Below are 72,089 nucleotides of genomic sequence, written 5' to 3' on the forward strand. Positions count from 1 at the left end.
TGGGGCTTTTTCAGCAGGGCCTTAACGACTGCATTCTTCCAGTTGGGGGGCACCGTGCCTTCCGACAAGGAAGTGTTGATAAGGTCCTTGATGATAGGGGCTATATTGTGAGCTACCTTTTTTAGGAATCTAGCCGGGGCTGGGTCGAGGGGGGAGCCGCTCTTCATTTTCTCCAGCGTGAAAGTGACTTCAGAGAGAGAGACTGCTCTGAAAGTGTCCAGCTGTGGAATGTTGGTACCGTCCGCTATGTCCGAGATGGAAGGGGGGCTAACAGTGGGTAGGGAGTCCAGTATCCGCAAGATTTTAGAATCAAAATAGTTGGCCAGATCCTTACTTCTGTCTGGGGGGGGGGAGTGAGAAGAGGGTGCTGTAGGGATGTTCAATAGTTCTTTAACTATCCGGTATGATTCTTTGGAGGAGTTTGTCGCGGTTTTGATTCTAATGTCATAGTATGTCGCTTTGGCTGACTTCAAGGCAGTTTTATAGCGTCTTACTGCCTTGTGATACAGGTCTTTGTTACTGTGGAGCCAGTCTTTCCTCCACACTCTCTCGGCCTTTTTACACTCTTTACGGAGCGCTCCGAGGTCGGGATTATACCAAGGTGCGTGGCCCTTGGTCTTATTTTTGACCTCTCGGTTTTTAAAGGGGATGAGGCTGTCAAGGGAGGAGGAAATCCAGTCTCTGACTTGAGTGTCCGCAATGGCGGGGTCGGCTGTGAGACTGGGGGTGGTGGCGTCCAGAGCCAGGGCCCAGTCTTCCACCGAAAGTCTGGCCCAGGATCTGTCCTTGGTGTAAGTTGGAGGTTTATGAGGTTTTTTAAAAGAACCTGGAAGGTAGACCAAGACCAAGAAGTGATCTGTCCACGGGAGGGGGAGGGAATTAGTAAACTGAAGGGAAGGGGTGTTCGAGAACACAGAATCGAGCAGATGTCCTTTCAAATGCGTGGCTCCTGAATTAGCCAGGGAGAGGCCGAGGGCGCCCAGATCACAAATTAGGTCGGATGCTCCTGTGTCGAATGGGTCATCGAAATGGATGTTGAGGTCACCTGTAATCAGGAAGTTAGATGTAAGGTGGGCCAGGGAAGAAACGGTTTCCAGAAAGGCGGCAGAGAAGGGGCCGAAATGCCCTGGGGGCCGATAGACCAGAAGGCCCGATAGGGAGTTGGTCGGGGAAAGCTGGAGCGAGAAGTGGCAGCTCTCCGACTCCTGGCTCTGAATCTCCGTAGATCGACAGGTGAAGTGGTCTCGGTGAATGATGGCGAGTCCGCCTCCTCGACCAAGAGGGCGGGGTTGGGACATGATAAGGAAGCCCGGGGGGAGGGCTGAGACTATGTCGGAGTTAGAGTGACCGGTGATCCATGTTTCGGTTAGAAAAAGTATATCTAACTCGAAATCGACGATAAGATGGTTTATGAGTAGGGCGTGCTTGGGCAGCGATCTGCAATTGAGTGTCGCTATGTTGAGCCCCGGGAGCGGGGGAGTAACACTGGGAAGGGATAAAATTCCAGTTTTGCAGGTGTTGCATCCAGTGAAGGGGTCGTTGGGGTCGGATATGACATGGCAGTTGCTGTTTCTAGTAGGTCTGAGGCTAAGGAGATCACGACGAGAATAGTGTCTCCTTGAGACGGTGGGGTCCGGCATAGTGTCTGGCCCTGTGCCCGGTCGTGCGCGGACGGGCGCAGACGGGCTTGCCTTAGGCGCACCTTCGGCGCGCAATCGTCGCGCCCGCTGCGCTCGTCCGCTGCGCGTCCTACCAAGGCACATGATTTATGGTAATGGGACAGGATGTTAGAGGGGGCGTGGCCAACAGAGGGGGCGTGTCTGTGGCGCGCCTCACGCTCGAGGAAGGCGTCTGAAGGAAAGGGGTTCGTTGCAGCGTGTAGCGCTGTTTTAAGAAGAAGGCAAGGAGTGCAGGTAGGAGGGGGGAGTTAAAAGCACACAGTATCACGATTCAATTTTAAAAAAACAGAGAAATGCTTTCTCCCGGCTTCTTCGCCTCAGGAGTCCAAACAGAAGTGAAGCGCCTGGCGTCTGCGCCCACTATATGTAGTAACTGACGAGGGGGCGTGGCCAACAGAGGTGGCGTGTCTGTGGCACCCCTCGCGCTCGAGGAAGGCGTCTGAAGGAAAGGGGTTCGTTGCAGCGTGTAGCGCTGTTTTAAGAAGAAGGCAAGGAGTGCAGGTAGGAGGGGGGAGTTAAAAGCACACAGTATCACGATTCAATTTTTAAAAAACAGAGAAATTCTTTCTCCCGGCTTCTTCGCCTCAGGAGTCCAAACAGAAGTGAAGCGCCTGGCGTCTGCGCCCACTATATGTAGTAACTGACGAGGGGGCGTGGCCAACAGAGGGGGCGTGTCTGTGGCGCGCCTCGCGCTCGAGGAAGGCGTCTGAAGGAAAGGGGTTCGTTGCAGCGTGTAGCGCTGTTTTAAGAAGAAGGCAAGGAGTGCAGGTAGGAGGGGGGAGTTAAAAGCACACAGTATCACGATTCAATTTTAAAAAACAGAGAAATGCTTTCTCCCGGCTTCTTCGCCTCAGGAGTCCAAACAGAAGAGGCTCACCAATGCTTGTTCTCCCCCCCTAATGAACTGATATGTGCCTACATTTTTAACTTTTTAAAATGTTTTTTAAATCTGTATTGAAGATTTGCCTGGTTTTGTTCCTTTGAAATTATGTATGTTGGATATATGATTGTATTTTGTACTTTTTATATTGTTCTTACATGGACCTCCGTCAGAGTTCCAAATTATAAATATATAATTGATTGACTGATTGATTGATTTAAATAGATTACACTATTTTTACAATACTAAAGGTCTATGGCTCGATTAATCCAGACCCAAACATTTGGAAGCTGATTTCTCATAAGATTGCACAGTACTCCACTGAGAACTTTGTATTAGGTGGTGATCATAACCCGGTTTTTGACCCATTTCTAGATCCGCATTCCGCTACACGGGTTTATCCCACACAAGGCTCACAATGTATTCAAGCACACTATAACACAAGATGCCCTATCAGACTCCTAGAGATTATCTAATCCTTCTCTCAAGGAATATTCCTTTTATTTTTCCCCACACAATTCTCAAAACAGACTTGATGATATCTTTTTAAGTAATAATCTGACTCAACACTTGACTAACTTGGAGATTGGTTCCATATTGATTTTGGGTCATGCCCTTGTTCACACAGATCTCGGCATCCTTTGGGTTCGCACACCGACATCTTGCTGGTGATTCAGTAATACATTACTCCCACGTAATTGCTTTTTCACTTCATATGAAACTTATGTGAATACATTTTCTGAGCAGAATGATTTAGAGGAGGTTTCCTTCAGTTTTTGGGGGGGATGCATTCAAATGCGCTTCTAGAGGTTTTATTGTTAATTACATCTCCTCCAAGAAGAAGGCTAAAGAAAAATAATTTAACTCCAGTATAACCAACATTACACAACTGGCACATATCTATTCTACCTCCAAGAACCACAAAGCACATCTTGACGATTTGGTAGCAGCCAAGATTCAATTCAACAAATTCACTACAGAAAAGGCTTGTGAAACACCCCTTAAGATTAAATGTCAGATGTTATGAAGGTAAGAACAAAACTGGCACTTTGTTAGAAACTTATTTAAAATGTAGAAAATCAAAAATCCTCTATCAAATCTGTCACTAACAAATTTGGTTTGCAAATGGTTCATGATATGGACATTGCATCATGCTTTGTGGGCTACTATCAAACCCTCTCCTGAGTTTCACCTTCAGAAGATCTAATTAAATCCTACTTCACTGACCTTAAGACCGAACCTCCCATCTATAGATATGTTCTCTCTTGAAAACCCAGTACAAATTGAAGACTTGTTCTCAGCAGCCAAATGTCTTCCAACTGGGAAAGCACCTGGTCCAGACGGTTGCACAGTAGAATTTTACCTTCAGTTTTTTAAATTACTATCCTCCAACTTATTTTAATTAATTAATCATTTTCTTTCCTTGACTACTTCATCAGGCTCGAAACCCCGGACAGTGGTATTAGGTATAGGTGAACGGCGCCACTAAGAAGAATCACACAATAAATATCTGGATATACCAAGTTTACGTGACGGTGCTGAAAGGTGAGGAGAACCACCAACCTCCCCAGGATAGGCCTGAGCCAACAAGAACAAAAAAAACTCCCCAGAACACGTCGAGTATAAGTAAAGTTTTCCAGAAAGACAGTGTACATAGTTAGCAATACATATCAAATAAACAAGTTTCTTTTCTCTTTCTTCCTGGATGTTTATTAGTGTAGATCTTCAAACAGCTCCCAACAGCCAACACGTGTTTCGTCGCATATAGGGAGGTTATCCCGCGACTTCCTCAAGGCTATAACTCCTCAGTAGAAAACCTTCGATTTGCGGTGATACTTCCAACCCACAAAGGGTTTCTGTCCTGGCGGCGTCACAATCAAAGCTCCTATCGATATCCCAAGTTTCCTCGGTATGGCCCATCTTCTAAAGGCTAAATTTCAGTTTTTCAGTCTCAAACGCCACCACTCGTGTCCAGCCGAGTACGGTGACACCAGTTCATCAGGCTCCTTTACTGAGGCCATGATTTGCCTCTGTGTCTCATTCCAAAAAAAGATTGAGACCTATTCCAATGCAGCAACTATCATATTATCTCATTAATTAACACAAACTGCAAAATGTTCGCCAAGGCATTAGACTTTAGATGAAACAACTTAGGGGCTTATTTACAAGCCCCCTGCGCTGCTTGCATCATTTTTTTTATAAGGGGATAAAAGTGACGCACCAGTGGGGCAAGGGGCTTGTAAATAAACCCCTAAATGCCATACTTAGTTGACATATAACAATCCGGTGTCAGGAAAAAAACAGAATATAGTAGATAACTTCCATATAAACCTGAACATTCTTAGCAAAGTCCCTAAACTTAAATACTCCCTTGCAGCGATAACTCGTTATGCAGAAGAGGCTTTTGATAGAGTTAACTCTCAATTTCTTATACATGCCTTACGATAGCACGGATTTCGTCCCAGATGTCTACAAATAATTTAATACAGTCCCCTTATTTCCCTGTTCAAGGAGGTATGAGTGCCTCTTATCTCCCCTGCTATTTATTCTAGCAGTGGATACCGTCCTGAAACATTCAGATACCATTTCTGGATTTTACATTAAGCACACTCATTAAATTTACTACTCATTCTGACAACATTCTTCTCTATATTTCCAAACCAGAATCCTCTCTTCCACATTTTTTTGATGTATTACAAACATACTCGGAGGTGTCGGGATATAAGCTCAATATTGAAAGGTCTGAAATTATGCCCCACAATAGGTTTTGTATTAAAACTCCTTTTGTTGTTTTACCAAAATTAATAAGGTAACCCCTCTCAAATATTTGTAGGCATGGGATAAGAGGGAAAAACCAAGAAAGCAAGAGAAAACTTTCTCACTTGCCCTATAGTTCTTCTAAGATGTTCGAGTAGTACTATATGTTCTGAGCTGGAGGAACTTTATGCAGTAAACATACTTAATAAAAAAATATTTGACTTTTTTAGTACATTTTTGTTATAGATTCAACTTAGTATCGTCAATAAATATATTGTTTTCATACCACCATTCAGCCCTCATTCATACATGCAACAGACATAGCTATCATACCATCCTTACATACCACATCTAGGCACAACCAGCACAACCACACATACAAAAGACAATAAAACAACTGGGCAGTTGTTTCTGTTTCAGCCATTGAGATGCTGTGGGCTGAGACCAAACTTTAAGTAGTCTCAGCCCACAACATCTCAACGGCTGAAAGAGAAACATCTTCCCCGTAGTTTTATTGCCTTTTGTCTGTGTGGTTGTGCTGAGATTTGGTATCTAAGGATGGTATGACAGGTATGTAGGTTGTATGTATGAATGAGTGCAGGATGGGGGTTCTAAATATGTATATTTATTTGTTAGTACTGTACAGTTTGTGCTAAACAAGTGTCTTATGTTGATGTAAAGGTATGAACAACATTGTAAAAACAATGAATATATGAAAAAATGCATTTATTGATGATACTGAGTTGAACCTATAACGAAAATGTACTAAAAATGTCAGGTTTTTTAAAATAAGTATGTCTACTGCATAACGCTCCTCCAGGTCAGAACATATAGTACTACTCAGACACATTAGCAGAAATACAGGTCGAGTGGGAACTTTTTATCTTGCTTTGTCGAGGCCGGTTCATCCTGGAACCCTACTAAAAATAAGTGTCTGGGTATTTGGAATGGCAATAATCTCAGAGATACATTGAAATTAAATATTGATATACTAGTTTCCAGGATCAGTAGCCATACGCATGGTTGGTCACCACTTTTCTTGTGTGGTCGCCCACACACCATCAAGATGATGCTACTTCCCACTATAAACTTCTGTCTCATGATGTTGCCTATCAAAATTCCCAAGAAAAGCTTTGTTACTCTAGATAAGCTATTATTTTGGTTTCTTTGGAATGGGAAACCCTCTTGCATTTCTTTAGATAGACTGAAACTTCCCAAGACCTCTGGTGGAGTGAACTTTCCTGATATTTTTTACCCCCTCAAAGCGTTTGGTATTAGGCAGATACTAAGTTTGCTTCTTAGATTTCTCTGACTCTAGTTCTAAATTGTGGTCTTGTTTGGAGTCAGCTCTGATATCTCCTTTCTCCTCCAGATATGTTCTTTACATGTCTCATCCAATAGGATACCGTACGTTATATCTCACTCTTTTTCTCTACTTAAACCGTATTTAGTCTCTATCTTATCCCCATTCGAACAAGTTATCCATAGTCCTCTCTAGTATAACATATAGATCAAAAGGAGTAGGAAGACGTTAGTATGAGGGACTTGGTTACATAAGAGTCTTTTGAATATGTTTCAATTAATACATGATAAGAATCTAATTCTTTTTGAGTCAGTTTCTTCCTCCTATAACATACCTTCTACATGGCTTAAAATTGTAAACAATTAGAAACTGCTCTTCAAGATGCACTTGGTTCCCTCACAACTTCTCCTACTCGGGGTAATGATTCATAGATCATCCCAATCTCTGTTACCACTCTATCTAAAGCAGCAACATATATAAAACACTTAGGGGCCGATTATGATATCGGTCGGAAATCCTCCGACCACAGGGCGGAGGTTTTCTGATCGACATCTCCGCTTTCAATTCTGACCGCCTAATAACAATACTAATCCGACTGCAGGCTGCCGAATTTTTGGGGCGCTATAAAACTTAACAGAATAAACTCCTTCAATTGAGAAGTTGCTGGGGACTGGAAATTTAATTACACCGTCCAAAAGGCACCAGAGTTCACGTACCTGTATCTTTTGACGATTATTCACCTTAAAGTAAGTAGAGCTACAGAACGACGATCGATTTGACATATACGTATCAATTGTATTCTATAATTCTTGAATCTTTGGAAACACCATTCAGGGGTCAACTGTTAAATTTATGATAGTCCTGAAGATGGTCTCATGGACAACTGCATAGAGACCGAAACGTCTCACACTCTCTTCTGGAAAATAATGTACAATGAGAAGAAGTGTTTACAATAGTGACATTGAAGGATTATACAATTGTATTTATGTTCCTCTTGTTACATTGTTTGTATAACTGTGTCGTACCCTTGATAAATTTCAAAAGATAAAACCTTTTTCTATATATACCCGTGTTTTGAATATTTATTGTTTTGTGATTGGTTCATTGGTTCTTATGTCCTCACAAGGAACAAAAATATTTTTTAGATAAAAGACATTTGAATAATATCTCTCTGGCGAGTTTATCAATAATTCTTGCAGTTAAAAATATATATCAAAAGCAATAGAACAGAGTATTCCAAATAAATCCCTTGAAGGCGCCTTTTACATGTTCATTTGATTTGCCCAAGCCCTCAAGGGTAGATTGGGTTTCCCATTATATTCAATTTTTTAATAACAATGTAGGCGGTTGGAATTGAAAAATGGCGGTCATTCCGGCTGGATTCCATTGGGCTCAAGGAGCCCGTCTGCCAGTCGGAGGCCCCAACCTAATCCGTGGGGATAGCGTTTCCACCATTGGCATTACGATTTTGGTTTCCAAAAAGCTTTTCATGTTGGGCTTTCCGACATGGAAAGCCTGTTAGAAAGTGACTTTGGGGGTGCCTAAGAGGTCCCCATTCCTCTACGGCCTCCGGTTGGGGGCCGAGGGGGCACCTATGGACCGGGGGTTGGACTGCCCCGAGACCGTGGCGATGTCTGTTATTAAGTCTAAACTTAAACAGGAAATCTTATGGGAGCCTGACTTACACCATATTTGGCCTATTTCCTTATGCGATAAATTATGGGTGAAGATTCATTCTACAGCTCATCCTGCCAACGCTACTCAAACTTTATATTTGTTTTACAATAGATTGTTTCACTCTCCGGCACAACTATTTAAGCTTAAACTTCTTAAACAAGATACTTGTTGGTGTTGCAACACTCACCCTGTTTCTTACATTCATATGTTTTTCTTATGCCCAACACTTTCTGGCTTTTGGGTACAACTGTGGACTATAATTGGGTATATTATGAGCAATTCTACACCATATACATTAGAAAAATAATTCCTTGGTGGTTTAAACCATATACGGTCTCATGATAAAATGATGGTAAAATTAGTTAACCTCCAAATCACACTTGGTTTGGCTGGTGATCACCTCCAACTGGAAACCCACGAACATTATCATCATTCAACAGTGGTGGAATTAAGTGTATCGTGATCATAGACTGGATAGGTATAATTTGCATACTCATATAACTGGATATGTTATGGTCACCTTTTACCACATATTTGTCTACTACTGCAATTTTTTATGCTTCTTTCACTTCCAAGACATAGTCTTTAGTTTCATAGTATATATTTTTTATTATACACTTTATTTGCTCTGTTTTTGCTCGACCTAATCTATCATTATAAAGTTGTGCTATTGTTACAGGATGATCATTATACTGTTGGATGATATTTTCCTTCCCTCCTTTATTCCTTTGTTCTCCATTTTTTTCTCTCTTTTAATTTTCTTTATAAGCTTTCTTATAATTATCCTTCCATCACGTTTAATTTTTGATATGCCTAACAATTGTGACTATGATCTAATATTACTGCTACCTTTATGTTACAATAACGTACTTACGGAATGATATACTTGCTCTTTTGTATATTAAACTTTTTTTTAAAAACACTGACAAAGACTACAGGTCTTGCTTTTCATAACAAGGCTTTCAGCAATTGGCATTGCCAGTGCTTGTTGGCAGTGTGTGAATATAAATCCAAAATGGCCATTGATGCATCTGTATGCCTACAGATGCTTGGGTGGCCATTTTGGATTTGGTTTTTTTTTATCATAAAAACTATTCCAAGATGGTCGCCATGCGTGAACACATCTTTCTGCAAAACATAAAAATAGCATCACAGTAGGCAGATTATGTCGCAGGAGATGATGGTTGATTGACTGAAATTTGTAATGCTTTTCTGCAGCCTTCATGAAATACTTGCAATTATTCAGGTTGTGTTTTGCCAGATTTAAATTAGTTGTTCTGGGTTTATCTTTCTTTTAGTTTTATTTTGTTAATTTTGTGAATTGAGAAATTGTGTAGCTGCTGTTCTACCTGAAATCCTGGCTTTAGAATTCCCAAGTGACTGCTCGAGCAATGAGCGTTTGCGTGTATTTGTGGTTCCTAGAAAAAGCTTACTGGGAAGGTTTTCATGACTGAAGGTGCAACCACTAACAATTTAAGTAATTCTTAGCAGTGGATTTGCTATGCAATGTACATTTGTTGTCTTGTTATGTTTTAATACAACTTCAAACTAACGTATTCAGAAGAATTCATGTAAAACACTTGCCTTCACGGCACTGTTATTCTTGTCAGTTTGAATAGTATCTCCAACTGTTGAAAATGTTTCAATATGGCATGTATACATAGCAGCTAAATTGTATTCAATTCTTTTTTTAAAACATATATTTGTGTTTTCATTTAGGTAGCATTTTTTTTTTATAAACGATTGTTACTACAAAGATACAAACACATTTTTGAGGGTCATTACAATTTCATAATGCACAATATATCCAGTCCAATTCCCCAAGTATGCAACTGATATTGTTCAATAATACAATAATCAAAATAGCAATAAAGGGGTAATGAAGGTGCAGTGGTCAGATACTTAGGAGTATGGTCATTTCTACTTGTCATCCCTGTCCAAGTACCGCATTTGGCAGGGGGAAGATATAGGTGAGGCTGGAGTTTTGCTCAAGATGCCCTGGAGTGCCGAATGGAAGGCATAACTGTGGATCGTGCATGACCCTGAAAGGCATAGGAGATCGCTCAGTTACCTTGGTCTGGTGGTACTCAGTAGCGGCTGGTGCAGGTAGGCGCGGTGAGGCGAGGCGAGGGGGATCTCAGCAGATGACGGAATAGGTCAAATGAAATAAATAGATAACTCCTATTCCGTCGTCTCTTGACACACCCCCTCCAGCGCCCCGCCCCACCACGCTTACCTGCACCAGCCACTGCTTGTGGTACTTCAAGACGGTGGTGTCCAAGCACATTTGAAGTATGGAGAGTGGCTCCTATTACCATGGTTGGGGATCTTTCTGTTGCTGACAGGACAATTAAGTAACATCGAGGAGACAATGCTGCACCCCATGGACCTGTCATTAACGAGAGGTTCAACATGTCAGACACCGAGGTACTCATTCACATGGCAAAGCTGACACAAGATGAACAACCTCCCACTGTGGTGTATATATGTAAATAGTCTGCTACTTACCAGACTTTGATGTTACCTTACCTAGCTTTAGTAAAAGTTACTTTGTAATGTGTTTATCTTTGCTGACCAGATTCAGACATTTGTGCTGCTCAACAAGATCTAAACTGCTATTTTCACCAACTATGTAACCAGCCCAAATTCTTTACCAAAGCCCCCAAATCAGTGCTCTGAATATTATTTCTTATCAGTTTTTTTCTTGTTTTTTTTAAATGAAATAAATAAAAGGGTGCTAAAGTAGAGTCCAGGGAAAGTGACAGCAGCCCCATACACAGAGCCTGGTTCACAGGGCACTTGCACTCCATACCCACCACATAAGGGTACCATATGTAGCTGGTGAGCGTAGGCTGATACCAGGTATTGTACAAAATACAAAGAGGTCTGCTGCGTGACCTCAAAGTTGTTGTGCCTCTTCTAAGAAGGAAAGGCAGTGAGATGGCATCAGGGAAAAGAACTCTACTGCACTACCTGGGGGATTCCCATTTTCTCTTTTGGGAAAAGTATTCTGGGTCCCTCCATTGTTTTGCATCGGTCTGAATCTCGAGGGCAATGGTCTGTAAAAAGTCTTTAAATATGTGATAATGTTAAAGTTTGACTTGGTGACCAAGCGAGGCAATCCTCAAGAAAAGAGTGAGGGCATGATATTTTTTAAGGGGGGGTTGCCCTGCCATGCAGTGCTTGTCAAACGAAGCGGAGAAAACAATAGGAGGTATCTGACTTGCGCGCTTTGATTAAATATGAATGGGTGGAGCTAGGATAATGCAGATTGATGCATGTGGCAGAGCACAAAGAATTGCCCATGTGCGGGCTACCGGAATTATGCTACACGGGAGCCAAGAGTATGCTGCAGGGGTTACTAAATTATGTGGCGTTAGGCACATTTTCTGATAGTATTGCCAGAAAATGTTATCATTTGTACATGTTTAAGTAAGTAAGTAAGTAAAACTTTATTGCATGATTAATTAAATTCTTTGCAAAGAAAAAAAAAACATTTACATTTGTACATGTTAACAAATTCTGGGGGAAAGATTTCACCTCATTAGTAACAGTTTAACACCCAAACACAACAACTACAAGGTGACCAGTGAACCTTTTCGAAGGGCCTTCCCCTACATGGCAACATGTGTTGCATTGTTTTTTGTAACTTTTGAACTGTTTGAGCTAGAAACAATATTTTGACTTTATTAAAATATGCAAATTGTGCAGCGGATGATGCAAATATGTCAAATCCGTGATTGTGCGGAAAACGCTGTAACTCCAGAATTGCATGATTTCAATAGCCCTGACCATCATGTAATGTAGACACTGTGCTAAAACTGCACTCACTTGCGACCTGGACAATAATACACCTGCCCCAGCAATTTGTGAAAAGGACACCTTAGTACAACGTGGCATTTGACCTAGAAGCAGTACTGAAGCTTCCTTCTGACTACATTGGAGTCCGCAGTGCAAAACACTTTGGAGCTGCCTAAAAAGCTATTAAATATTGTATGAAAAGGCCATGGTCCTTCATCAGTTGTGCACATGCAGATTCACTTTCATCACGCTTCTTTGCCACTTGCATCTTTACAAGACACAGCGGCCCAGGTTTACTAATGTTTTGCACGCTGCAAAGCAGCACAAGCAACACATGCTATGTCATACCCATTGCAAAAGATGGTGTGTGCTGGAAAGGCACCCCTTTCTCAGCGCAAATATCGCTTTGCACTACTTTGTGTAACTTTACATCATGCGGGCACTACTAGGACGGATCAGCACAACATCCATAGGTTTTGACCCAAAGCCCAATTTTCTAAGATTTTGAGATGGGCCTTTGCATCAAAACTACAGCCTAATTGAAGCAGGCACAAACAAGGGAAGTGTGTTCCTTCCTCCAAATAGCGGACACAGTGCCTTTGTGCTGCAGTGTCCAGTACATATCCAATATGTGGGAAACTTCAAATGTTGGTTACTCCTAGGAATTTTTACTGGAAGGGTAAGCTTCCAGTACAAATGTTGTGCCAGACAAGACACTCCCCTTTGCACAATGGTGCAAAGCTGTCCTTCAAAAATGGCGGACTTGTTTGAGTTAAGTAGCGTGGGACTTGATTTCAAAGCTGGATGTGCTTACTAGAACCAAATGATGTCCCGCCTGCCCCATTTACGTCACAGCCTTCTGCTGTGTAAGACTGTTTTGGACATTTTTGTCTGGGCTGGTTTTGATTTCCAGTCCGACTTTCCGCAGCTCATATGCCCACTGTGGTGGAGCCCTGTGTGAAGAACTCCCCATGCAGGGGACAACCTTCTCTGGGGCCTGATCGATATAATTACGGGTGTGGCTTAAAAACACCTAAGCTAAAAATCTTTGCTGAGCATAGTGTGCCGCCTGACCGGTATTTTGCTGTTTCTGTCAAGTATCCAGAGTCATAATACAACAAGAAACATTACACCTGCAACAAGACAGAACTATTGGCTTTGCCAATGGTTGTTAGTTGCATAAGATAAATAAGCAACAACTATGGCGTCATCGTATAGAATATTGAAAATGCGACACGATGTGCCTGTGAACGAACTAGAACGAGTCTCTGTGAAGTTACATCAAAGGCAGTGAAGGGTGGCACTGCTGCAGAGTTAAGATATTTTTACACCCTGAGGGTGAGTGCAAAAACGGAGAGCCCGATTGGACCCTTCTCAGCACCTGCTTTTTAGAGCTTTAGGCAGGACCCGGCCCACTTAAAGCCCCGTCCCTATGTCTCTGATCCCTTAGGTAGGTTTCTCCGAAACTTCCACCTCTGTCAACTCGAACTTGCAGGGATTCTAAGGACTTAGGACATACGCCCACTCAGACCCCCATTTGTGGGGACCCACACGCATGACAAGGCTCGAGGGGCGCATGTTAAGCCCTTGCGTCGGTACACAAAGTAACCATGACTTGCTGAAAGCCTGGCGATGAATGCTGCGAGTCAGCACGTGCTCGGCCTTTGCATCGTGTTCCCGTGGACAGTATAGATAGGAAGGTGTCTTTCTGCGCTGCGCACACGTCCCACTTCAGGAAATAAACGCAGCCTGGGCGCGCCATGTCTGGCTCGCGCTCGCGGACCGGCCTACCGCGAGGCTTATTTTACGACAATAAGGAGGGTAGAGCGCGTGGGTGCGCAGGGCCGGCCTGTTCCCGCCGCACCTGGCTTAGCAGCATCTTACCAAGGCGGCTCCCAACCACAGGACAGAGAGAATAAAGCGGAGGGGATTACTTGCAGGTGATTGATCCGTAATCCATACAGAGACGGACTGTCTGGAAGCAAGTGTCAGGGAGCCCAGGAGGACTCCCTGCCCTGCCCAGGTCAGTGTTTCCTTTGCGAACCAGCCGTAGAAGGATGATACTCTTTCAGTCGGGAAAATACGCCATATTCGGAGACAGGACCGTTTACAACAGGCTGCTTCTTCATTTCTGGACAAATGTATGCCATTACACCTTTGTAATAGGTATCACTCTGACAACGCACCCACCCCTATTACAAACCAGCGTTCCCACTACTTGGTTCTCACACCAACCTTTTTCCAACTCCTTGAGTCGTTACGATTTTACCCTTTTCGATCCTGCAACAAGTAAGAGCGTCAGAGAGAAAGTGCATTAATGTTTAACCCCAAGTATTAATTCACCGTTGAAGCTGTTCTCTTATTCTATGGCATGTGACTGTTTTTCTTCAAGCCATTTGCTCAGTATTACAGATGACCTGAAGTATTTAGTTAGCACTGAATCTGGCTTGCTCTATAGCAGCAACACAAACTCACAAAGGAGTTACCCTAATACCAGGAAAAGGGGCAGGGTATACATAGAAAAACAGAAAAGGTCCCCTTTCGCCAAAGAATTGAATCAATCTAGATAATTTGTTTTACAAACCGGCACAACTGTAAATCAACTTCCGGTAATTAAGAAATGGTATTTAAAAACTGAACAATGATATAATACATGGGAAAATGTAAACCAAACAAACATCAAATGTTGAAAAGTTGAGTGATATTCTTAGTCATTAGCCAATGAAAACATGCGAATAACAGTTATCTGCATCTAAATATTTTATTCTTCTTTAATACCATAATTTTCAAGACTTTCAGTCCTAGAGTATAATCAAAAATACATCATATTTAGAGTGCTAGTGCAAACAGAATGGATCTCTAGAATGACAGTTCTCATAACCACATGTAAAAACACATAAGCACTATAATCATCATATAAAACATTTTGTTGTTAAAAAACCTTTTCTTCAAGAACAGCTTCGATCAATTTTGAAGCTCTTCTTATTGTTTAGTTTTGAAATACCATTTCTTAATTACCGGAAGTTGATTTACGGTTTTGCTGGTTTGTAAAACAAATTATCTAGATTGATTCAGTTCAGTTCAGTTCAAAAATGCTTTATTCGGCAAGTATATATAGCCACATAGCAAACATAAAATGACATACAACAATCATACAATAAAACTGAAAGATGGCAGAATATAGACCAGTTACAAAATTAGGTACAAAACAAGAGTAATTATTATACTATCCCCGAAAAATTAATTATGTTGCCATCCCCGTAGAAAAGTCAGTGCATGATAGGATGAGCAATATAAAACAGATAAAAGAGTTCTGATAGGCTTAACATTTATATATCCTAATAACTAGATTGATTCAATTCTTTGGCGAAAAGGGACCTTTTCTGTTTTTCTTGCTCTATAGCAACACATGAAAACATGTTTATATGTCTGATCATTTCATATATGCACACCGCCCACTGATGCATTGTTCAGACTTGAAATCCTGGTTTTCCTTTCATGTTTGCTTTTCTTCAGGAGACGTTGTGAGCGTTAACCAGCAACCGCATTATGCAATTACCAGGACTGCCCATGAGAATTCTGTAGCTCAAAATATGTGAATGGGCTCCTGGGAGATGTTTTATATAATTGTCACTGCTCTCATAAATTACATGTAAAATCAAACATTTTTAATAATAAAAGTGAATTTCATACACAATGCATTATTTGATACGAGTGGCTCCGACCCCATGGCCAAGCAAGACCCAGTCAATGTGTCACAAGGGAATTGGGGGATGATACGTCAGAGTATCCTCATATCTATTGCATGTCACTTTTTGAAAGGAGGGATTGGAGCTGGCTGTGTGTCACCCATCAAATTGACCTGTTGATCCTGCCAATTCACCTCGCCTCACCTGCTAGTTGATGCAATCGCACTACTGCTGCCGAAGTCGGTCAGCCTGCGGCTGCTGGCGTGTGCCAAGTTTCCACTGCCACTGCTGTTAGCTGACATGAACACAACATATGGCCTGGTATCGCTGAGGCCTCTCCACCATGCCATATGTTGTCCAACCTACCACAACATACCCACCCATTCCACCTTGTATAGGCACAAAAATTCCACCCCAGGCCGTATTTTATTAAAACAAAAAAATTAGCAGTTGAACATCCAAATTTCACACAATTATACACAGTAGCCCTTAAATTTACAGCTTCGATTGCATGTGTTGATGACTAGCCTTAACAGAGAATTTCCTAACCATATCTTGACATTATTCCTGCGCATCCACCATTTAGGCCTTCACGTGAGATCATAACTGGTCCTAGTTGTGTCCCCTGCTCCAAAAAGTCTCCTTCTCCCATTAACTGCACCTGGGGTGGACGCCACACCCGTATCGCCTCCCAGTGTACGCCTATGCAGTGGGCCTGCTTGCCCCGCAGCATACTTACTAAGAGCCTGGCCAAAAGGACCAGATGCTAGCGATCACTCCCAACCCCGCGCCCATGGTTCCTCTATTCTTCTCATTGCAAACACCCCTTGGAGGTGACACCGCTGTTAGGTTTATCTAAGGAAAAGGTATGCCTTATATGGACCTGAACAGACCCAGCAATCATGACTTCATCCATCACAGGCCAGCATACAATCACGCTACTGCGGGGGTGAATCAACTAGGCCAGCATGTTCTCTAAGAACATTTTGTCTCCAATCTATGACAAATGCACTCCGTCCTGTAGGAAAAAACTTTCACCTTTTATGCAGCCATGAGGAAAAGACAACAGCCTGGTAGACCTGAAAAACTTACCAACTATATTGTTTATCCGCTTCACGGAATCATTGAGAGCCTTGACCGAGTTACCCCCCCTTCACTGCAGCCTAGGGATGATATTAGACCATGCAAACACAGACTGAGGAACCTTCTTTGCCAGCCATCCAATCTTAATGATCAACAGTTCAAACAGAGCCTTCTGGCCAATGTGCACCAAATCGTTGCCACCGAGGTGCACTATGATGACCTCCGGGGGCATGTACCCCGTGGGTAACATAGTGTTCAGTGATTCTCTCAGTTGGTCCGGACACAGCCCTCCTTGGCCATAGAAGGACAGGTGGTAACCTGCCCACTGCTCCCTGCCTGCAAAACAACCTGCAAGATAAACCTCTTTTGTGCGCTGCACATAAGGATGGTCCAAGACCAGCACTTCCGTCACCTCCGCATGGACAGGGGTTGCCAAGAAATCCAGTAACTGGGTCGAATCCCTACGGCCACTTCCTGCATCCACAAGAGGAAAAAAGGGAGGGGTTTGGTGTAGTTGCTACAGTATATGCAACCTAACGTACCACTTGCAGCAATCAGAGGATCACCTGGCAATATTATGCACCGTAGAGCCCATGAACCCCATTGCTGCCACTGTGGTGGCAGTACCTATCCTAAAGGAGTGAGACCCAAACTCGGCAGGGTCATAACCTGCCACCCACAGGGCCCCATTAAGTATTCTGCAAAACTGAAACTTGGTCAGAGAGGTCCCATCAGCATGGACCAGGAGGGACCCCCTCATACCCTGGGAGCGCAGAGCCAGGAATGACTCAAGGTTACTTAACGGGCAACCCAGGTTACCTGAGGCCCTATGCAGTAGGATGTGGTCACCTCTGCCACACTGGTCTGACTTTGAGCGGGGTATATTAACCACCAGGTACTCCTCCAGCCATTGGATGTCTGCCAGCTGCAAATCCCCCACAAAATTCCTCTTCCTTGGCTACTAAGTCACTCACACTGAGGGCCCCATGTAAAGCAAGGGTAAACGCTGCCATAAAAAGGCGGACCTTATCCTGTGACCTGAAGATGGCCCCCAGAGATACACAATTGCTGCTAATTTACTCTTGTCGATGGGGCGCCTAGAGTCTGGTCCAGCTTCATCTATGAGCTGACAACCCTTCAAGGCCCAATGCACTAAAAAGGATTTGGTCCCGTTTGCATAACACAGCATTCTTGTAAAAAAAGGATACCGCCGCAGTGTGGCTCCTGGTGCAAGCCACCGACCGCCCTTCACGCCTCATCGATCCCAGGAATGGTAGGACTAAATTGGACGCAAACCATTCCAAAGACACCCCCTTAGCCCAGGAACTTCCATTATGTATTAAATGCCCCATCACAGGCCTGGTCCTGGGCTCTAAGCTGGCTGCCACGAGGTCCGGTAAGCTTGGGCGCCAAGCTGCCACAGATGGTCCAGGAAAGGCATAGGGGACTCCACTGCTCCTGGGTGATGGAACCTGAAAGCCTGCATCTTGAAACAAGATAATAAATCAGCAGCATTGTTTAACACCACAGGGACATGTTTGGCTGCACTGCAATACAATCTCTATCAATAGCCTTAAAATCATTTTGCACTTTTCTGCCTGCTCATTGATGCAGCCCACTATTGTCATGTTGTCGGACCAGAACACAACTGACTGGTTGTAGAACTGCTCTGGCCAAATGGACAGTGCCACCAAAATAGGAAACAGTTCAAGAAAACCAATGTTATCAACCAACCCAGACTGCACCCACTCTGGGCCAATGCTGTGTGCAGCATGCTGCACTTAGGATAGCGCCAAAACCTTCGCTTCCTGCCGCATCTCTGAAGAGATCTATCTCCTCATTGGTATTGGACTGGCTGGGCCACACCACCATCACATTGAAATTCCGCAGGCATCTCTCCCAGATCCTCATACCCTGCCTGACCTTACTAGACAACCTGATATGATGGTGCTTTGCCTTAAGTCAGGGCATGGCTGGGCAATGGATCTGGAAAAGTGGCTGCCCATGGGGATGATACATAAGGCGAAATTCAGATGCCCAACCATGCAACTGATGCAATGCGACCCTTCTAGCCCTCAGACAAGCCCTCAAGGATTGGAAAAAGGCGTTGACTTCTCCAAGGGGTGCCTCTATACCACTTCAACAGAATATAACTCTATTCCAAGAAAGTCAATTGTGGTTGCAGGCCTGAGTGTCTTGCCCTGTGCCAGTGGAACACCAGAATTTACTGTCAACGCACGGAAGGACTGCAAGGGCTCAGCTCAATCCTCTGTTCCAGGTGTCCCTAAAAAGAGAAAGTCATTGATGTAGTGTTACATCCACTGATGGCCCGACTTCGGCCTGAAGACCCATTCACGGAATGTGCTGAACTTTTCAAAATAGAAGCAAGAAACACAGCAGCACATCGGTATTCACTTATCAAAATAAAATGCACTCTCAAATTTGAAACCCAGCAGATGGGAATTGTGCGAATGTACAGGAAGCAAGAGGAAGGCAGACTCAATCTTAGCTTTTGCGAACAAGGTCCCATAACCCAGTTCCTGTGGAATCTGAATCGCTTGGTCAAGGGAAGCATTTTTGACAAAGCATTAAGCACCATCAATAGCCTCATTCACTGACTGACACCCTGGGAGCAATAAGTTGTGTATCAGTTTAGATTCCTCAGGCTCCTTTTTAGGGACCACTCCTAGGGGCGAGCAGATGAACCTTCAAGTGGGATTGTGTTAAAAGGGCATGCCTCCCTCTCCAGACTCAACTCCTTAAGGATCTTCGCCCTTCCCGCCCCAGGATTGGTCCTGAGTGACTGCTAGTTCCTTGAGTACAGCACACCCACATACCCCACAGCTGGAATCCTGAAGCCCTCCCTGAAACCTTCAGGCAATGTCTCAGTTTCCAGATAATTATTCAACACATTGAGACATGGGAATATTGCCATCAAAATAACTGGCGAGGGAGCTTTGTCAAAAACGGGGAAATCATTCCTGCTTCTTGGCACCTCTTTCCTTGGACTTCCTAAAGCACTTGGATTCTGGGTGAGACGCCAAGCCACAGAATGAGTAGCAATGCTTGAATTTACAGGTCCCCGCAGGCCGGGTACAGGCCCATTTATTAAAGTCCCAATAGGCCCCTTTTTTCATCCCCCCCCCCACCCCGTAGGCTGCTAGTTGACCTCGAGCCTGCATGATAGGGGTGACTAGCTGTAGCATCAGCGTGGGGAGGTTTCATACAGTGCAGCCATGCAATGGCATCTATTTGATCCCAGACAAATGTGGACTTAGTGGCCTTAATCCTCCTTATCATATTCCTTCTAGGTGGACCACCATATTCATCATGAGCGCAAACAGTTCTATTCTGATAGAACGCAAGCTGGGTGCCTAAAATAGTAAAACGCTGAGCCAGATTAGCCTGGTAAATTGAGAAACCTCTCACCCAGTTCTCCAGTGTTTCCTCCACCCTCTTTCTATCCAGCCAATGGCCACAGTCCCTGGAGTGAGAACATTCCTCCTCTACCTTGAGCTTATCTATGAGCAACTCAAAAATGTCTATGTACGTCCCTTTCCAGATTTTTTCCTTTCTCTCCATTGTGACATGCCTGCCCAGCTGTTCCTGCTCAGATCATCCAAAACCCAACCCAACTGCCGGTAATGAAGCTCCCATACCTGCATTCCCGGGTTCTTGAGTAGGGGAAGCCACCACCGTCACCGCAGTGCCCCCGGGTGTACTGTCTGTCAAAGCAGTGCCTGGCGTTGAAGGTCCAATTACCTACCACCAGGGTCTGATCCACTGGTGCAGCTTCCACTGGGATACAACCTTGAAACCCCAACATACTAGGGTTACCTGCCGCTTGTAACCTTGAATTCCTCTTCCGCATACCTTGCCCTAGTGCCCTCTCTCGGGACCGGGGAAAATGCCACTCATGCCATTCTAGGCCTCTCCTCTGGCTCAGCAGGGACACTGCCCTGGCCTCCTGGAGATTGCAATCTCATTAAAGCCAACGCCTTGTCTATAACGTCCACTCTATGTATTAACTTCTCCAGGACCTCAGTCCGCGAGCGCTTAGCGCCTTTTTGCACACCACCAGATGTACCTGCAACACAAGCCAGACGATCCCAAGCAAACACGAGATAAAATCAATTGATTGCACAATATTAAACCTGATGCCCACACAGTGCCACTACTCCTGGCAAAACTGCCCCTCCACAACAACACAAGGAACTGAGAGGACCACAAACGCTATTTCCCCACAAGGCTTGGGCACCAGTGGGGGTGACTTGAACCCTCGTATCGAGGAGCCTGTAGTGTAAATAGAGCGATCACCTGGATTACTGAAGAAAAACGTCAGTAACAGCCACTGAAACACTTAAGACTTGAAAAAAGATAACCTTGCCTCCACTGCTGAGACTTGAAGCCTTACCTTAGAAACCAGTGACATCAAATGCAGAAGCCTTGCCTACAAGCTACAGCTCCTGGTTCCCTAAACTCCAGAGTGAGAGTCTGAGACCTTAGCCACTAAGACCCAAGGGACTTCTCACCACAGCTTCTGAAATGCTACATATTTGCCCCCTAAAAATGCCTCCCTCAGCTGCAGCAACAACGACCCCCTGCTGGAGCCGCCACCGAGTACTGTGGTACCTGGGTCAGGCGAGCCACGCTCTAGCCTGTGCGGCCACCATTCAGGAGATGGCTGGGCCACCGAACGCTCTGTGCAGAGTGCACTGGTCGAAGGGCCCTGACCTGCAAGAACGGAGACAGAAAGGGCGGGGGAACAAAAGAAAATCCTGCTACGGGTGTAGTGCGTGGCGCCTTCATGAGGTGGGGAGCGGGAAATAGAGATCAACCTGTGCCTCGAAGCCCATTTTATGGACGGGGCTTGGCGTGCCTCGCAGGCACGCAACCCGGGAGCACCTTAAGTGCTTCAGGTGCCGCAACCTCACCAGGATTCAATCGGCACCCGCCTTACTGCGGGGCAGCAGCGCTACCCCCAGTCAAGAGCCAGACAAAAGTCGCCATATATGCGGCTCTCATGAGTTGGGGGTGCCTTTGCCATAGTGCACCTCACACTTTCTTGTTCACCAATCACCACTGACATAGCTTCTAGACAATACTTGCACTGGCTCAACTAGACAGGAGTAGGACTGACTTTCGAACTGGCAGCTTGTGTCTCAATGAGAAGTAGACAGTGGAAATAACTTGCCGGCAGGCACACTCCCACTGGAAATGCTGGTTTATTGAAATAAAACACATAATTACATTGAATATTAAATGATGCAAACAAAGAAGGAAACACTTCTGTTTCTCGTAAATGTAATACGCAGGAGGCTGTAATCCCTGCAAAAAAGCTTGTCTCCTAGTTCCTTGTAGCAAGCAAATTTGTGACCATCTACTAGTCCCCTGTAAAAATAAATTATGTAGCTGCTCAACTGTAATAAGTTATTACAGGTGATTTGGACATCACAATGCCTGCTGCCAGCAGCCAGAGTAAAAGGCAGGTCATGGAGATTAATGCTACAGTTTAAACAAGCATTGGCAATGCCAATAGGTCTATCCTACGCAAGAGCTATTGGCTTTGTCAATATGTTTTTTTAACCATGTTGTACTGCAGAGCAGAAAACTAAAAAATCGCTATGATGCAGCCAGTGCTGACCATGGTATAGCACTTTTTGTTTCAGCTTTCAGCTGTGCTGCACAGCAGCAGCGCTGCAGTACGACACAGCTAAAAAAGACATTGACCAAGCCAGTAGCTCTCCTGCAGGCGAGAGCTATCGGCTTTGCCAATGCTGTCTGTGGCCATGCAGCGCTCACTCAGGTGCTGCAAGTGTTCACCTCTGCCCTACTAAAACATCTATGATCCATGATTTAAAAGGTGCTTTTAATTGCCTTTCGTCACTTTAGGTTGATATCAAGCTATAGGGGTTAGCCCATTTGACCCCACTATACCTAGGCATAGACAAATACAGAACAGAAATCAGTGGTATACAGTGGGGATAAATTAACCAGAACTGTCTCAATACAGTGAGTACTTAAATTAATCACCAGTATGCTAATTTATTCAGCACAGATGTCAATGTATTCATTAGTTTATATACAACCTCAATAGTCCTTGCTCTTAGAGGAAATATCTGTCTCCTTAGTTAAAATGACAAGCCACGCCAGGAGATAGTCTTTAAAGTAGTCCATACAATGTGGGTTAACAGTCAAAGGGACTCTTGTCTCCCAGGAAAGAATCCAGTTCCAACCATTGAATCTGGGTAGAGCGGGTCGACAAGGCGTCATTGTGTGCTGCCCTCACACACGAAGCGTCATAGCACTTTTTTTAAGCCATGTTGTGCAGCAGCCTGTACTACTGTGCAATATGTTTAAAAAAAGCACAAGGAAGGGCATGCCACGCAAGGGAGGTGCGAGGAAGGAGGGAGGGGACAGAAACAACAAACAGCAGGGAGAGAGGAAGCAACATGAGGGAGACACGGAACAGGAGGGGCATATGGAAACACCGTGAGAGGAAAAGCAACACAAGGGAGGTGAAGGAGAGGGGGAGGAGAAGGAAGAAGAAATACCGAGCAGCAGGAGGCACAGGATTATGGAGAAAGCAAAACGAGGGAGGTGTTGGGAGGAGGGAGGGAAGGCCAGACGGGAGTGTCAGCAGCACAGAAAAGTCACACACATGGGGCAAGGGGATGGGGAAGAAGAAATAGCATCTCAGTCACTATGCGAGCAGTGGATGGGCACTGATTAAATTGAATCAATCTGTGCTTGGTCCATGCTCCACATGAAGGAAAGGAAGTGACTCTTGGTATGCATTGGTCAATTAGGAGGCAGAAAAGAAGAGTGACGAAGAAGCCAACTATTGATAATCATTGGGAATGCTCCAAGTCCTTTTTTTTAAACAATACCTTTTGCAAGCAAGGGTACATGCAGCACATGCGCTTTCGCAGACTCAACTTAAAAACGAGAAAACTAAAAATAGCTTTTCCTCTCTTCTGCTCTATTTTTCTAACTGAACAGTGATAAGCAGATGGAATATATTTGTGGTGACATGTTTAATTTTTGCACACTTTAGTTAATTATCAGGAAGATAAAGTATCAGTGCATGTGTTTACACATTCTGGGCCCCAGAGATCTTTTAGATCTGACTTTTAATAAATTGATTCACACATCTTTGTGCAACAAATATCGAACTACTTTTTGGTGTGTTTAAATTTGCACTACAGATTCTATTTTAATTCTTCATGTTTGAAAACATCCCATATCTTTAATATTAAAGAGCAGCATGTCAAGGTTTTAGGGGGTTTGTGGGAAGGGTGATGGTGTGACCAAAGAACCCTGCTGTACAGTATAAGGATACTGCAAGTCACCTCGGAGTTCTGTGACCTTATGAAGTAACTCAGTCTTCAGCCTCTATATGGTCACCAAACTCCTTTGAGGAGTGTCCCTCATTTGGATTTCTCCTGCTCCTGCAACCTTCTACCCTCCTTAGTTTCACCCCTCCCACGCTACTGTTATCTTTTGTAACTATCTGGGGGACGTTAAAGAGGAAGAGTCCCCTGTGCATGTGTTGATCCTCCAGTCACCCAACGAGAACATTCCTGCACACTTGTGATCAAGGAATTGTCTTCTAAAAATCCTGAGAACTTATATACCATGCCTTCAAGTAAAATCTCATCACTCTTCCTAAATTAAATCTGAATCAGGAAACTAGTGCCTGCACAACGGTCATGTTACCAAGAGAGCGAAACCAAGTTCTTTCAGTTGGGTTGTCCTTCCTTAGTAAGTTCAGTAGGTGCGCTCTGATCTTTTGAATTGTGTGATCTGAGAAGACAACCAAACCCAGGTCTGTTCAAAATCTTGCTCCAATTTATCTCCATATCCTGGACTGGATACAACTGTGATTTTTTGCAGTTTAGCAGGTACCTGAGATTCAATAATGTACTGACTTTCTTAATTTTGCCAATCACTTGCTCCCTCGATGTTCATGAATAATTTAGTTGTCCATGTACAGGTGTAAGAGTATGCCTGTCTCGTGAAAGAACCTTACCTGCGGCAATAACACAAAACTGATCAACAGCTGTAGCCATTAGGCTCGACTGCCTTGTGTGAGAGCTAATCTGGTTTTAGGTTTGAGGTTCCAAAAGGACCCCTAACTGAGCCAAAGCCAGCCCTCTGGCTTGAGCCTGGCCCCAGCTTTCAGTTGCTCACACTTCTCTATTTCGAATCCCTTCCTTTCTGGCGACCACAGACCTTCACACCGAGCCTGCTTTTATGCACCTCAATAATAAAAAAAAGAAGCTTTTTTTAAGTTTCTATTGTGCTGAACAATTAGACTCGGACTGTCTTCTGGGAGATGGATGATGTGTTGTGAGTTTGTTACCAATGAGGAGGATGGATCCGGGTGTAGAGCCCAGTGTTTATTCTCTCTGGAAAGCAGACTTGTGTACTTTACTTCATTTCACACTTTTCTCTCCATGTGGTATTGATTGATTGATTGATTGATGTACTTATAGAGCGCAGCTATCACCCTACGGGCATCTTGGCGCTTGCATTGGGAACCCGTCCTGGTTTTTCCCTGTAAGATAACCCGTACTGGGCATCCCCAAGGTGAAAGCCAGGCATCCCGCCGCGGGGGGCCGTTGTGGAGATTAAGCAGGCTTGTTGCCCAGAGCTGCACAGTGTGAACTCGTGCTTAGAGTGGGCACCGAAGCGAGAATTATCGAGTCCGTGGACGATTGGGCTCTGGACCCTGCCGCGTCGGGAATCGAACCCAGGTCCCGGGTCTGATCTCTGCTTCAGGGTATGCCTCCTCTAACCAGTGAGCTACACTTCTCCACTGTTTGTGTGTTATATGTCCCTATTTCCTCAGAGCATGTGTCTCTCTGGCTTTTTTTTCTTACAACGTACACGTTTTTACAGCTCACACTGCAGGGTACGATTGAGAGAGCTATGGTTGGAGCTCAAAGCCATGGGAATTTCTCATATGCCTGTCACTACCATACAGGGGTTCAGACTACTTGTTCTTCCAGTACTTGCCCCTGTATTGGAGCAACAGAATGGCAGTCTCTTTTTCCCACAGTGGTATGGAGGAGGTGAGTGTGTTCACAAGTGTTGATGTGAATGACTCACAGGTCTAGTCCAACTGGTCACCCTCCTAGGGAACATTTATTTGTCAACGCAACATGATTAATGCACTGCTCGGTGGCAAATGATTTCATGAGACTGTTGTAATTGTACACACATTTCAACCAACCAGGGTCACACTTATGTTCAAAATAGTAAATAATAAAAAGCTGTTTAAAAAAACTGCTCAGGAAGTTCCAGAGCACACTCACTTGGATTTCAAACACATTAGAACCTAACACGAGGGCAAAACATGAAATGAAGCGTTGCGTAGTTTGATGCATCCACCTGCCTGTCACATTTATATAATAGTGGGGCTTCGCTATGCTTCGATTAAGACTCCGCTATGTTAGAGGAGCGTTGCCCCACTGCAGTTTTCTTGCAGTGCGAGAAGCAAAAACATAAAATGGTAATAACTTTCAGTTATCCCCATTTTATGTTTCCTTTGCGGGCGGGTGTGCTGGGGGTGGGCAGGGCTGCTCTGCTAATAGAGCAGGGCAGGGGAGGAGTGGTTTGCCCACTCCTAAGTGCATAGTGACTGTTTGGTCGGCCCTCTCGGGCCGCCCAAAGCATTCATGCGCACTTTCCCATTCTCCATGCAGGCTGCAATGAGGACATTCCCACTCTCCAGCCTCTGGCTGAGCGCCGTGTGACAGCGCTCAGACCAATCACATCTCTGCATTGCAGCATTGTGATTGGCTATGGGGAGGGAGCCTGGCTGCCTGCCACCTGTTCTGGGAGCGGAGGCAGGAGAGCAGGAGCAGAAATGCGTGATCCAGCGGAAAGGTACGTTTTTTTTTCTCTTTATGCTCCCTCCTGTAGCGACCCCCCCTGCGCCCGCGACCCACACCCCATGCCTGCCCCCCCCCCCCCCACGAGAGCTATGGCGGCTGCACCTGTTAAGACTGTCTGGAGGAAGTGACATTTAACACACTTGTTGAAAACCGATACGCCTGCATAGAGAATTTAAAGTGTGTGATAAATTTCCCTTATTACACAAATTTGAGCCCTTTAAGATTGGGTATAGCTTGCTGGGTTGGTCCCACGCCTCACAGCCATTAACATTCACCAGCTGCCACTTGCTATATAGTTTTATCAGTAAAGCTGCACATCAGTGTGAATCTAGTGGCCAGTTCAATGGAAAATGTGCTGTATGTAAATGATGGAGCGCTGCCACACCATGCTTTAGTAATATATTTGTAACACTGTGCTCCATAAAGCACTACTGGCTGCATACCATACGCTTATAACCCTCCTGCTGAATGGGTGTGACTCACTTGCTATACTTGTTCTTTGAGTTATGCTTGGATTTTTTACATTTCCTATGACTTCAATACTGTAACATTGATGGCCGCACCAGGGCACTACTCAGAAAATTGTTCCAGCGCCACTGCGTCGTTTCCCTAGAAGCATCTGGGTGGTGTAAGTTGGGAACTATAAATAAACCATTCAATCAAACATTTCTGAGACCCCCTCAGATTCATTTCATGCATCCTGACTCGAGGATGTACTTGGACCTGGGCAAACACAGGCAAGAGTCATATGTGCTGTGCCAGTTTGGGTGGCGCTACCTCATTTTCCACATTTTTATTAATACCACATTCCTGCTGCAGCCCACAATGACTCACCTGGCCTCAAGGTATCCCGGTACCAGGAACAATGATAATTATTGTCCATGAACAGACACGGCTATTGTGTCCCAGCCAACGGCGAGCCAAGACACTCTGGAGTTACACATGAGGCTGACGCCGACGTCCACTAGGACACAGTCAACTCCTCTCTGTTGCAAGATCCGCGCTGCACGCAGCTAGACAATAAAGATTTTTTTTTTTACTCCATTGGCGACGGGTCGCTTGAGGATACTGCTCACGGCTGAGACTGACGGACAGTCCTTCGCAGACACTCATGCTACAATTAACTGTATTGTGGTGGTTCATCCCAGGTTTCATAACACCCAATACAGGTATGTGTTTTTTTAACACGAGACACCTGTGTCAGCAAGAGAGGTTCGGGCACTTCAAGAGCCATTGAAATTAGTTGGATTTCAAAACGGTCAAACATCAAAATACCGATTATATAACCACTCCATGAGCAGTGGCGTAGCTAGTGTGCCATGGGCCCGAGTGCAAGGAAGGAAATGGGCCGCCTGGCTGCCAATGGAATTCTAAAATGCATCAATAATCAGAGTTCAGTGTGAGCTCACACTCCTGGGCCCAGGAGCCACTGCACCTGCTGCACCTATGGAAGCTGCGCCTCTGTCCAAGACCCGGAAGTTGTGACTGCCCCTCGCAGAGGACACCTTTGGGACATAAGGTCACCCTGTTGAGTCGTGATGGTATGTCTGTCATTCGACCATCCTAGTGTGGAGCCTTATGTGGAGTAAATCTGGGATTTACTAAGTACAACTTTTCAACTCATGTAATATGGCATTTAGGGAACGTAATAGTTCACGTTTCGTTGAGGATTGTGAACTTGCCCTCACAAATGATATTTGTATAGCATATACTGCATAACTGAACTGCTTCCAGGCGCTAGAGTAGAGAGAGAGATGGGAGAAGACCATGGATGGATTGGAACAAGAATATAAATGTTGTCAGTAGTTTTCTGAATGCCAGGAGGTTATTCCAGTTATGTAGGAGTTGAGGCTGTTTGTTCCACAGGCGAGGTCCAGTCATTGAAAAGCACCTTTCTCTTTGGGATGGGCAATTTGTTTTGTGGACTGCAAGGAGTCTGAGGTGGTTCGAGGGGAGTGACCTTGTTTGAGAGTATTTCTTGAGTTTGTTTTCTAGGCATCTTGGAGCCAAGCCATCATGGCATTTAAGCATTGGGCAGAGTGTTTTGAAGGTTCAAGTTATCTTTCACCACCATCCCCGAAGTTAAGTCATGCTTTTGCCCGGGTAAAAGAGCAGGTGCAAGCAGCGTTTTATGACTTTTGAAATCTGTTGATTTGGTAGGTAAGTAGGCCAGTGAACAGGGGGATGTGGTGATCTAACCAGGAGTTTCATATAATTCCTATTAACAGTGGTTGGTGTTCTTTGAGTAAGAATGGTAAAGTTTTCTTCAGCAATTTTAGTTAGTGATATGCGGATTTGACCACTGCCCCAGTGGCGTAGTTAGGCCTACTGCCACCCGGGTCAGGTCTAAGTTTGCCACCCGGTGCAGGCAAGAGTGGAGGGGGTCCCGATAGGGTGAACTTGTTCTGGGGGGGCAGGAGGGGTGATGGCCGATGGATGGGACAACATGTTCACGGGGCCGCGGATGGTGGTAGTCGACACACCTGACTTTCTTACCTCTGCCGCCCCCAAAAAGACGGTCCCACCCCCCCCAACTACGCCACTGCACTGACCCGACTTGGAAGTTGAGCCTTAAGTCTGATTCCAAGTGGGTGCGTTGGTTTTTAACATTAATTTTGATTAGCGTGTTTCTCTGAAGAATACTGAAGGATGGCAGATGGTGTCCATTCTTTTCAGAATGTTGGGAAATGTTAGCACTAGGATTTTCATCTTAGAGCTATTGAGTTGTAGGCCTTTTTCACTCGTCCATGTCAAGTTTCGATTCAAGATGCCATATAAGAGAGTCAGGAATTGTACGACATGGAGCAGATGAAATCCATGGCAGAGGAGATGAGAAAAATAACTTTCAGCCACCTGAGGCCTGGGACTTAACTTCCAGGTTGTAGTGGCTTGTGAGTTAGAGATGATGAGACCCTTTTGGTTCCTGACGGACTCCCTATAACAGTGATGTAAGTGTGATAGAATTCCTGATTTAGAATGTTCACTTAATGGTTACACGCTGAGGAATAAAGATGTGTATTACCAAGCTCTATTTGTGGCGTGATCATTTTACATATACCTGGGCTGGGGAGAACAGTACATCTGGCGATGAGATAAGGATCACATAATCCACGCAACCCAAGGAACCAAGAGTGGTCTCCTGGAGAGATTGCCGTGGTCCAGCAAACTGCTCGTGAGTGCCACGTGTGCCTCAGTCGAAGTGAAAATCAACGGTTAACGTACGTGGAGTCAAAGCACCACTTCAGCCAGTGCAAGGCCTGTAAAGAAAGTGAAGGTCTTACAGAAAGCTTGTTTGTCATTGGCTAGAAATTTGCTGCTAAAGTCAAGACAAGAGATACTGCACCACATCCTAACGCAGAGCAGTCATTAATACAGTATGACAACGCTAAAGAGAGCGAGAACCAGGTACAGAGAAGCACTTAAAGCAGTGATAGCCGAATGCAAGAAAGTGCCAAAAGTTGAAATATTTATGAAGCAAAGAGACACCAAAGGCAGTAGACACCAGGTACAATGCAAAGTGGTGGGAAGGGTGAAGAGCCTGTGCAAAAAAACAAAGCTGCTACTCACCACCAAGGAAGAAGACTGCCTCAAGGCCGGAAAGGGGGTGCACTGACCCCGGTTTCAGCACTTGGCTAGTGCTTGATGAAGGTGCTGGTACTAGTGGGAAGCAGACACTACTAGAGCGAGCTCTGCTCCCAAAAGCAGAAAGTTCCACAGGTTATGATGCTGCTGTATTCCTAAAACCACAGCCTCCCTTTGATACCGCCAAAATCAAAATATTGGTGACAGATGGATTGCTTGGATCGAAACCTTTGTGATTTAATCGATGCACTGGAAGAAGCATATGACAAAAAGGTCACTAAATATCCAAAGAATTTACCAACTGAAGGAGTAAAAGAAGTGATAAAGAAAATAACACAAGGTGACGAAGTGACGTACCGTCAAAACAAAAGGCATTAAACACCAAGTTCAATCCAATACCGAATGCGACTATGAAAGATATATTTTCATTCAAGAAAGGGCGATGAAATGATGGATAGATGAGTTTGTAGAAAGGCTTGATTCACTCATCAAGCATTGAAATTTCAACAAGTTCAATGATGAAGAGGCCATGCAACTCAGAATAATAGATGGTTGTCTCTCCAAATTTATTTACATAAAGAATGCTGAAAGAGACACTCATCTTGGAGCAAGTACTCATGGCTGCCAGAGCGGAAGAAGAGCTAACAGACAAGCAACTAACATTGAGGGCAAAATGGCTCAAAATGAATCAGTGCTGAGTGTGAAACGTAAGTGGAAATATAAAGTAGAATCTGACTTTCCCCTGTCTTTGCAGCATTCTGAATGGTGATGCTGCTGCCCCTGGAGCCCCGGGTGTGTGTACGTCGACAACCCACTTTATGATCGGCGGTGTCCTGCCCTCCTCCCTCCCTGGTCAAGTAGCTGCCTCCCCCATCCGACCATGCGTGAAGCCTTCAAGTCTGCAGCCTTGTGGTTTTCATGTTGGATTTTTGTGTGTTCTGCCATTTTGGGTTGATGCTTTCGGTTCCCATGGCCTGAGTCCTCCATCTTGGCGGTTTTTACCTATCCTCATTGTTGCTGGACTGCTCCTTGTTCGCCTGTCTGTTCTTTTCCTCAAGTCATCCCCCCCCTTTTGGTCTCCGACAACCCTTCCATCTTATACTATCACCGATTCACGGGATGTTTATGATTGTTGGTCCCCAGCCGGTTTGTATATCTTTTACTGTGACTGTTTTGTAAGTACTTTCCCTCTTGCTGGTCTGCCTGACCCGATTATGCATTCCTTACCCCTTTTTACCATTCCACCCTACCTTCCATGCCCCATTTGGTGTGTGTCTTGGCTATACGCTAATAACCCATTTTATTGTGCTTTCACTGTTTTTCTTCTATGTTATACTTGACTCCTGTAACTGATGTAATTTTGTAACTTGTAACTCGCTAATCCTCATGTAAAGCGCTCTGATACCTCTGGGTCTAGCCAGCGCTATATAAAACTGCAAATAAATAAGAAGGCCATAAAGTAATGTCTCCGAAGAAAAAGAAGTTGTGTGTTCGATGTGGATTTTCCTTTTCACATGAAGGTAAATGCCTCGCCATTGGACAGATATGCAAAAGATGCGGAAAACAGAACCTTTTTGTAATGGTTTGCAAAGGGATGGAAAGATTAAGTGCATCACGTCGAGAAAAAAATGGAGAACAGATCAAGTGCATCACTTCAAGAAAACAAAATAGATTACAGAAAGTACCAGAGATGTTCTAACCACGCCCACTAGACCACGCAGCAACATCAGCTGAAGCAAGTAGAAACTGAGCAGCGTTGATTCTCATCAGATTACTTGTCTAAAAGTTCATCACTGTCTAGCTACAGTGAGAAAGATGGGTGTGCGATTATAAAGTTGACTGTTGGACGACATGCACATGTAGGATTAGCATCTTGCAAGTAAGAAAGCCGGTCGAAGCTAGGATGACAAATGAAAGTGTAAAATTCATTTGGACACTGTCCCAAGACCAAACTGAAAGTGAATGGGTGCTTCATACTGTTTATCATAGACAATGACGCATCAATAAACATTATGCCAGCAGAAAAGTACTATGAACTGTCTCCAGGGCCATATTTAGCCCCATCAAAAGCTAAAGTGTGTACTTGGGCCACTTCGAAGCCACTGTAAAGACAAGGGTTATCCGTAGCAAATATGAAGCATAAAAAGACAAAAATACAAGCGCAAATTCATGTCTTGCCAGGCACTTCATCGAGTGCATGTTTACTCAGTTTCAGTACTGCTGATGACATGGGGCTGATTTCTGTAAACTACAATGTCAATGCCTATCAGGAGATAGTGAATCGGTTTCCATCTTGTTTCATGGACTAAGAAGACTTAAGACCACAAAAGTGCAACTTCACATAAATGAGTTAATGCATCCTTTTGCTCAATGACATTGTCGAATTGCATTTCATTTACAAGAGGCTGTTGAGAAAAAACTTTACCCACTATTAAAGCATGACATCATAGAGCGATCCACTTGTCCGACGCCATGGGCATCCCCCATAGTGGTAGTGCTGAAAAAGGATCTGCGCTGATATGCCCCAAGCAAATAAGCTGATTGAAAGAGAACATCATCCAGGTCTGCACATTGTTGACATGATTACCCAGCTAAATGGTGCTAAATCTTTTGTCCCCTTGATTTGAGTATCCCCAGCTCGAACTGGAAGAGAATTGCAGGTACATTACTACCTTTTCGACTCATGTTGGTTATTTAGCTATAAAAGGCTGAGTTTCAGAGTGTCCCCACCTTGCAAACATTTTCAGGATGTCATTCATCACATAATACAGCCAGCCACAAATGCTTTCAATTACAGTGATGACATGCTAGTTTTTGGGGCTACACGAAAGAAACATGATAAAGCTCTTACCCAAGTGTGTTGTATACTTGCTGATGCAGGTCTCACTTCAAATGCGGCAAAGTGTGAGTTTCATAAAACCAAGCTCAAGTCCTTTGGTCATATCTTTTCTGACTGGGTTATGACTCCGAAATCATATAAAGTAGAAGCCTTGTCATTTACTACTCTCCCGCAAGATGCAGTTAAGCTGCGATCCTTCGTTGGTATGGGCAGTTACCGTTCAAGGTATATACGTTGGTTTGCCACTGTAAGTGCCCCATTAAGAGACTTGAGAAACCGAAATGGCCCATTTCAATGGTCTAGTGAATGTGAAAATAGCTTCAAGAAAATCAAGCATGCAATTTTGAAAACCCCTGAAATGGCATACTTTGATACGAAATTACAGACAAAGGTTTTTGTTGATGCAAACCCAGTGAGGTTGGGGCCATCCTCGCCCAGCACACTGGACATCTTACTGCTTCAAGGCCCAATGTGGCTTATGCTAGTCCAAGTTTGCCATTGAGGGAACGTGCCTATTCACACCCTGAAAAAAAAATGCCTCACTGTGGTGTGGCCGTGTGAGCATTTTAATCTATTCCTGTATGGAAGGCATATCACAGTCATCATCGACCACCAAGCACAGCTCACCATTTTTGGCAATCCAAAAGCCAAAATTACCCCCTTGCATTGAGAGGTAGGAGTTGTGACTGCAGGAGTATGATTATACGATTGTGCATTGTCCAGGAGAAGATGAAAACCCTGCTCACTACTTCTCACGTGTACCAAAACAGTGTCATGGCACTACTTCTAAAGCAGCTGATGCGTATGTTCACTTCATCATGAAATCCAGTACCCTGGCTGCCATATCGGTGGAACAATCATTGCTGCCATGAGCACTGAGAGAGGTTTGCTGAAAATCAAAGACATAATTACACATCAATCGTAGCGAAAATATACTTGACCTCTTCATGATGACTTTGAATACCAGAAATTCAAAAATTGTGCATTAAGAACTTTCAGTTACTCCAGAAGGCATCGTCTTACGAAGGTCGAGAATTGCAAAAATGGAGAGTATGAGACAAAAAGTTATTGAACTGGCCCATGAGGGACATTGTAGAGTTGTTGCTACTAAATGAGCTCTATGGGACTGAGGGTGGTTTCCATGTCTTAATGAAAGAGCTGAAAGAGAGTTAAAGACATCTCATTTGTGCAACTGCTTGTCATCGATGACAACCCCGCATCTTTTAAACATGTCTGTTCTTCCAAAACATTCATGGGTGAAGATTACAATAGATTTTCTTTTGGACTTCTTGACAGTGGACATCAGCTACTAGTAATTATTGATGAATATTCCCGTTTTCCCCTTGTGGAAGATCTGTCATCAACTACTCATGACAGAGTCATTGAGAGACTAGAAAGTATTTTTGCAACATGAGGTGTTCTTTCGATTTTGAAATCTGACAATGGCAGATTTTCAGTAAGCGAGAGTGGAAAGATTTTCTCACTCATCTAAATGTCAAGCAACAGAAAATCACACCTCTCTGGCCACAGGCAAATGGTGTGGTAGAGAGATTTATGAGCATCCTCAAAAAAACCGCTCAGCGTGCTGCGCTGGAAAAACCTGATTGCATCAAAAGAAGCAGACAGGTCAAGGCGAATCAGCATTTTCAACAATGATCTTCTTGACATTTAGGAGAGCTGTTACACTCTCATGTATCGCTAAAATCTAGATTGTCTAGTGTCCATTATGCTATTGGACATGAGTAGGGACAGGAGCTGGGAAGTGACAACTTACTCCATAATTTCAGGGTCCGTGGGAGGTGCAACGGGCAAGAGTTGTTTGGGTCAGCTGAGTTAAGAGTGGAAATTTTGAAGAGAGAAGTGACAAAGTGTTTTAGAGTTAGAGAACTTCCACTATTTGGACACACCCCTTTCATGAATACAGTTAGGGTGGGAGCATGGGAATCTGCAAGTGTCAGCAGGGCAGGCCTTACCTGAATTGTTTTGAGACTCCAAAGATTTGTGGCATTAATGCTATGGTGTTGTCTTGTCGTGTGCTTCCTGCGCGACCCATTGTAGTTTTTCCGGTTATAGCCTAACTGTGCACATTGTTGCCCTTATTTTCCATAGCGTACGTTACTATATAAACACGCCTGCTTTTGTGTCACATTGTACATCCAAATGGAACCCACATATGTTTTCACATTCTGTTCTTTTCCTGGGATTTAATCTGAACACTATAGACAAGGTTAAATAACAATGTCCGTTGTTATTCTTTCTTGCTGGGCACTAGCGCCTAGACATATCACAAGAATGCAACTGTTGTTTATGTGCATACTAGTCCTATCATATAGATGAGCACAGGAGCTAAAAACACACACGTGGGACAAGAGTTCTGAAACAAAAGCACTGCGTCTGCTGAGATGTAGAACGTCCATCTGTAAATGCTAAGGTACGGGGACTGCTAGTAATCCCAGAGATCTTTGATATATAATCATATAGCTTCAGTAGCAAGGGAGGGGGGTTTAGGTTTCTGTGTCCTATAAAATGACAGGGCTTTTTAATGGTCTATGGACTATTAACCTTGCTAATGGTATTTTAAGCATGCATTTGTTTTCTAATTGTGTCATGCACACTGCATTTCAAAGCACGATAGTGTAAATAAATATTCTAAACTTCCTTTGTGTCTCTGGTTATTTTATTGTGGACAAGTATGAGTGAGAGAGCGAAAGAGTGGGTCCTGTTACTCCAATCCCTGAGAGGGTCTAGAATGTTGTGTTCTGGGGTGCCAGTTTCCTAGTTTCTCTGGTAAGGTTAGGAGGACACGTGAGCGGAATATGGATGAACGGCGGTAAGTACACATTTAAATAAATAAAACGAATTTCGTTGCACGCGCTGCTTCGCATATTCTGGTGTTTACATTTCTCCACCCTGCCCCTCCCCCGCCCCACCTCGCGGCCCCACGGAACTCCCTCCATGGACCGCTACTGCATGTGAGGCACTATAGCTAGTCGGACTCTGGCTCATAGATACTGAGGTGGTATGGTGACTCACTCCCTACATACTAATGTTCTATGATTCCAAGAATAGTTCTGTTCTAGGAGCAGAGTTCCTGCGACAGTCTGAGTAGTGTCTGAAGGGATGGAGAGTCTCAAGATAATGTTGGAATTGATTTTTTGTGCTATTTTGATGTAGAAATAGCTTAGTTCAACTGCAAAACTATTGGGCGGGAGTATAGTAGCTTTTGTGTATGCATGGCCTGTCTCTTGCTTCCAGTAGTAGTCTTTATTGAATGGAAGACAGCTTTGTAGGAGGAGGTCTGGGTGGGCTTAAGTGCCTAAGAAGATGCATGTGAAGGGGATCTATGCCTTGCAGAATCTAGGTGTGGCCTTGCTTCTTTGAGAAGTTTAATAGTCCGTGAGAGCCAAGGATTATGTCTATCACAGTTAGTGCTATTTGTGCGCACACATTCCAGAATGCATTGGGATAGGTATTGGTGTGGAGGTTTAGAGTGAAGTTTTTTTCATTGAGTAGAACAAATGGGGCATATTGTGTGATTGCTCAGCTGTGTTGTAGGTGGGGGACTGTCCTTGAAAGAAAACGTTTGCTAGTCAGACCAGATGGCAGAGAGATTATGAGATGGGATATTTAAAGGCCAGGTCCAATTACTGTGTCCAGGCCATGACCCTTGATGAAACATCAGGGGAATTAGTGAGGATTTTCATTATGAGGTGTGAGTATTTGTCTATTATTTTTTGGGATGAGGGGATGGATTGGTTTTCAAGCCACATTGAAGCCTCCAGTGATCAGGGAGGGACCAGATGTAAGAAGTAGTCTTTTAGGAGTGTACAGAATTCTTCAAAGAAGTGGCATGCCAGGCTTAGGGGAGGTGGGGGTGGTAGCAGGTAATGATTTAAGGGTCTTTTTAGGTGGGGTTAGATGATTACCATCTAACTTTAGGAAAGTGCTGAAGACCTCACTTTTTTCTTCTTTTTTTGTTTGAGCTAGCATGACCCAATCCAGTTTCCTTTCCTAAGATTAGTACCAAGTAACCCCAACGCCTATGCACCTATGCTCACAGGAGAGAATGACATAAAAATAACATGGTTAACCTCAATTCTCTTGAATACTTAATAATCTGAGATAATATAAGTTGCATACTCATCAGTAACAATTTCCTTGGCAAGCTTTGTATCACCTGGAAATCTCCTAGATAGAAACTTATTGTGTAAACTAAACTGCACTGTGTATTGTACTAATGACTTATTGGGCGGGATAAAAGATGATTTGGGTTGCAAATTAGAAACAGAAGAGCTGGGCAAAGACTACCTTACTTGAAGGAAGTGTCTTAACCTTATTACTTCAAAAAATCTATGGAGTTCTGATTGCATCTTGAAAAAAATCTGCCTTCTCTGTTATTACGAAGGATAACCCTTTGCTCAGAAGAGATATTTGATTACTGTTGAGCTCAACGTTTGATAGGTTAAAGATGGAAATGCACAGTACAGGGCTGATATTATCAAGAGAGAGATTATTAATTCCCAATATATCAACATCATTAGGAGATACAGTGTTTGAATTGATCATGTCATGAATTCTTCTGTGTTCTACTGTCTATCTGGACCCCAGGTGTAGTACTGTCTACGTGATTGGCGGTCACCTGAATACTAATTCCATGATGTGCGTTGATTCCATCTGTTGCCCCTGCCTAGTTGAACCCGGTCTAAAAAATGACTATTTGGGGGGTTACCCGAACTGGAGTTTGTGCCCTCGCCTGTGTCATCTGAGCTATTTGAACCTGCTGATGATTACGGTGAGTCGAGCAGTCGTCATCTAAACTACAATACATAGCCCAACTCCCTATGCCCTAATTATAATAACAGCCCTTCCTGATCCTTAGCCCTTCATTGTTCCTTTCAGGCAATTGAGGCCCACCACAAGGTAGAACGCTATAGCCGAATCTTCGAGAATGTCAAGATGCTCCATCTAAGTCTGGTCACCCTGTAGAAATCTCTCCATGATACATAAAGAAATCCATGGTTGCCTACTATTTGGGTAAGCATGATATCCCCCAACCTGCGTAGTCCTATAGCTGTCACCACAGCTGGTTAATCTGTAAATACTATTCCCCTTCTAATACGGCGCTTTTTGTAGTCCCCAAGTTCAATTTTAATGTCATCATACTTCTTTTCAGTTAAAACCATAAAAGTCATACAAACATCAATAAAAACACCAGCATATAAATAAAAGACAATGCGATAAGACTGTATTATACCCCTAATTACAGAATTAAAAGATAGCTCTCACTATCAAGGTTAATCACAACTGGACCTAAGCCTACAGGCGGCCCTTAAAAAGCTAATCGTATACATTACCGGATAACTTGGAAAAAGGTGTAAAAAAATAAAAGCAGGTCTGACCCTCTTAAAATAAGCCATTTTAAGAATAGGAATAACAAAGCACTTTCTGGGAGCCTCGTAAAAACTACAAAACAGTAAAAAGTGCATCACATCCTGAGGAGACTGTCCATCGCAACTACAAGGTATGAGATACTGCCCCCTATGAATGCCACGTGGTTGGGCCAAGAGGTAATGAAAAAGATCAAGCCGAAATCTAGTCAATAGGAAGCAATCATGTTTACTTTTAACCCCTAAAAGATATGGTTCAATAGTTGGCATGGTTTTCAGTGCAATATACCTGCGCACGCTGGGCTTTCTCAGCTCTATTTCCTCTCTATCTCAAAAGCACCTTTTGAAAAAACGCTTTTTCAGCCAAGTTAGATCCTTCCTACATATCACTTCTGGATTGTCAAATAGATCCGCCATTCCTAAGCTGCAAAGACGTTCTCTAACCAACAGATATGTTTAACATGATCAAGGGAGAGACAATCCCTTAGAATGTCCTTGCTAAGGGTCTTTTATTTCTTGGTCCAAATCTTTATCCACAAAGCTACGGGCGGAAAAGCCAGCTCATCAAAAAGAAAGGCCATTCCCAACTCTTTGTGCACAACATATCATGGAGTGCTCTGCGGTAAAGAGGGTACCTGTCGCAAGAAGGTATTTTCAACGATTTGCAGTGCCTCCTGCCTAGTGTAACCCCATATCTCGCTCCCATAAGTGACCTTTGCAATACATTTAGCTCTGTAGATCTTCAGGAGGGCCCGATCGGTTTTCCACCCAATCTGGAAGAAAAGTTAAAAACGGCAGTAGTCGCTCCAGCCAGGTCCCCTTTCTATCGACTAATCAAGGGGCACCAGCTCAGGGCAACATCAAACACTACTCCCAGATATGAGAAAACATTTGATGTAGGGATTGACGTGGTTCTTATCTTAAAAGTATAAGGCTTAGCTGTACAAGGTCACACCTGAATATGCTGTGGTTAACCAACAGGTTGAGGTCCTCCATAAAATGTACAAAAGAATTCAATAAAAGTTGTAGGCCCCTGGCTTTTCTCACCATGAGGACAGCATCTCCTGGGTATAGAAGGACCGGCAGACTACGCTTACCCATCTGGGGGCAATCAGCTTTTAAATTCAAGATGACCTTCTCCAGGGAGTTAATATACAAATTAGAAAGGAAAAGGGCTAAGATACACACCTTCAGGTCACTTTAAGATCTTTAGAGTAATGGACAACCACTTTTGAGTCACTGTGAAGGTCCCTTAAAAACAGAACAATGTCCCTGTCAAAACCAATAGAAAGCATCATCTGTCAAAGCTTTGATCTATTCACATGATCAAATGCTGGGGACAGATCCATGAATGCTAGGTGGATGGAGCCGGTACGAGCCCTGGTGTACTTGTTCAAAACCATATATAGGCTCAAACATTAGTCCACTTTAGAATGACCTGGGCGGAAATCATATTGTACCTCAGATAGGATGTTGTTTTCATCCGCCCAGGTTACAAGTCTTTCTAAAATCATACGACCAACCACCTTCACCACAGAATCCAAGAGGGAGATGGGTCTATAGCAATGAGTGCTATCCCGCTCACCCTTTTTAAAAACAGGGTCAATAATCAATAGGGCCCATGAGTCTGGGCGGGCCACCTGAACCGGCGCATTTACAATTGCCATTAGTACAGACACCCAAGTTTCCACATTCACAATATAGAGGTCTGGCGGAATCCCATCGGGCCTGGGGCCTTGTTTTTGGACAGTCCCATGATGTCGGCTCTTACCTCTTGTGCTGTAAATAGGACCTTGGATTTACCTTCCACACTTTCCCGCCCTTCCTTAGAGGTTAGGTCAGACTGGAAGATGCCCTCAGACTGGCTTACCCAATCATCCTCTAAGATGTGGGCATCCATTAAGTTGCAGTGTCACCTGCTAAAAATGGGCTGTTAATGATGATCCATAACTTTGAACTGTTGCCCAAGGTTCTGGCCTCTACCAGTTTTTACCAGGCCTCCTCTTTCAGGGCAGACTTACGCTTTGCTGGGGCAGCCTTATAGGCTCCTCTTTGAAGGCTCTTAACAACCAAAGGGTCATGAAGTGTCATTCCCAAGGCCTCTTTCAATTTCCTAGAGGCACGGGAGCACTAGAAATCAAACCATCTCGGTCCTAAATGCGGTACGCACCTACCTGGAGCCTGCAATAGATTCACTATAGCACCAGACATACTTCCAAAAGCCTCCAATGGATTGGCCTCACTATCTAAACAGATAGCAAATTCCCTTTTACACTGGTTTAAAGGGACTCATGGAACTGATCCAGGACAATTTGACCCCCCACTTAAGTGTCCTCCCCCTTTCACGGCTTTAGGGAGCCCCCGATCCTCCTTAATTTACAAGATTACCCGAGGCTATCCTGTTGAGACACACACAGGATTATGATCACTGTGTGTGCTTGTCTTGATGGAAAAGTCCATAATATAAAAACAAAATGGTGTAGAGACAAAGATGAAATCAAAAAAAGTCTCACTCCCTCTCCCAGTAAAAGTGGGGACAATATCGCTTTTCTCCTGAGGCAGCTTATTCGTGGCAGAAGATAGGTCAAAGTTATGCAAAATAGCATTAAGTGTGGAGCCTTGAGGGGAATGTTCCATGTGCAAACCAGCTTGGCGCGCACAACCCGTGGCTTTCTCGCCCCTGCGCCTGATGTCCCCGCACATGTGAATAATAAAGTCCCCTGCTATAAATACATTGGAATAATTTTGCCCACTCAAGGTGATATTCCTCAATAAGGAACCCAACCGTGTAATATTACATGCCTCCATTTGGGCAACTCCCGCATTATAAAAGTTTAAGAGCAGGAGCTTATTCGTCCTGCTAGATAATAAATAGCATGTAAAGTGGAGGAGGTATGGGGCAATGTAACAGGGCTGCCTTGAACTGCTAATGAGACAAAACTTACCAGGCCCCCCTTAGCTTTTCCTAACATGGAAGGGGTAGCTGGCACAAAAAAAGTTTTATAGCCTTCCAAGTGGAATCTGTTCTCAACAGCCCAGGATTCCTGGAGGCATATCACATCAAAGCCTTTAACAATTAGCAGCCAGTCAGGATCATCAATCTTACTCACAAGCCCTGCAATGTTCAAAGAAATAAACTTGCACCTCTTGCAATCTTGGGAACCCAGGTCCAATGGCAGTGCAACCCCCTGTGGTGGGAGGACAACTAGATCCCGTGGGCCAACACACAGTCAATCACAAGATTCTAATGATCTCAGGGGTGTAAACCTATTTGACATGCTTACACCTATCGTCGCCTCATGCTGATTCATATAACGCGCATCTTGAGGCCGTCCCTGTAAGTTTCCAAATGAAGGCAGTGGATGGTTCAAGGGCCTATAAAAGTAGCCCAACGGGGGTGTCATAATGGCTGACTTCCGACTCCTGTAATTAAAGTGCACAACTGACCTTAAAATACTATTTACCATAAAAGGATTATTAAATTTGATAATAACACAATCTCCAGCCCAGCCTTTCTTGGCCCTGCCCACCCAAGATGTCCTGCACACCATGATAATGTGATTTTCCACCCTCTGCCCTGGGGCAATGTTCAAATTTAAACAGTGCACAACCTTATTCTTTAATTGATCGAAGTCTTCCTTGGTACCCGGGTCAAGTCGGGGCACATTAGCTCAAACCACTACAAGCGGGGTGGACTCTGGTGGCAGGTGGACGGTACACTAACTCTGGGTAAGATTGCTAGGTTCCCCTGGAAGCATCCCTCCCTGCCTTTCATCAGGAAAGCTATTTGACCCGCCACCTTTGGGCCTTGAGTCTGATGATGCTCTAAATTCGAAAAGCCCCCCCACCATGCGGTTTACTGTCCGTGACGATGGTTCTGTACTGTTCAAAGATAGTACTGCTGTAGCAGAGCAGACTTTAGTTTCTAGTTTGGAATCCAACGCTGATAGCAAAGCTACCTTGAACATATCGAGCAAAACTGTCAAGTCCGTGCTGGGCTCTGCAATGGACACTGATGAATTAGGATGTTGACCGATGCTCTTTCCGGTGCTTTGCAAGGCTCCCCCATCGAGGGGCACTTCCTCTTTGCTCCCCCTGCTCCCTTCCCCACAACATGGCCCACACCGGGGACTATACATGCTTCCCAAGGCACTGATGACTGAACACTGTACTGTGTGGGGGGATTGGTGTAGACTGGCACGCAACCTCGGCCAGATCTTGTGCCACGTCTGTCTGACAATTGCAAAAACAACAGTTGATGGACAGAATGCAGAACAATGTCATACATTCACCCCAGTACAGAGATCTGGGCCTAAATCCATCGTTTTTTTGCTCACTATGCTGTACCAGCTTGAACCAAGCCATATGCAAATCAGTCTTGACCCTGTGCCTCATGGGTACAGTCCAGCCCGAACTGTCAAGCCAGGCCCTCCCTGGGCTGGAAACAAGCATCTTAGGACCGGGTTCGGGGTTTCACCCCTCTTCAGCCAGGATAACTTGATTCCAGTGGCATGGAGAGCATGGGACCCACGTCTGGGCATACCCTTCTCACTCAGGGTGACAATTGCAAAAACAACGGTTGATGGACAGAATGCAGAACAATGTCATACATTCACCCCAGTACAGAGATCTGGCCCTAAATCCTTCGTTTTTTTGCTTACCATGCCGTTCCAGTTTGAACCCAGCCATATGCAAATCAGTCTTGACCCTGTGCCTCATGGGTACAGTCCAGCCCGAACTGCCAAGCCAGGTCCTCCCTGGACTGGAAACAAGCATCCTAGGACCGGTTTCAGGGTTTCACCCCTCTCCAGCCAGGATAGCTTGATTCCAGTGGCATGGAGAGCACTGTCTGACAGGCACAAAGAACGTGTGCCGGTGCTGGTGACCCTGATCGTAAGGGAGCCAAAGAACACTGTGAGGAGGGGGAAAAGGAGATCGAGACAGCTGCCGAGTGGCCAGTTCAATTTCCTTGTCCAGAACCCCGACGGCTCACTGCAGGAAAGCATCCATAGTGGTCACCGTATTCACGGGATCCTTTGGGGTGGGTCCCTCCGGCCTATGTTTGCCCATTGTAACAACACACAGCCAAGCACCACTACAGGGATGGACCAACTAGATCCAACAAGTGCCCAGCGGTCCATCTGACAAGCTGACAAACTAACTAAATAAAAATTTGGAGATCCCACAAAAGAAATGGTCTATCCACTGCAAGATAGGGCACCAAAAGGGGATGTAGCCAACAGGTCAAACACAGAGCACACACACAGGTAGGATGGAAGATGGGGCTCTTACCTGCGCAGATCACCAAGTAGAAGCCCCACACTTCAGCCTCCGGATGTTAATCCCAGCAGTCTTTCGTAGGTCCTGATCCTGGCCCAGGGGCAGAAAACAGAAAAACCAAGAGGGGTTGGTGGGGCAGCCCAGACTCCTCTAGTCTCTTATGGGCGCAAATGGCCCAGTCTTCGCCCGCAGCTGGCTCCGCCTCCTTCCACTCGTGTAGTGTGTGTTGGGACACCGAGTCCCTGGTGCCCTTCTGGCAGCAAGCAAAGCAGGCAGAAAAAACAAACGCATCCCGCAGAAGATGTCCAGCACCTTTATGGTGCACGGTGCGGGTCACCAAGTCCCTGGTGTCCTTCTGGCAGCAAGCAAAGTGGGCAGAAAAAATAAACGCGTCCCCAGGTCATTTCAGTCCTAAGAGACCCTCACATTACAAACAGGATTGAAACATCGTTGACACCAACTAAAGGGCAGTCTCTAAGTGGAAGCACCAGAGAACAAATTAGTTGATCCTTTTTTTACTGTTAAATCAGCATTTAGACGTCCTTGTTTATATCAAGAAACCCTGTTATTTTTAATTTTTTATAAGTCACGTTATTGTCACTTCTCTCAACATGTTTGGTTATGGTTACTTTACTTGGGGAAAAATAGTTGCGTTCATTCCCGTAGGAGTAACGTCTCTTACTCAGCACTCCAATATATGTTGATTTTTAAATGATTGTACAATGATTGTAGAATTAGTAATTAGTAATTTCAAGGCGTCTTTTATTTCAAACGATCCTTGTGTGATTTATACACTGTTCACTCAATGTTACTTATAATTTTCAATCAATGAATTGCATTATTCATCACATGTCTGCCCAATGCATTTCGGGCGAACCCTTCGTCAGGGGCCTTGATTCTGAAAACATTAAAACGAATATCAAAAAACAAGGTATAACACAAATAACAATCAAAATCACAGTTCTCATGCTTATGGTGGTGATTGTAGCGTAACTGTAATGTGATATAGTGAAGGTGAAAGGAAAGAGTACCGGATCACGTGAAAGAATCAATGGTACACTGGTGTTTTAAATCGGGGAGTTGACGGACAAGGTACTTGATTGTATTCAAAACAATTTAACGTGAACGGAATTCATGCAAGAGGCGTGCTCGGTGGTGAAGAAAAAATAATTAACTGCTGCAATTCAAACGGTATAGAAAGTTGCGTGCTAACCTGTCTATTTAAATTGCGAAGATCTTGTGTACATGACGAAAAGATCCATAAGTTAACAGGACGATAAAGAACAGCGTTCTGAAAAATATAAAATGGCATAGTGTAAACGTACTACCATATGTGGATGTTAGTGGACAAGTACGATGAGAAACAGATACGCGGACATAACGCGTACCGATGAGCTTACCGCAGTGTTAGGTTTCAGTCAATTTCCTCCTTGCTAACTTCCTGAGTTCCTTCGAAAATGATAGGACCTGGGGTGTTTAAAGATATGACGGTGACGAGGTCACGTGGTAATCTAAAGTGAAGAAAGACTAAAACAATACGGTTCCGGCCTCACTTTCGTGACTTAACGATTGTAATAAAATTCACTACTTAAATATATAAGCAACCTAAGTTGCTGTCACGAAGGTGTAGTGATATGAAAATGCTGGGTGAAAACGGGAAAAGCGAAAAGAACAAGTGTGAACAACAATGTACATATGTTCGTCTGGCTGTATCAATAAAGTTTTTTTATGCCGTGATGGTTTACGGAATATACGAAGGAGTGTATAAGAATGGTAAATTCAAACGTTGCGATGTGCCTGGTAATCTGGAAAATAAAGCTGCATGGAAATGTATAGTGATGGGGTTAGTTCAGCTGAAAACGTGTAAGGATAATGTATGATAACCATCAGTGTGATTGGTAAATAAGAATGATGTTTCACGATAAACGTGTTTCACAAAAAGCAATTCAGGTCTAGCCGTTCATTGAGACCCTTTGGTTGTAGGGTATTCAGATGGGTAATCCAAAATGTCTCTCTACGTAACAAATGTTGAGAATTGTCTCTACCAGGAAGGATGGATACTTGTTCCAATATACAAAAACGTAGTTGGCTTGGATTGTGGTGCTGTTGATTGAAATGCGAGGCTACAGTCGATTTGATGTTCTTGAGTCTGATGTTGCTTTTGTGTTCTATGATTCTTGTTTTCAATTTTCTCTGGGTTTTTCCAACGTATGCTAGACCGCATGGGCATTTCAACATGTATATAACATTGTTACTGTCACATGTACCTGTGACTCGTAATTTTATGGCTGATCCTTTGGTGGGATGTAATATTTCGTTGCCCTTGATAATAGCGTTGCAATTGCTACAATTGTAGCAGGGCACAGTGCCACGGTATTGTGTTTTGGAAACGTCATCCTTTGGTTTTAGTAGTTCCTTGAAGTTACGAGTGCGTTTGTATGCAAATCTTGGATTATTAGAGAAAATTCCTTTGAAATCTTCTTCATGTGCTAATAATGGCCAGTGTTTAAGAATTGTTTTCTTGATGTTGTAGCTTCGTGTTGAAAATTTAGAAATGAACACTTGTCTTTGTTCGGCGATTTTTGGTTGTGTGATTAACAACTGTGATCTTTCAAGCTTCCGGACTCTTTCCTGGGCGTCATTAAGTGTGGTTTCCGGATATCCTCTCTGTTTGAATTTTTGGATGGTGATTGTTTGTGATTCTTGATAGTAATTCGGATTTGAAGAAATTCTTTTAATCCGTAGTAGCTGTGAGAAAGGTAAATGATTTTTTAATGAAGGTTGATGGAAACTTGAGAAATGCAGAAAATTCTTTTTGTCGGTAGGTTTGGTAAAAACTCTGGTGTCAAGTTTTCCATTGTCGTTAATGACTAGTACATCCAAGAATGGGATTTCTCTTTTATTGATGTTAAATGTGAAGCCAATTCTGTTGTCAACTTGATTGAGAGCTTCAATAGCAGTTATTAATGATGATTCAGAGTCATTCCACAGTATAAAGATGTCATCTATATACCTTTTGTATAAGATGAGGTTCCGATTCCACTGAGGGTTACTTAGGATGTGATCCTGTTCATATTTGTACATGAAAAGATTTGCGTATGCCGGTGCTGCGCAATTTCCCATTGATGTTCCTGATGACTGGATGAAAAAATGCTCACCCCATTTGAAATAGCTGTGATATAAGGTGAAATGTAATAATTCCATCAGGAATACTTTAAACATCTCTTCTTGATCATTTAATGTCAGGTGGAATTCTACTGCTTCTAGTCCCAGTTTGTGGGGTATAGATGTATATAGAGATTTAACATCAACGGTACATAATGTCATGTCTTTGGTAAATGATGATTTGTGAGTTTCCAGTAGATTGAGAAAGTGAGTCGTATCTTTGATATAGGTGCTCATGCTTTGAACGATGGGTTGTAGGTGTTTGTCCAAAAACTTTCCTACTGGTTCATGAATGGAATTTATTGTGGAAACAATAGGACGAAACGGTGGAGTATGAGCGTTCTTGTGTATTTTCGGAATCATGTAAATATATGGGATGGCAGGATTGGCTTTGATCAAGTATTCTTTTTCTTTGGAACCAATGATTCCTTGGTTGATGGCTGTGTCAATGATCAAATTGAGAATATTCATGAATTCATTGGTGGGATCTGTGTCATGTCTCAAATAAATGTTGGTGTCATTTACGTGTTCATTAACGTTTTTGTTAATTCAGTATCCATAATTACCAGGGCTCCGCCCTTATCAGCTTGTTGGATGGTAATGTTTTTGTTCATGGCTAGTTGCTGTAATGCTTGTCTTTCCTTCTTGGTAATGTTGGTCGCTTTTGGTCGTGCTTGTTTGAATATGTTTTGGACGTCTTTCAAAACAATTTTTTCAAAAGTGTCCAGTACTTTGTGGCTTACTGGTGAAACAAATTTGCTTGGGTTTCTCAAACCTAATAATTTGTTTGGAGATCGTTCAACTGGTGTATCAAGAACGTTTGAGAAAAAATGACTTAGTCTCAATGTTCGAAGAAATTTGTAAATGCTCACTTGTGTCTCTAGAAGGTTAGAGTGGTATGTTGGAACATACGAAGTACCCTTTTGTAATGTTTGTTACTGAAAACTTGAGATAGGTTGCTTCGATATATTCACAACTAAGGTCTCTGGCTCCTTGTGTTTTTGGCGATTGGGTCTGCCGTAGGTTTTCTTTTTTGACCTACTCCTCCTGGTTCTTCTTGTGGCACTGTTCCTCACTCTAAAAAAGACGTATCTTTAGATGTTGAAGGTGCGTCGTTCTGTGGTGTGGAAAGAGATGTTCTTTCTAGTCTTGAATAAGTATTGGTGGGTGGAGGCTGTTTTCTGTACTGGGGTTCATCGGAAGAAGAAGTTTCTTCCGAGGATCTGCCTGTAGTTGTTCTCTGTTGTCTCCGGCATGCATATATATCCGCCCAGGTGTACACCTCTCCAAGTCTGTAATCTGTTGTATCTCTTTTAAATTTCCTGATCTTTCGGTCATTGATTTCCTTGGTATAGGTCTCCAGTTGGTCATTGATGTCTTTTAGGACGGTGTCCCATTCTTCTTTATTTAAAGAAGTACTTAATTCCTCTTTTAGTAAAGTTGCTTCCTTGTTTAATTCTTCAATGAGTTTTGCCAATTCTTCGATGATCAGTAATATCAGGTCTAGGGAGCATTTATTGAGAATTGCAAACCACTTCTCCGTGAATCGTGCATTGTTTTTACATAAAGTAGATTTGAGAGATATCCGTAGGCCACGAGGTATTCTTTGGGATTTATGATATTTTATGAGGGTGCTAGCATGTAAACGTTGATTAACAATCCGTTTAGACATGTACATTAATTGTTTGATGTTTAATTGTGTCGATCCCTTGGTAGTTGTAATGCTTTCAGTGTCTTCAATTAATGAATAAATCCTTTGAGTGTCTTCTTCGGTGAATACGAATGTATCAGCACGCTGATCCGAGGTGTGTGCTATGTCATCAAATTGCATTGTGTGTAAAAGGGTGCGTGTCCACGTTTGCTCAGAGAGAAAGTCTATGAAATCCCAATGGAATGTGGATCCTCGCACTCCTGGTGATCAGGTAGTATAGGTTGAGTTTGATTTAGGGTGCCTGGTAAGTGTCTCCCTCCTGGGCAAGAGGGTGAAATATCAAAGAAAAATAGTTGCGTTCATTCCCGTAGGAGTAACGTCTCTTACTCAGCACTCCAATATATGTTGATTTTTAAATGATTGTACAATGGTTGTAGAATTAGTAATTAGTAATTTCAAGGCGTCTTTTCTTTCAAACGATCCTTGTGTGATTTATACACTGTTCACTGAATGTTACTTATAATTTTCAATCAATGAATTGCATTATTCATCACATGTCTGCCCAATGCATTTCGGGCGAACCCTTCGTCAGGGGCCTTGATTCTGAAAACATTAAAACGAATATCAAAAAACAAGGTATAACACAAATAACAATCAAAATCACAGTTCTCATGCTTATGGTGGTGATTGTAGCGTAACTGTAATGTGATATAGTGAAGGTGAAAGGAAAGAGTACCGGATCACGTGAAAGAATCAATGGTACACTGGTGTTTTAAATCGGAGAAAGACTAAAACAATACGGTTCCGGCCTCACTTTCGTGACTTAACGATTGTAATAAAATTCACTACTTAAATATATAAGCAACCTAAGTTGCTGTCAGTGAGGCCGGAACCGTATTGTTTTAGTCTTTCTTCACTTTAGATTACCACGTGACCTCGTCACCGTCATATCTTTAAACACCCCAGGTCCTTGAAATTATTAATTACTTATTCTACAATCATTGTACAATCATTTAAAAATCAACATATATTGGAGTGCTGAGTAAGAGACGTTACTCCTACGGGAATGAACGCAACTATTTTTCTTTGATATTTCACCCTCTTGCCCAGGAGGGAGACACTTACCAGGCACCCTAAATCAAACTCAACCTATACTACCTGATCACCAGGAGTGCGAGGATCCACATTCCATTTGGATTTCATATACTTTACTTGGGGCTCATTATCACCTATTTCTTAACATCAATCACTGAAACAGTATGCACCAAGAGGTATATATGTATATACTTTGGGGCAGATTTACAAGAAGGTGCTGCAGAGAGGCACTGCAAGCCCCTTGGCTGTGTCACGCTGCGGCACTTTCAGAGCACAAGAATGCGACATATTTACAATTTCAATGCGTGCTGTAGAATGCAGCACCCATGAAAGAGGAAAAAAACAAGGAGAAATGAAAACATTTCTCCTCGTTGCGTCTCGCTTCACCACCCCTAGGGTGGTGTAGCATACTGACGCATCTACAGGTTTCCGAATCCTCGTAAATCTGGATATGTGTCTGGTTCCATGGGTGATGCGTGTGAACACCCACAGCAACACCCATGGAACACCCCTTTCACGCAAAGTGCAGCGTGTAAAGGGGCTGTATTTACAAGGACAGGAAAAGCCACGCAGGGTGGCTTTTCCTGTCTGTGTAAATATGGGTCAGAGAAATGCGCTGCCAGTGCGTCACAAAGAGTGATATAATGGCAGCGCAAGGGGCTTGTAAATCTGCCCCTTTGTCTGTATTTTTGTACTGTATCAAAAACACAAAAAAAGACTCGGGGCAGATTTACAAGAAGGTGCCGCATCGTGGCACCGCAAGCCCTTTGGCTATCCACGCTGCCGCACTTCAGAGCACAGGAATGCGACATATTTACTATGATATATCGCATTCCATTGCTCTCCCCTGCGTTGGCGCAAAAACAGCTTCCATGCACCGGCGCAAGCACCCTTGCACCACGGTGCAACAATGCCTGCGTCATGGGGAGATTGTTTTTGTGCAGGAAGGGCACCTTCCCGCCCAAAAACAATCACTATAGGTATTTTCCTCTTTCAATGCGTGCTGTAGAATGCAGCACGCATTGAAAGAGGAAAAAACAAGGAGAAATGAAATAATTTCTCCTCGTTGCGCCTCGCTACGCACCTATAGGGTGGTGTAGCATACTGATGCATTTCCAGGTTTACTAATTCTCGTAAATCTGCCGGTGCGTCATAAAAAGTGACGCACTGGCAGCGCAAGGGGCTTGTAAAGCTGCCGCTTTGTTCGGCTGAATTTAGTGATATGACAGCAATGAGTAAGCTATAGAAGTTGTTCTTTAGCCCAATTTCGACAGATGTGTTCTGTTTTACAACCAAACTGTTTTTCTTGTTTGATTAAATTCTACACAGAAATTTTCTGTGACAATACTATATTGCTTCAAAAAAGACGTTCCACGTGAACACGTTATAAATTGATGTGTTCCAACATATGCAGGAATTATTGCTAATGATATTTCCACCTCGGACGAAGAGGCATAGGTCTTTTTACCCTAATCTGGTAAACAATTTCAATAATAGTTTCTGATCAGTCTCAAAAACAAAATCAACATCCCAAAGATACATTCTAAAATGGTTGCTAGCCCAACAGCATACTGAGGCCTCCTTCTCAAATTGTGCGTAGAAGAACTCGGGCATATTTACAAGTCCCTTGCGCCGCCGGTGCGTCACTTTTAATATGGGGAAAATGTGCGGCACCGGTGGCGCAAGAGGCTTGTAAACAAGCCCCTCAAACTTTCGTAAAAGTTGCTGATGCAAAACAACGAACAACCTGCTTATATCATTCCTCACTGGCTGCAACAAAGATACTAAAACATGAACAGCACCTGACACCATAACACACAAGTCGTATATATTGAATGGTTTCAGAGTTAGAGCCACATCTCTACTTGTACTTGTACCAATGCCTTTTTACGCTCCGCCATCCACTCATACCTCACATTCCTCTTCAATAGCTCTCACTTGACTTGTATCTTATCAGTACAGCATGAACAAGCTAGAAATATTAATCTGGGAGACCTCAAAACTCAATTTACATCATCCTGGTTTCCAAGAAGATGCAGATGCAAAGAGTTCCTTATGTTTAGCCGAGAAAGAAGGGCTTGACTAGGAAGGTCGATTGTTACATTTTTTTGGGACATACGTTCAATCTTTCCTAGAAGTATAAGGTTGAGTTTGTAGCAGGGGATGGTGTTTGCCCAAACCTGCTTGTACCAGATGGATCCTGGAAGCAGACTATGCGGGTGACTGTAAACTGAAACCCTGCAAGCCATTAAGATAACTCAAACTCAAACCTATAGAGTGCACCAACGGTAATGTGTGGAAATGCATATGTATTATTTGCACATCACTCAAGTAAAGTGTCTTGATTTGTGTTGATTTACTTTGATCCTATTAAAATCTTTGTTTCCATTACACTTCAGAATTAAATAAACCCCCAAAATGCCTCATTTGTACTTTACAATCTGCTGGTATGGTCGCATTCCTTTACAAGAGAAAAATGCTGGCCATTTGTTGTTGTTTTAAGAGTCTGCAAAGACCCGGACATGATATGAAATAGGAGTTGAACCTTTTAAGTGTGGGTGTCGGTCAACAGCCGACACCCGCACTACCTCCCCAGTTTGTGTGTCAGCCGGATGTATGTTGTTACAACGCACACTTTTACAACGCATGCACTTACAACGCATTTTTTACAACGCAACATCCACTACAACGCATTCCATTACATCGCATGACACTACAATGCATTTTTAAAAACTACCTTTACAACGCATTCCATTACATCGCATACTACCTTTACAACGCACACCATTACAACGCATAATATTACATTGCATTTAAGGTAAGTATTGGATAGTATAGGGGTAAAAATTACTATTCTTACTCCAGGGGGTGCAACAGTAGGGTAAGTGTTGGATAGTATAGGGGTAAAAATTACTATTCTTACTCCAGGGGGTGCAACAGTAGGGTAAGTGTTGGATAGTATAGGGGTAAAAATTATTATTCTAACTCCAGGGGGTGCAACAGTAGGGTAAGTGTTGGATAGTATAGGGGTAAAAATTACTATTCTAACTCCAGGGGGTGCAACAGTAGGGTAAGTGTTGGATAGTATAGGGGTAAAAATTACTATTCTAACTCCAGGGGGTGCAACAGTAGGGTAAGTGTTGGATAGTGTAGGGGTTTTAGTGTAATATTATGTGTTGTAATGGTATGCGTTGTAAAGGTAGTATGCGATGTAATGGAATGCGTTGTAAAGGTAGTTTTTAAAAATGCGTTGTAGTGTCATGCGATGTAATGGAATGCGTTGTAGTGGATGTTGCGTTGTAAAAATTGCGTTGTAAGTGTAGTGCGTTGTAATAGTTGCGTTGTAAAGGTTGTTCCCCGTGTCAGCCATTGGCCGACACTGGGGAAGTGTGGGATGGCATGTCTGGTGCTCTGCAACCGACGGAATCCTTTATTTTATGTTTTTTACATCAGGCTACTCAGGAAGAGCAGCCTGAATTATTTTTTTGTTTAGTACAGTGACGATCAAGGCGCGATCTGACTTTAATGCAGTAAAAGTAAAAAGTACAACAACCTGAAGGGCTCGTTTTACTTTCACTGAATCAGTGCTCGGGTTATAGCTCCGCCCCCAAGCACTGATTGTAACAGGAGAGGTATCGTTGGAAAGGGGAGAATCTCTCATTTCTAATAGTAACTCTGCCCAGTGAATCCCTCAATAGGGATAGCCACAGGAGAACAATCCTCAAGTAGGTATCCACCCACTAGACACCGGGGATAGGGGAGCAGCCTCTTGGGCAAGGGCTTGTGGTCCCTCTTGCCAATATTTATATTGATTTATTTAAGAGTTTTATATAGCGCTGGCCAGACCCGAGGGTATCGGAGTGCTTTACAACATACGTGTCAAGGGAATCACACAGTAACCCAATAGTATTGAGGAAATCACATTGTAGCGGGGTAGTATACATAATGATATAGTGGTTCCTGGTGCTTTGGAGGTATTGGTGTGCTGTACCGCATTAAGGCAAGGAAGTCTGATGGAGCTATAACGGTGTGCACGTTGGCACAGGCCAACCTCCTTTAGGGGTGGGGGGCGAGGTAGGTGTCCGGTGGCTTGGCGTAGGTAGATGTCTTGATGGCAGTGAATCTGGCATCTGCCCTGTTCCGGCTAGTGTGCTCTGTTGGCAGCTATCGATACGGGGTCGAACGCTTGGGAAAGAGGTCTTTGAGCTGCATTTTAAATTTTGGGAAGGATGGGGTGGTTCTGATGTGGACTGGGATGGAATTCCAGATTTTGGGCGCACTTCCAGAAAAGGAGCAGGCTGCGGTTTTTTGTTTACGGTTTTTCGGCGGGATGAGGAGAAGCGTATTGGAGCTCCTGAGGGTCCTTGTCTGGCCGGCCTTCTTAAGTTTGGAGGCCAGGTAGGCAGGTTTCCCTGTGTGCAGGGCTTCGTGCGTGAGGCAAGCAGTTCTGAAGTTTGCAAGCATTTCGACTGTGAGCCATTTTAGCTCTTTGAGCGAGGGTGATATGTGATCGTATTTCTTTGCTCCTGTGATCATTCTGGCTGCTTCATTGAGTGTTGTTCTGAGAGGAGCTAAGTGGCATTTAGCTGTACCTGTGAGGGCTGCATTCCCGTAGTCTAGTCTGGACAGCACTAGTGCTTGAGTAGCTTGTTTGAGGTCCTTGGGCGGGATGTAGGGTTTTATTTTGTTGAGTAATTTCAGGTTGAGGAAGGCGCTTTTTGCAGAGATTTTGATGTGCTTGGCCATGTCCAGTTTTGGATAGAGAGTGATTCCCAGCGATTTTACAGAGTCAGCCAGGGTGATATTGCCGTTGAGGGCGTCAATAGCTTTCAGCCATTCTGTGATTTGAGGGTTCTCTTTTTTGTTAGAGATGAGGAGGAATTCCGTTTTGTCTTGGTTGAGTTTCAGGTGATTAGGAGATAGCCAATGTTGGACTTCTCTAAGAGTGTTGTTAAGTCTTTGGATGTCATCGATGGAGGAGGTTTCAAGATAGATCTGGGTGTCGTCTGCACATAGGTGGATGGGGATTTTGAGTTTTTTGAGTATGGTGGTGAGAGGTTCCATGTAGATATTGAAAAGTTGAGGGGAAAGAACAGATCCTTGTGGGACACCTCTGTTGACGGGGTGTAGGTTTGACGAGAAGTTTTTGAATTTTCATTCTTTGTGTGCGGTCTGGAGAAAGAAGTGAACCACTGTAGGACCACCTCTTCTGCACCTAGCCTTTTTTGAAGTACTTTGATGAGTAGCCTGTGGTCAACCGTGTCAAAGGCTGCCGATAGGTCTAGAAGTATGAGTAGGCAGCATTGGTCCGTGTCTAGTGACTTGTGGATGTCGTCTATGATGTTAATGATTGCTGTCTCTGTACTGCAGCCTTGTCGGAAGCCCGATTGGTGGGGGTCCAGGAGGTTGATGTTGTCCATGTGTTGGGTCAATTGCAGGAGAACACACCTTTCCAGGATTTTGGATAGGAGAGGAAGATTGGAAACGGGTCTGAAGTTCTTCAAGTCGTTAGTGTCCAAGCCCCTTTTTTTTAGAAGTGGTGTGACTTGGCTGACTTTGAGGCAGTCTTGAATGGTTCCGGTTCTCAGGGAGCTGTTTATGATCTTGCTCCAGAGCGGGGCTAAGGAAAGTTTACGTTTTATAGCCAGTTGAGTGGGTATAGGATCGAGGATCAAGGATGTGAGAAGAGGGTTTGGCGGTGGAGATTAGTTTGACTATTACTGATTCAGAGATGGGGTTGAAGGATTTCCAGAGTTTTGGTGGGTGATTGGGTACGATATAATCTGTCCTTGGGGACAGGCTCCTGTGAGTGGGACTGCGGTTGACATCCAAGGAGAGCTCGATCTTGGTGATTTTGTCATTGAAGAAGGTGGCGAAGTTATCGCACCGGTCTTTGGAGGCCACCATCGAGGAAGCGGTGGCTTGGAAGTCTGTTGCCTGATGAGGTTGAAGAGTTCCTTGGGCCTGTTTTTTGCATTGTCGAGAGCAGTGCAAAAGAAGGAGGTTTTTTCGTTAATTATGTGTTTTTTGTACTTCCTGCGAGTTGATTTGAGTTGCTCGCAGAGGATTGAGGTTGGGTTGTTCCGCCATCGTTCTTATGTGGCTCTGAGGTGTCTCCTTTCGGAGTTTATGTCTGTGTTGAACCAGGATCTAGATGTTAGTTAGTTTCAGGGGGGCTAGTTGGTCCAGAAAGGAAGTCATAGTTGCGTTATAGTGAGAGGTGAGTTCTGTTGTGGAGAGATCATCCTTGGAGCTGGGAAGGAGAGATCTCATCTTTTCCCCCAGGATTGTCAGGGGCATCTGAGTTAGGTTTCTTTTCCATTTGGGGGGGGTCCAGCGTGGAGGGTTTGCATAGGATCGGTTGGCTGATGCGGAATAAGATGAGGTGGTGATCCGACCAGTCAACGGGCAGGATGCAGTTGATACGGATTGTGTCGCGTTGAGCAATAATGGCATCCAGGATAGATCCTTTGTCATGTGTTTCTTCAGAGCAGTGCTGGATAAGGTTGTTGTTGAGATCGTTCAGGGATTGGATTAGCTGGTTGTTTTCCTCGTTCCAGTGTAGGTTGAGGTCACCTTGGATTAAATAGTTCGAGTCTCGGAGTGAGCAGTAGGTAATCAGATCTGACAGGTATATCCCGAATGCTATGTTGTTGCCAGGCAGATGGTAGAGGAGGTGGCAGAGTAGAGATTTGTTTTCTTTTGTCTTAATGTTGGCAGTTAGGCATTCAAATGTGTTGTATTTGAAGGTGTCTGTTTCTGTCACATAGATGTTGACCTTGTATAGGATTGCTATGCCCCCTCCTCGTTGATCCTTTCTGTCTTTATTGATGAGTGCATAGCCCGGGGGCACAAGCATGTACAGGTTTAGGGACGAGAATTCGTTTAGCCAGGTTTCAGTGATGATGGTGATATCTATGTCATGGGTGAGGATTGTTTCCGCCAGCTCAGTTGCATGTTTGGTGGCTGATCCGCAGTTAATGAGCATGCATTTGGTGGAGGTCGCCTCATTTTTGTGTTTCTTTATTAGGGGATCCCCGGGAATATTGGTGAGGAAGGCAGGGGGTCTTAAGTGTCTTGGAGGGGGGCGGTCTCTTCTGAATCCTGTGATAATCTCGATCTGGGATTCTGGGGTGGCAGAGGTAGGAGTGTCATAGGAGGCTGCGAGCTCCATCGCTTCACTTGGAGACATATCCGCAGTTGTCCTTTTTGGGTCTCTGTGACTTGTTTGAGAGGGGGTTGAGATCCAGCTGGGATATAAAGCCTTGGGGGGTTGTTGCTGTCTGGTGAAAGGAAAAGCGGGAGTCGAGAGAGGGAGTTGGCTAGTCTCTCGGAGTGTGGAGAGGCTTAGTAAGATTGCGTTAAGACCTAGTATCATTTCTAGCTGGCTTTCCAGCAGAGCGAGACGTTGCGTCATTTCCTCGACAGGGGGGGGTGAGGGTGGTTAGTGCAGGGTTGTCCCACGGGGGAGAGAGCTTGTCGTTGATATATTTGCTTTTGTCTGTGTTGACTTTGTGTGCAGCCATGAGGCAAGGGGCATTGGGGATCGCGTGGTGGATCCCTCGTCCTCTTGCGTGTAGAGAGAGATATGTGATTAGGTATCATAGATAACGGGTTGAGGGCGTTAGTTGTTGGTTGGGTGCTGTGTGGTAGGGAGGGAGGGGGTAGGTGGCGATTGAGCGGGGGATGCGGGGCATCCTTGGCGTCGTACCTCCTGTGTGTGTTGGAGAGGAACAGTGTATTGTGTGTGTTTTGTGCGAGGCAGGCGGAGGAGAGGTGGTTGTTCATGGGGGAGAGGGTGACGGGGTTGACAGAGAGAGTGGGATTAGTTTGAGGGGTCTCTTTGCGGTTTGTCTGTCCTGGGATGGGGAGTAGGTCGGGGGGTGTGGTGTGGGTGAGAGGGGGCGTTACGTAGTGCGGTGAAGAGGGTGTTGAATGCTTCTAGGTTGTCATTGTTGGCTTGAACCAAAACTGTGCCGTTGTTGTAGATGGTTGCAGAGATGTTGCCCTTATGCCTAGTGTGGTTGAGGATAGAAAACGTTAGCTTGCAGCTGTATAGAGTGTTGGTTGATTTGGATATGTGGAGCTGTGATCTGAGAATGGAATTCCAGTTTTCTGGTCTTACGGTATGGAAAATGAGATCCATTTTCAGTTGACCCTTGGAGGTGCAGTGGTAGATGTCCGCGGCTAGTGTTTCTGGGTGCTGACGAATCAGTCTGTGTTTCAGGTTTCTTTTCGCTTTTGAGGAGAGGTTGTGGGGGAAAGTGATGTAGAAGGAGTTTGGGCCATGTGGTTTTACATTGAAAAATGCCAAAACAGTGGTAATAAAATGAGTTTTTTCGATTCAGATCTGCATGTTTCTAAAAGCTGTGACGATAGTGACTTTAGCACAGCAAACCGTTCATTGACGCTATTTGTATGAAAAAAAACAGACACTTTTATCCAGAGCACTTTTTTTATATGTTTCCCAAAAAGTTCAAACTTTAATTATATTTTGCCCAGTTTCTCGGTCCCCTCCAGGGGAATCCACAGACCCTGGGTACCTTTAGACATCCCAGGATATTTGAAAAAAGGATGCAAATTTGGCATGGATACCTTATGTGGATAAACATTAATGGAGGCCAAAGCACAAACTACCCCAAATAGCCTAAAAAGGACGCAGCACTCGGGGGGGGGGAGGTGTTTGAGGGAAAATTAAACAGCAATCTCTATGTTAAAAGAATAAGCAGCAATTGTATTTCCAATTTACTAGCTACTTAACAAGTAAATTAAATGTGCCGATTGGGTGTCAGCCATTCACCATGTATAAAGAATAGAGCATGAGCACTGTAGCACAGGTTAGCAGTGGTAAAGTGCTCAGAGTCCTAAAGCCAGAAAAAAAACAAGTCCGCAAAATAGGAGGGTTGAAGGCAAAACATTAGGGGAAACCTATGCCAAGGATGCCAGGTCTATCTAGGAGCCAGCTATGAAGGTACTGATAAATCCACTTCCGAGGCTGCACTCGGATACTATCATCAGCAACTAGGAGACACCAAGAAAAGAGTACTAGCTGACCACAACAAATAGAGCTCCAACAGCTGTGAGGAGATCTTCTTGAACATCAAAGGCTTCACCACACCCTCGGCCTGTGTCATCAGGATCACCAGCTCCGAAGGACTCTGCACCAAACTATCCATTTCCTCCACAGCGAAATCGCAAACATCTACAGCAACTTTGCAAAACAACAAGACTCCAGCGATCTTATCGCCAACCATCCCATTACCAACCAAGGCGGCCACCTGATGGAATAGAAAACTCTCACTAGAGAAGACACAGCGAGATTCATGTAGTCCATCTACTCAGGGGCCCAAACAGATCTAGGCCTACACCACGTATACAACATGGAAGCATCACCAATCAGCACCGCATCCATATCATCAACACCTCCATCACATCTGCCACACTCAAGGAAGACGGAAGCATGCAACGTTCAATGTTCTCCTCAAGAATCCATCGGCTGACCCGAATGTTCTGAGCAACATCAGTCCTATCTCCCTGTTTCCCTTCACAACCAAAGTGATAGAAAAAGCCATCAACACACAGCTCACAACCCACCTCCAACTACACCATCTACTGAACAACTCCCAATCAGGTTTCAGAAACAATCACAGCACAGAAACAGCACTGATCGCAGTCACCGACGTCACCTGGACCATCCTGGACCGAGGAGAAACAGCGGCTCTCATCCTGCTCAACCTCGCTGTGGCATTTGACAAGAGTTCCCTATTCAAGATTATTTAAAATTGTTTGATGTTCTATCTATACTTGATTTGACTAATCATAATGTACATACGTTTATATGCACAATAATAGTTCATATGCAGAGTAAGATTTGAAAAAGCACAACCATTAACACTTTATCATTACAATCAAAGAAGGCACCCTAAAGGCTTGGCTGTTACCAGTGTTTCATCTTATTGTCAATTTTTTATGTTATTACACTGTCACTTTAAAAACAATGAAGTATTAGCTACCACTTGACCCGTGAGCAAGGAAATTGTTCTCCGAAGAGCGTTGGGTAGTTTGCTGGTACCAATAAATCACTTATTCTCACCTCACAGTGCTCTTGTCTTGATGACTTAGTTATGGAAGGCACAGGGGCCTTGTAAATATTTTGTGGTAGGTATATATATATAGCCTGGTCGGAGGCTTTCAACCCAACATTGTACTCAGGATCACAGTGTATCGGAAAAAATGTATTACAATATTTTAACAAACATCAATCACAAAAACTGTCATAATTCCCAAAATATAACATTTGCCACACAGAAAGAATGACCTAAATAGTACTTACTATTCTGTAGCTGCAAATACTCCAACATATCCATGGAATGAAATATTATAATCCACAAAAAATGTAAAAAGGAACTAAAAAGCCAAAATAAATTGCAAAAATAAATGAGTCCAATAGAGATCCATCAGAGAAATCCAAAGTCATGAACCATAAGAAACCCGCAAGTGTTTAAAAAAACACAAACGCTACTGGAAAAGCCAAAATAAGAAGGAAAAACAAAGTAAAAAATATTGGTGTACTACAAATCAAAATTGATTTCCTTTAAAAAGAAAATGCTACCTCCACATGTCCATAAAACACACTGGCGATCAAAAACCTACAAACACAATACCCTCCAGCAAAAAAACAGTAACTTAAAAAATAGCATACACATTACACTTAGTGCCTCACTTTCAAGATCGACAGCCTCATTACAATGGAAGCTGTCGGTTTAAAACCGGTTGGACATTCTGTCTGGTTTCGACGGCCTCAAGGAGCCCATCTGCCAACCGGAATGTAATCCCTATGGATGGCGTTTTACGCCATACGGATTACAATTTCCGACATGGAAACCCTGTCAGAAAGCGACTTTGGTGGCCGCTAGCAGGGCCCCCTTCAGCTAGTGGCCTCTGATTGGGGCAGAGGTTGCACCTATGGTGCCTCCCGGGTTCACCCCTGCCACGCGGTGCAGGAATTAATACAAACTCCCTATTCCGTATGGGAGCTTGAGCTGTGGCCAGTTACCGACCGCAGCACAAGCTCCCATACCGAAAAGGGAGCTTGCGAATGCACAATGTGCGGTCGCATCAAAATTCAGCGGTCGGGACTGCTGACTGGAGGTCAGTCGGACCCGTATCCTCAATGGTGTCCGTCCACCCAACATCAAAATAAGGCACTCAATCATTAAAAAGCACATAACATCAGGATATATTACTAACAAACTCTACCTACACCTAGGCCAACAAACTAGTGTACAACACTACAACAGACACAACTAAATCTATGAAAAACCCCAAAACAACACTACAACTAAAGTTTTTTAACTCCCCCTAGTATGCTCCCTACCCTCAAAACCCTACAAAAACCTTACCTGTCCCAAAGAACAGAAGCACCTTCCAGAGACCTCCTTCCAGGAAAAAAGACTTAGGGCCTTATTACTAGTTTGGCAATCCCATGAACCACCATATCAGCGGTGGCAGTCCAAGCATGGAGACCTCGGTGGTCCGACTGCCATATTATGAGTTGGGTGCATCTCCTTTGCGATGGCTGCCGCTGGATTACCGATACCATCGAGTTCGTGATTGTGGAAAGGCAGCCGCCATAGGGCAGTACGGAGGAGCTACACCGCCATCAGTATTACGAGATGCCTATTCCACAGCGAACCGAGGCTGTCAGACCGCCTGCTTCAGGCTGTGGTGACTAAGGAATTGGGGTTCGGACTCACCCCTTTCTTGTTCTTCTGGGCAGATTCCGACGTGGATCCCTATCTGAAGCCCCCCTTCACTGCAGGATCTTCACACCGAGGACTATGACCCTGATTGCGGCGATCTACAGGAAAGTCCTTTTCATAACATATACCCACTGCCAGGACTGCCTACCTATGGACTGAACTCTGGTAATAGGTATATGGTATTTTGCCACATATATCAGGCATATGTTTGCATATGACACATCTGCAGTCTTAATGCACACAGAGGCATTAAAATATTTGGGAAAAGCACTCACCACCCCTGCAAGATCCCAGCATTTACACTGCCGGCCCCGTGATCAATTTGTAATACAGCGGTCTTTGGATCATCAGTGTAGTGGGCTGTCGGCGGATGCGGACCTACAACAGCTACTCCCACTCTAATCAAAACCAAATAGGAGAAGGTAGTAGACACTAAAAGAGTTACTTACAAAATACAAACTCCATAGCAAAACATAATAACTATTTATTTTTAAAATAAATAAAAACATTTTTCTAACACATTTTTCTAAATAAAATCTATATATTTAACATTAAACATAATAAATCAAAAATAAAAATTCCTAAAATATATCAAATAAAATCTGTTTTTTTAAAATATTTTTTTCATTTTGAATGGATTGCAAAAAGAAGGAAAAACAACATGTGTGTTTTATCACCTTCATACATTTTGATTGTTTTCGATCATTATAAGGGGGGAAATTTGTTGTAATGTACTAATTACCTAATGCACTCTCCCTACAGAGGTTCTCTGCCTTGCTGCTCAGCCTATGATGAGGTCATATAGAATGTTCAGTGTGTTTGTATTGAAGGGAGAATCAGTTGGTGTGGAAGGGCTGAGCAGCAAGTAGGCTGCTCCTGGTGGGGGACTTTAATGAATCCGACTAATATCCTGTAACCTGTAACCAAGAAGTGATCTTAAGAATAACTCTACTACCTTTCCTGCAAGACTTGCCTGCGCATCATTTTTCTCAAAGCATCTGGCAGGAGCTCCTGAGCCACACAAGGAGTTTTAATCATTGATACCGGTGAGTGAATACTCGGTTCAGGAGCAGCTTGTACGCCTAGACCAGGGCTTTGATCTCGGGAGGGGCCAAAAGAAGTTTCATCTTCAGCTCCCGAACCCCCCGGACCCATCAGAGGAAATATATCCAGTTTCTGTTGCACGTTTCGAGCAGCATCCTCCTCAGATGTTGGATTTGTAGCCCCTGATATTATTGTAGTTGATGGCGATCCTTCCACTCTGATCACCTTGCTGGATGACTTAGACCCGATATTTGTGAACAGAGGGAAAGGAAAGTTTTAGGTTTTTGAAGAGGCCGGGTCTCCAGATTTTTAGCTGACCCGACATCCGTCATCAGTGAAACGGAGGCTGGAGATGGAGTTGAATTCTCTGAGCTATTAGCAGTTGAAAAAGAGTTACAAGTTTTTTTTAATGCTGTAGGACCAGGCTTGCATAAAATTGAACCTTCCGCCGTCCCCCTTCCCTCTTCTGCGAGTGGCTGCGCTGGTTTAAAAGAGGCAGGAGCACCTGTCGAAGTCTCCACCTGTTTATCTCGCCAACCAGCCACTCTACTCTGATAGGCCTTCTTACGTTGTTTAGGGGGGACAGGAGGAGTTGGTGAAGCATTTTTTGTGCGAAGTTGTCGCATGACAGTAGGGCGCATGTGCTACTGATGCATAAAATACCAAAAGCTTTACCACATTGTGGTGAGTCAAACATACACCCCGCACCGGCGCTAGCAAGTTAGCACGGCTCTGCATAAGCCAGAAAACAATGCAAAGTGCCTACCTTATGCTACACCTTAACCACACCTTTACTCTTGGCAGCTAGTGGCAGTAGATCACACCAGGTTCTCTTCCAAGTTGATCCAGCTGGATAGATCCAATTCAGCCCTCTGAACAGAGGAGACCTTAGTAAATCTTAAAAAAAGCTTAATGGCAGCAGCTAGAACCAAATCTTTTTCCTTTTTCCTTACTGCCTGGTGCACTTTCAGCAGCTAAGCGGCAACCAAAACCAGTCTCATTGCCTTGAAATCCTTAAACGCATCAAAAAACGCTAATATCACACTCCTGTCATGCTCCGCAAGAGTGGAGGGGGACAAAACCCCTACAGGAGCAAACTCTCCAAGCCTCTGTACGCCTCAACACGTCTCCTCGATAAACTTCAAAGTCACTTTCTTCAACCCCATTAAACCACCGCATTTCTGGGCGGCCATCTCCTAAATCTCTTGAACGCGTCAACAACTCTGCTTTTCCATTTTACTCTCGCCGCATCTCGACGCACTTTGAACGCCGCTGGTGCTCCGTGTACAAGCACCAGCATCTGTCTGCGAAGGAGAAGGGCGGGGCCAGAAGTTCCGGTTCTGCCGTCAGCAGCAAGACATGGGGCAGCGGCTGCCGACCCTTCTCGTTTGTGATTGAAATCTGTTTAAAATTAATAAGAAATATAAAATATATATTTAAACATAGAAAAAAATGATGTATTTTTCAATTACTTGTTTAATACATAAATATAAATATGAAATGTCTCATTACCTATACAAATATTATTTCATTTGTAAAATACAATACATATTAAGTATACACCATAAATAATACATGAGTTTTTTTAATTCAAAATGTACACATTAAAAAAAATTATGCATTTAGAAAAGTATTTACATTTCACATAAAACAACTTTTCAACTCTCAGCTTCTTAAAATAAATATAAAATATTTCAAATTTCAATTAAAAAAAAACAACCCAAATATAATACACTTAATTTTATAAAACTATATTTATAAATTTCATGTTCTAATATAAATAATTATAACAAAGTAAATAAATATTTACATTGTAATCTTTAAAATTTTAATAATTTAATTTTCCAATTTTTTTTAACTAGCAAATAATTATACAATTTACATGGAATACACAATTTGTTTTCAGTTTTTTAAAAACTTTTCAATACATTATAATTAATAATTTATTTTTAAATAATTAACTTATTTTATAAATAAAAACAATTATGTTATAAAATATTGAATAATTAATTTGCATATTAATAAAAATTAAACATAATATCAAATTTAAATATATACATCTTATAAATCTCTCCACCCTTATTCTCAAAAAACCTAACAACCCGGTATTATAACACAATGAAATAAAAATGAATTATACACTTAGTAAAACTTGAAAAATTAATAATTGACATAAATACGTATTTGAATAAACACAAGCAATTTACCAAACAACTAAAAGAAAAGAAAGTACAATAACATTCATATAAAAACACATAAAAAATGATATTCTATTCAATTATATATTATTTAATTATATACTTTTTTAAACAATATTAAAAACAACACTTAAAATGATAGTCTTACCTTCGATATTACTGTCTATGATATTTTTGGTATCACAATATTAATATTCAATATTTTGTTCAAACACCCCTCGGGCATGAGGCCCCTTCTTATTTTTGCGCATGCGGGCTGAGATGTAACAAAAGAGATCTGAACTAGGTATTGTTTTTTTGGATGTGAGAGTATGTAGAGTTCTAGATGTAGCCACAGTCATTGTTCCCTGTAGGTTGTGCGGGCGTGCGTGCACCCGTGCTACCCCAAGTGATCAGTGATCAGTGTTCCGTGTAAAGAGCACACACACTTTTACTGTTCACCATGCGAGTCGAGAGACAGTTTCGTGCCGCTGCTTATTAGCTTGTTGCCATATTTAATGGGAGCAGTGGTAGTTCCTCTTCTACATCAGTCTGTGGGGTTAAAGAGGGTCACATATCGCATAGTTTTCAGGTAACAATAAAAGTTTTGAGATGATTCTGGTGATTAATGTGCCTGCTGGACAGAGTTCGGAGATTTGTCTAGTGGCAGCTTTAACTCATCTAAGGTAGCATCGCATGTTGGAATCTAACTGGCTCACTTAGCCTTTCAGCCGCCCATGGTTGATAAAATGAGTACCATCGAGATGGGTAGAAATTCAACCGCTTATTAATGCCTTAAGAAAGTTTGGATTATAAAGCTTCATTCTAATTACCAAGTCGAAAAAAACTCCCCTTGAGGTTTAATCAGAAGTACATCAATATTTCAAACTCTTGCACTTTCCTACTTCATTAAACACTTGATGGGCCTGATTATGAGTTTGGCGGTCTCACCGCTCTACCGGCGCAGCGGTGGTCCCAAGGAAACTGCTGGCTCGGTATTACGATGTTGCCAATGGGCTAGCGGTCTCTTGGCGGCGGAGTCCCAACGGAGTGACATTTCGATGCTGGAGAGATAGGTAAGTACAACATGGGTAAAGTTAAAATAAGCACATATGTATGTTGTGTATGTGTCGTAATGTATACGTAGGTCATGTGTACTGTATGTTTTGTTGCATGTTTAGTAATAATAATAAATAAATATTTCTGTATTGCTTAATTAATAAAAATCTTTGCAAAATAAAGCATCTTAAAAGCAATACAATATATAAAACATTGTCACATTCATGTAATTAATAATCGCCTGTATAAAAACAGTCTATAATTACAAGCCATACTGTGAACTTTTTATACGTTTCTTTTCACAACTTCACCAAGATGTCCTTAAAGTTTTATAATTACATTTGGAATCATACATTGAAGTCTTATTGACCTTACAGATCGTTGTGCAAGTCAACTTTGTAATTCATTGAGACCTAGACCAAGTTTAAAGTGCAAGTATGCGGTAAACAGAACAGTATTTTCTTTGTGCAGGAAGACCAAGAAAATGCATCAGCGTCTTCTGTTGTGCAAGCAAAGCTATAACAGGGCATCAATATTTTGTTTAAATAAATTACTATAGCAGTGTTAACACTAGGCCGTAGTCTTACTCTTATCTGCTTGCCGCCCCTTTGCAGGTTTCAACTACCAGCCACAACAACAACAGCATTGATTTGTTTCCAGTTGCTTAGGACCATTAAAACATATCGACCGCATTAAAAGAGAGGATGCATTTTTTCATAAAATCATGTTAATAGATCTAAAATACCCTAATAACTTGAGCCGCAATATCTGTCCCCAGATTCATAAAAAACATATGGATAAGCCCAGTTATACAGTAGTGTTAGACCTTGTTAATATCTCCCAAAAATTATAATAGTATTTGAACAATTTTCGCTGTTCGTGACATAAGCTTTCAAACAAAGATTTAGAAATCAATTAGACTTTTACCAGATAAAATTTTATTCAGCTAGTTCTAAAATTGGTAGTAGTCACAGACTAATAGCCACTTTCTCATTTTTCTGCTGGATTTAGCTTTGTTTTTGCTGCACTCATAAAACGGACCAGGCTATAGGCTAGTTGAATGTCCCCACCTTCAAAACAAACTTTCACTGCTTGTCTGCATGTTCGAATCTGTCTTTCCTTTAGGAGCGGTTTTAATAGTAATCTTCGTTCCTTGTCTTTTTTTTTTTTTATAATTTTTTTATTTTCATCATCACAAGTGACACATAAGTACTATAATACAAGAACATAAAAAAAACAGAAAGAATTTTACATCACCTTAACCCCTTCCATGCGGGGCGGATTCCCCCGCTGTGCTGAGCGCTGCTTGCGCGGGCGTGGTCATGACGGAACGGTTCCGTCATGAGCACAGCTCAACCGACGCTCATGACGGAACCGTTCCGTCATGAGCGCCGAAGGGGTTAATAATAAATCAAAAGAACAGAAAGAATTACTATGAGAAGGAGAGCGACAATCATAAATTAGTCAAAGAGGACAATATAAACAAAGTTTCATATAATACTAGAGTAATATAAAGTTATATAATCAAAAAGACATAGGTCGCCACAGTACTTCAAATTTGACTAAAGAACGAGTTCCCCTTGCCTTTGCTAGGGCAGCCTCTAAACCATAAGTTTCTTTAATTATGACCCAACAATCCTCAACCAACGGAGGTGTGGGAGAAATCCATACCCTGGCTATAGTTAATCTAGCAGAAGCCATCAGAATTGAAAAAAGACGTGCTATAGCTGGATTATTCTCCCTATATCCCAACATAATTTCTAAGTCAGTAAGTGGTTGATCCAACCCAAGTTTAGACTGTAATAGTTGTTCCATTTTCTGCCAGAAAACCATCAATGCTGGGCATGATATGAACCTGTGTAGTAAATTAGCAGCATATAATCCACATTTAGGGCAGTGTTTCTTATCACCCATCACATTTCCTAGGGCCCATTTAGCTATTTTAGCCGGTGTATAATACAACATACAAACAGTACGTAATTGCTGAAGTTGCAGATTAACAGAATGGACCGACTCTTTCAAATTCCCTAATGCTTGTTTGATCATGCTAGGTGAGACCGCTATGCCCAAAGTTTGACTCCAACATTCGGCTAATTTTTTGCTACCATCTAATTTAAAACCATGTAAATGTGTTTACATCAGCCCTATTAGAGATTCGGTCTTTCTTCCATATATACAATCCCAAACGTTTGACTGCATAAACTCAGTTGTCCCAAGATTTGAAGTCAAGTAGTCTCTTACTGGCAAATGTTTTTTTTTAAAATGTGATGGTAAATTACAAATTAGACACAAATTTCTTCGTTACTTGTCTAAACCCTTACAGATACATGTTAAATATAACAAACTGTTACAATGCACTATATAGAAGTGACGGTGAAGCCTTTCTTTGCATCCTGTGACAACGGGGTTGCAGTGTCGTGATCGGTTGCAGCAGCACAGGAGGGACCTGGACAATGGCGTCCGACACAGATTCTGAAGTGGGACCCGAAAAAGGATGAGTTTTCCCCCCTTTTGTACCTTTCTGCCGACTTCCGCATGGCACTGTCCCCACCAGGGAAAGCTCAAAGGAAGAGCAGATCATAATCCGGACGGCCGGAACCTTGGAGGGACTGCCTCCAAGTCCTGCCTCTGGCTTTCCGGCTGTTAACGCGGTAGCAGGAGCCTCGGTGGCTGTCCAGCGGTGCTCTTGTAGCAGAGTTCCCATCAGGATTGTAATCAGGCAGTCGGACCACCATGGCAGTGGGCGAGATGACCGCCAAAAAAAGAGACGGCGGTGCCTTTCCGCCAAACTCATAATCAGGCCCTAAGGGCCGTATTATGATGCAGGTCAGGCGCATTGCTGAATGGAACCACCCGACCATAGGTGGGCGGTTCCGGCTGCAGAATTTGGATGCAAGCGCTCTATGGGCGGTCGGAAACATCCAGTTTACAATTGCAGCTTGTGCAGTGGGCGGAAAAGGCCCACAGCAAAAGATGCAATTGTAAAATGATGTTTTTAAACATCCCTGCACCATGTGGCAGTGCTGCCACACGGTGCAGGCATGTTTAGGGAGAACCATAGGTGTCCCCCAGGGCCCATAGCAGAGGGCCAGGGGGCCCTGCTAGGGGCCCCCAAAGTCACTTCAACCTGCCTTTTCATGGTGGGTGGACTGCCATGAAAAGGCAGGTGGAAAGCGACATCCTATTCCCAACAGAGGCTTGCCCCGACGTCAATATGGGATCAGGTATGCTTCCGATACTCCGATTGTAGGAGAGTAGGATCTGCTTCTTATAGTTACCCCCACTTTTTGCTGATTGACACTGTTTTCGACTTAGTCTGGCTGGGATCCTGCTATCCAGGACCCCAGCCTAGCTGCTTTCTCCTCTAAATTGATTTCATGTACTTTAGGTACACTCCAGATTGGATTCTGGGGTACCCTTATAAATCCCTTATAAATGGTATACTATGTACCTAGGGCATAGGTACCCCTGAGGCCTCTCAGGGGCTGCAGCATGTATTATGCCACCCCTGGGAGACCATTCAAAATGACACAACAGGTCTGCTACAGCAGCCTGTGTAAGGTGGTGCATGCACCCCTTACTTAGATATAGGTTCACTATATCTATCCCATATCACTGCATATATAAACCTATCAGTCACCCCTATGGCAGGCCTTATCAATCCTGAAAGCAGGGTGCTGGGCTTTATGTAAGAGGGTGCACCTGCATGAGCAGAACCCCTCTGCATCCTTCGGAACCTCTATTCCGGGGTTGTTTGTGATGCAGCCAACCATATACTCTTAAGTGCATTATAACCTCGCAGTAAATGCTAACTTTAAAACGGCTGCATGGATACATGTCGTGTTTGGTGTCAAACACCTAGGAATCATACCTCCCCACCAGTAATTGGCGGGGGAGGTATGATTCCACCCTCCTAGAGGGAGAAATATGACAACACCGGTACACCCGGTACCAGCTTGCTCGACCCTGGGATCACAAGATGGATGCTGCCAGCCACAGACACGAGTCTGCCCTCCTGCTGCTGGACGAAACTCCATCAGGGGAAGACTTGACAATAGGTTTCCTGTCACAGAGAGGTGTGACCACCTCCCAGAAAGGCTTTAGTGTATTTGGGCTGGGTGGGTGCACTCCAAGAGTGCTTAGATGTCTGCACTGGGGGCACATTTGGTGTCCCTGTGCATAGTCCAGCTCAAACCGGTTGCAGGAGCCATTTGCTCCTGCTCTGGCTCGAAAATGGAAAAGGACATGGGTGTAGCTGTAGAACCAAGAAAAGCCCACCTCAAGGAGGAGTGGGGGCTTGGCGGCGCAGGAATCACCCGTCTACTCTTACCCTCCTTATATAATAAAGTGGACCTGGAAAGCTTTGTCTGCAGAGAGAACCACCTTTATTACAATATTCCGGGCTATGGAACAGAGTCCCAAGCTAGTCAGAGACAAAACCCAGGAGGCTGCTGCTTTACTCCACAGCGAACAAACCTTATATACATTTTTACTCCACTCTTTTGGCATTCAGTCCTTTGTTCAATCAGGGCGGTGTTTGCAGTTGATAACCTGATCAAGGCGATGTTTGTAGTTGATGACCTGATCAAGGCGGTGTTTGTAGTTGATGACCTGATCAAGGCGGTGTTTGTAGTTGATGACCTGATCAAGGCTCGGCATTCAGACCATTGTTCAATCAGCTTGATCAAGGCTCGGCATTCAGACCATTGTCCAGATAACCTGATCAAGGTGTCAAGGATGTTTACCAAGCAGGAAGCAGAAGATGAAAAACAAGCTTGTTTACACAGGGCGTAGGTGTCTCATGGCCTTCTGTTGATGAATTGGCTAACTGCAAGGAACAGGGGGGACTCGGGTATGCGATCCTTTTGAGCGTCAGCAGAAATGGAGGCTGTAGGCAGGGTTTTGTCACGAGATGGCAAGGAATGGAGGAATGTAAGGAAATTAATAGAACCTAGTGAAAACTCATTTTCTTCAGACCCTCCTTTTGCCATTGAGGGGCAAAACATGTTTCTTAGGAAATGTCTATCTGCGTTAGGTCGCCAATCTCTTGTTGAAGCATTATCCTTACGTTGGTGTTACGTGTACTGACCGGGGAACTTTTAAGGGCCTGTGTACACATAGCACAAAGCATAGGCAAGCACTGGATACACGGGCAGCCCGAGATGATGACTGCTATTCCCAAGGCAAGAAAAATGAGGAACCCCCATCCCCATCTGGAAAGGAGGCCCCAAATCCAGCCCATGAGGGACCAGTCGTCTTGTTGTTGATGAATCTCAGAGGAAAGTTTATGCAGACGTTGGATAGCTTGATAGACTGATGGAGCGTTATCAGGTATGTAAATGCAGCAGCTGGAGCCGATTAGTTTACATACACCACCATGGTCAGCAAGGATGATGTCAAGTACCATTCGATGTTGTAGTGTCATCGGGCGGTCCGCCTAAAGCTCCGCGGTTATGTTGCCCAATGCCCCTGCTGTTTCATTAATGGTTGCCTCCACCACTCGGGTAAGGTGTCGTATTTGCGGCTGTTGACCATAGGACCCAAGAACGGCAGGAAACCTTTGAAGAAGTCCCCCACCTCCTGTCCTGCAGTGTCATCGGCTTCAATTACTCCCCTAGGAATACGATGGTGGAAGTGGGGATTGGTCAAGTGATGCGTCCCAACAGCAGTAAAGGTAGGGGGGAGTAGAAAGGCCAAAAAACACACACCTGACCAATTTCCGGGAAGCCAGGTATAAGCAGACTGTCCAAAAACAAAATATGTATTTGGAGAAGCGATTAGGAGTGGTGGTGAGGTAATATTCAGTGTACTGACTATTGCGCAGTCACTGACTCCTACCTCCGGGGCCCCAGTCCTTTCAGGCCATGCGTGCTGATCACATTGAAAGCCTGCAATTTGGTGGGAACTTTGCGTCTCGACCGGAAGCGAGAAAAGATGATTCTACTCGAGGTGTTGAACACAACCATCTCATTGCGTTCAGCACGAGAAATGTTCAAGATGTCGTAGTAGGGCAGAAAGGATTACTGACATTGCCTGTTCTGTTTCGGATGAAAGTGTCATAAAAATCGCCAATGATGGAGCTCGTTGTTCCATTGATCGTATATGCATCGGTGACGAGCATCCTCCAAGCCAGACAGGACCCAAAAACAGAAAATGGATAGACGAAATAGGGGACAGTGTGTGTCATAGAGTGTGGCATGAGCCCACATACCCAACCGTTTGAAGTATTAATCACAAGCTGATGCTGGTGCAATAATTGTACAAAAGTATTGTTCAT

This window comes from Triturus cristatus, chromosome 9 (genome assembly GCF_964204655.1).
Source record: "Triturus cristatus chromosome 9, aTriCri1.1, whole genome shotgun sequence".
NCBI lineage: Eukaryota > Metazoa > Chordata > Amphibia > Caudata > Salamandridae > Triturus > Triturus cristatus.